At 33.2% G+C, this 72,089-nt stretch overlaps 1 protein-coding gene across 1 annotated transcript; it reads right to left on the bottom strand.

Annotated features, from left to right (window-relative positions):
- Positions 1–29,084: 29,084 nt before the first annotated feature.
- Positions 29,085–65,171, bottom strand: LOC126888084 (uncharacterized). Its single transcript, XM_050656104.1, has 5 exons — positions 64,152–65,171; positions 62,826–64,038; positions 60,222–60,827; positions 47,495–47,844; positions 29,085–29,255 (listed from the first exon to the last, which is right to left on the bottom strand). The coding sequence occupies exons 1-5, from the start codon at positions 65,169–65,171 to the stop codon at positions 29,085–29,087; spliced, it is 3,360 nt and encodes a 1,119-aa protein (XP_050512061.1).
- Between the last annotated feature and the right edge of the window lie 6,918 nt (positions 65,172–72,089).

Raw genomic sequence — 72,089 nt, 5'->3', positions numbered from 1 at the left:
TGAAGACATTGTTCAAATAAATTCTGTCTTCTGTTTATATAAAGAAATATAATAACAAAGTAGAAATAGGCAATAAGGCAAATCAATTCATTAGTCTAATAGTGTTTGCCAAATATGTTTATAGAACTGCTGCAAATTGATCAAATATTAAATATTTATTTGATGTGGTATAATACATACATTGCTGCGAAAAAATTTGGCAACAAGGTGCTCTCTTTAAAATGAATAAACTTGTAATATGAAATACGTAATAATATACCATCTGCATTTTTTAGAGAACTAACTAAGGGAAAGGGTTCCCCTCGTTAAGATGGGCATTCATTTTTCATCATTTTGTGATTCATTTTTTTAATTTTTTTTAAATCATCCTCTATAATAATAATACCATTCCTTCCCCTCCCCCTCACCAACAGAAACGTAATTTTTTTATTGTTCTTTAAATGGGTTACAATTAATTTAATAATTTCAAAAATTTCCCACTCACAGTCATTTACAAAATTTGTCTATTTAGTCTATTTTTTATGAGCTAAAAATTAATTTTTTTTCGAAAAATTCTGTTTGCAGTTCTAATTTTTAATTTTGTAAATTTTATCAAAAAATATGTCTGATTTTTTTTTCAGATTTTTTGAAAGGCCACCTTTAAAAACCCAAAAAACTAGTTTTAATAGGTTTTTGAGGATTTTTCCCATTTTAAGGACTTCAGAATAAATCAAGGTTTTGAGAGTTATGTAAAATTTTTAACTAAATGAGTCCTTTAGAACATTTAAAAATTGGGCGATACACCTTTAAGCCCCCCCAAAAAACATAATTTTTTTAAACTCGCAAAAACCTTGACAAAACATGTTTTTTTGGGGTGAATGTCTTAAAGAGCTCATTTATTTTAAATTATATTAAGTATAACTTATAAAAAGCCTTGATCTATTTCGAAGTCCACAAAATGGAGAAAATCCCTCAAAACCCCTAAAAACCCAGTTTTTCTGATTTTTTAAGGTGCGACACCTTAAGGAAAAATGTGGAAAAAATTAAAAACTATTTTTTGATAAAATACACAAAATAAAATAATAGGTCTCTAAAAAATGTTGTAGGTACGCTTTTTCCGAAAAAAAAAAAAAAAATTACTTTTAGGATATGTACTCTTAACCTACGGGTCTGTAAAAAATAGACAAGTTTTGTGAACGGCTCAACTATGCGTGCGAATTTTTTGAAAATGTTAACTTGATTGCCGCTTACCGAAAAAAAAAAAAAAAAATAAATAACAACGAAAAAACGACGTTTTAGGGGTTAGCGGGAGCGGAAACACATAAAACGTAGACACATAAAAAAATTATTCAATTTGTATCAATTACTATCTAATATATCATTAACCCCGCAAAAAATCCCAAAAATCCTTGAGCACTTAAAAAAACCACGCTTTTTTGGACGTTTAAAAGTGTTTCTAAAAGTGAAAAATACGTGTTCACTATTTTTCAAAAATCTATCGAATGATACCAAACACGATCTATAAATATTAAATAAAATATTAAATAAACGGTAACTTTAAAATATTGAATAGGAACCCTGCGATATTTCGCGAAATGAACATCAGATGACACCAAACATCCCCACACCACCTCTACGGAGGTGGGGTGGGGTTTTCTTTAAAATTTTGAATAGGTACCCCCATTTTTTATTGCAGATTTGGATTCCTTACATAAAAGTAGGTAGCTTTTATTCGAGACATTTTTCGAATTATGGATAGATAGCGCTATAATCGGAAAAAACGACTTTTAAAAATGGAAAATTAAATTATTACATGAAAAGTCCTCACTAAAATGGAAAACATAACTGAACTTTTTTTGGTTTTAGGACCTAATCTTCACAATCCAATAGGTCCCCAGGACGCTTTAGTAATTACAAATTTAGCATCCCCTATTATAAAGGCTCCCCTATTTACTCCAGGGAAATAAGGTTTTTGTCGGGACACTTGAGCAGCCAGGTTGCAAATGGGTTTTTTGGGTACTATATACCTAATACATTATACATACAAAAATGCCCGTCACAGTTCGGACGAGAATTTTAGTTATTAACAAATAAGGATCAAAAATGGCAGTTTTTTCGTTTAAACAGCTACAGGTAAAAATAGAATAATTAAATATCTTATTTATAGTATTCTTCTTTTAGTAGATAAGCTAATGTTTAAAACGGAAGTTTTTTAATTTTGGTCCGATCATTTGTTGCTTCGAAAATTGCAAAATAAAATTAAAATTTCGAAAATAAAAAAATTGCTATAACTTTCGCGAAAGTGACCTTACAACTTTTATATTTCACAAAAAGTTGAGTCAAAGAGTCCATATACTTCAAAAAAAATTTTAAGACGATTCGTCAATTGATTTAAATTTTATTCAATTTGTTTATCCCAAAGAGCTTTTTTTTTTGTAATGTTATTTTTCAGAAAATAATAATTATATATAAATTCTGTGAAAACCACATGAACGAACAATAGTCTTGTTTTCAAATTATTGAAGAAAATCATTAAAAAGTAATTTTTGTCACTACGAAAACATTTTACTAAAGTAGAGTCATTTTTGGCTTGAAAACAATTGGAATAGTTTTGTTAATATTGACTGTAGAGTAAATTTACCTTGGAATTTCAAAAGCTGGTATTTTTACACAAATTTTCAAAAAAAACTTTTCGCCTATGTTAATTACGGTCAAAACTAGCCACTTTTATTATTTAATTCACAGTTACTTCAATATACATAAAATTCTCCTGTAACAGTGTTAGTTACCATACTACTCCGAAACGGCGTGGCCGATTTTTATGAAATTTTACAAGTATATCCTATGGGACTGAGAATAGGTTTTAATCTATTTTTTATACCCATAAGTTATAAGGGGGGTTGCCGCTCTGACATTTTTTTAAAATTTTTTTGGACAAAATTGTCTATCTCAATTTTATATGATGTAGGATTAAAAAATACATACAACCCTTAATTTACACTTTTCCATCACCAACCCCTATTTGCTAATACCCATCTATATATTTACATCTATAAAATTCTCCTGTCACAGTGTTAGTTGTCATACTCCTCCGAGACCGCTTGACCGATTTTTATGAAATTATATATGTATATTCGGTAGGTCTTAGAATCGGTCGTAATCTATTTTTCATATCCCTGAGTGATAAGGGGAACTCCCCCTAACATTTTGAAATGTTAGGTGGGGATTTACGTACATAACGTACTCTACACGACTACGAGTACATACAATTTAAAAAAATTATGATCAAAATCCATCAACAAGCTCTGGAGATATTAATCGCAGCATATGTTTAAAGAATCAGTCTCATTTTTTGAGTGCACGGATTTAATAATTCATTTCCACCGACCACAAATCGATTTCGTTAGAACGTCATTTTAAAGCCTTATTAACAACTCTGTTAAAGTTTAAAGTTTACTCAAACTTTTACACATAAACTATACAGGGTGTCCCAGACTAATTTAGCCACGCTATTTCTCTTAAACGAATAGAGATTTTCGAATGGGACAAAAAGTGATATATTCTACTTGCAATACACTTTAATACGGCGTACAAAAAAATCATCCCCTAAATATTCATCCCTTAGTTACAAACCCTAACTTTAATTTTTTTAATAGCACCCTGTATATTTTTTTATAGTTTTGGATGTGGTCTTTTATCGTCTATTCAACACATTTTTTGAAAATAAAATCGGTTCGTAAATAACCAAGAAGCTATCAGTTTATTTTTGTTAATTGTGTGTCCCAGACTAATTTATCCAGGCTATATTTCTTAAACGAATAGAGATTTTCGAATGGGACAAAAAATGATCTATTCCATTTGTAATACACTTTCATATGGCGTAGAGAAAATTCATCCCCTAAATATTCATCCCTAACTTACAGGGTTCTATTAAAAAAAAGTAAAGTTAGGGGTTGTAACTAAGGGATGAATATTTAGGGGATGATTTTTTCTACGCCATATTAAAGGTATTGCAAGTAGAATAGACCACTTTTTGTCCCATTCGAAAATCTCTATTCGTTTAAGAGATATAGCGTGGCTAAATTAGTCTGGGACACCCTATATACGTTCAACTTCGAAATGGCGCTAGGTGGGTTGCTTAATTGTTATAAACAAAGTAGCTGTTAATTCAATAAAAAAAAGTGGCTAACTTTGACTGTAATTAACCTAGGCAAAAAGTGTTTTTTTAATTCGTATAAAAATACCAGCTTTTCAAATCCCAAAGCAGTTTTAATCTACAGTAAATATTAACAAATTTATTCAAATTGTTTATGAACTAAAAATGACCCTACTTTAGTAAAATGTTTTCTGGAATGATAAAAATGACTTTTTAATGATTTCTTTAAAACACTTTGAAAACATGACTTTTCTTCTTTCATGTGGTTTTCACAGAATTGCTGTTACATTACTATTTTCTGAACAACAATATTGCGAAGAAAAGGCTCATTGGGATAAACAAATTGAATAAAATTTAAACTAATTGACGAATCGTCTTAAAATTTTTTGTGCATTATATGGACTATTTGTCTCAACTTTTTGTGCAATATGAAAGTCTTAAGGTCATTTTCACAAAAGTTATAGCAATTTTTTTATTTTAGAAATTTTAGTCTTATTTTGCAACTTCTGAAGCAACAAATGATCGAAACGAAATTCAAAAACTGCTATTTTAAACCTTGATTCATCTACTAAAAGAATAACAGTATAAATAAGATATTTAATTACCCTATTTTTACCCGTAGCGATTTAAACGAAAAAACTGCCATTTTTGACACTTATTTGTTAATAACTAAATTTCTCGTCCGAACTGTGACGGGCATTTTTGTATGTATAATGTATTAGGTATATAGTACCCAAAAACCCCATTTGCAACCTGGCTGCTCAAGTGTCCCGAACATGGTATATTTTTGCCTTATTTCCCTGGAGTAATTCTAATGAATTCTGTGGTTTATAGAAAATTTTATAATTTTTTAAAAATATTTTTAAAATAATAAAATCAAGCCTAATAACCTAATTTTACATTATTAATAATTCTCATTGCTAATTTGTGTTATATTCTTTACTATAAATAAACAATAAATCATTTGTGGCTTTCTATATTTCTGCAATTTTCATTAATTTATTTAACAAAAATACCAAACAATAATTTATATTTAGTGATAGTAACTGTATGTGTGATAAAAGGATTAAGTACTTCTGTAAAACTGGTCAAATTATATGTCAAGGACTGTAACAGCGAAATCGCAGAGTAGCTGCTAATGGATAAATCAACGAGTTGGGTTTATTTGATCTAGTTTTTGTTAGTCGGCAGGTAAAACCTGTAATTCATTTAACATTTTATAAGACAATGAAAAAACGGAACGTACATATAACATATAGTGCAGTCACTGAAAATGATCTGGTTTCGGTGAACCTATATAGAAGCAGGAGCAATGGAAGAACTAGCGACACAGTTTAAACAATACAAGATATGTAGATATTGCAGGAATTCAGGAAACCAGATGGGGAAACATGGGAAAATCGAAAAAGAAAATTATACAGTATGGTTTGCAGCAGAAGAAAAACAGGGATATGGAAGAACGGCTTTTAAGGTGATATGGGAAATGCGATATAAAATTATGGAATTTAAACCCATAAGTGAAAGAATATTATACCTAGTAAACAGTAAACCGAACAAGTTGTCCATAATTAGGCTTACCATAATTACGAAGAGTCAAACCGGGACGCAGAATAGGACGAGGCTCATTTTCGTTTTGCTTTTCGCTTAATTTGTCTTTTTCTTATTTGAAATGCAATGGAAGAAGAGATAAAGTACAATTACGAGCATCACTAAAAATTTGTCCAGTTTCATTATTCGCTCAGGCTTGTTTAATATTTTTCACTAGAATGCACATTCTTCATAATATTTTGGTAGTGCTTGTCATAAAATTCACTGCATGAAATGTTCAAGTTGAATTTTCACGTAAGCAAGGCTTCCACAACGTATCCTTCTATCCTCTCTCGATCGTCAGATCACATTTTTTTCATTAATGAAAAAATTCTTTCCACTGGAGCTGAAGTACCGGATAGCAACTACTGGAAGCAACACCCATCTCTCGGAGTAACTAGCTTCATTAGAATTTTGGAAGAAGCCTTTTGCTAATAACACCTCGTCAAATAGCTCATCAATCATTATTTGGGTTTTCTATTGAAGTTTTTGCATTTTAAAAATGAATAACCATTTTCAATTTCGTTGCAAAACGAAAATACAGCCGAACCATATTCTAGTCCAATCAGAGAGTGCAGCAAACACCTCCACCGGTTTCGAAACTTATTAGTCTCGCATCAGGAGGCACATATGCTGCTCTCCCTGATCCAACCAAAACAAACCCCGTTTGATTGAGAGATGGGACGTGATGGGAGTGAAAGACGTGAATTGTAAATTGTAGAATTCCCTCATCTTCCTTAGTCTCAGCATCCGTATGGCTTGCATATTGTAGAAGCCTCGGAGGTGTAACCAGAGAAGGTTCCCATTGTTTTCATTCTGGTGGGGTGTAGAATAGCATTATGTTGTTTTATATGCCATTAGAGTCTTGTTGTATCATTTGCCGCTAGGGCATCTATGCCATTTCGTTCGTTGCAATCTGGGACTGCACGATGGGATTTGTTTTGGATGGTTCAGGGAGATCAGCATATGTGCCTCCTGATGAGAGACTAATAAGTTTCGAAACCGGTGGAGGTGCTTGCTGCACTCTCTGATTGGACTAGAATATGGTTCGGCTGTATTTTCGTTTTTCAACGAAATTGAAAATGGTTATTCATTTTTGATTTACATTTACTCTGATTGGAGTACGAAGGGAACCATTCTCGTTGGAACTTTACCGCGCTGAGCAGATGGAACGTGAATTGTAAATTTTAGAATTCCCTTATCTTCCTTAGTCTCAGCATCCGTATGGCTTGCATATTGTAGAAGCCTCGGAGGTGTAACCAGAGAAGGTTCCCATTGTTTTCATTCTGGTGGGGTGTAGAATAGCATTATGTTGTTTTATATGCCATTAGAGTGAAAACTTAGTCTTTTTGCATTTTATTTATATTTCCTCCTGCTTTTTCGCTTTCATTACTAGTGCAGTCATTGAAGCGTAAAATAGGTTTTTACCTCCGAAATTTTTTACTATGAACCGATTTACATGAGATTTTGGAATTAGGCTTATATTACCCTTAACTTCAAAAGTGATATTGACGCGAACTCCGTTTTTTATTTTTAAGGGGTGAAAACAACCCCTTAATGGAAAAATTGACATTAAGTTAATGGAAAAATTGACATTAAGCCAATTTATCGCCAGAAAACGTGTTTAATAATAAAGAGTGACATTGTGAAGTGTTTTCTAACACAATAACCTCATGTTAAACTCATTTTCATCCCCTTGAAAACCCTACAACCCTTGCAGACAACCCCTAAATTGAAAAAAATTACAAAAAATTAATTTAGTATGACATAAAAATATTTAAATATAGAGTAAATGATATTTTACGTTCTCTATCTTAATTATCATATTGATAACCCGCTTTCAACCCTTAAAAACAACCCCTAAATAGAACAAATTTACAAAAAAATAATTGTTTTGACAAGAAGACTTAAATATAGAGTAAATCATATTTTACGTTCTCTATCTTAATAATTTAATTGTTAACCCCTTTCAAACCCTTAAAGTCAACCCCTCGATTAAAAATTGTATAAAACATTTCTTTTGATAAACTAAAAAGGATTTAAATATCTTTCCCTGTTCTCGAAAAAGCAATGCTGGAAAATCATATGCTCAAGTTACTCTTTAACCCTTAAAACTACCCCTAAATTAAAACATTGAATATGTATGATTTAGTTGTTGGGCCATAACTACTTCAATTTTAAAGCTGCACAGCTTAGAAAAAACCATTTTGAAGGTAATTAAAAGAGCTACAACTTATTTTATTATAATATGTAGTGAAAAACCTTTTATTTTGAAACGGTGAAGGGTCAAAGGGCTCTGGAGAGACTGTGGTTGCGCTACCGCGCGCTTTTTAATCAATCATATCTTCGTCAATTTTTGTGTGATACGAAAAACAAACAAACTAACATTTTTGTCAAAAAAAACCTATTTTTTTATTATTACACTTTTTTACGTATCTTTCATTATTTTTGAGATATTATGAAAAAAAGGTGGTTTTTTTAAAAATTCGAAAATTTTTTTTTCTTTAAAATCGTGATTTTTTCAAAAAAATATGTGTTTCAAAGCAGCGAATTTGCTAGAATCCATCAAACTCTTTATATTAAAGTTGATTCTAGACGGAATACGATTAATTTTAATTTTGGTTGAAATGCCACTTATGAAATCCATTGATTAAAAAAAAACCATTAGATGTTCCTCTTTTTTTCATTACAGTTCACTCATTATAAGTACAAAAGACTTTTAACAGTGCTCATTTTAAAGATAATTTTAAGCACTATAAAATCCTTTCTCATTACCTTGCATAAAATTTATTCGCTCTCCGCTAGATGGCATTGAATACATCGATTAAATTTCACACAAAATAAAAAACGGCTTTGATCTTCAAAATCTCGCTTAATATTGCACTTAATACACTCTTTAAAAAACTAATTTGTTTATTTTTTTACCTGCTACAATTTTATTCATTATAATATTATCGTTAAAATGCATTTTTTTGGAGATATTTGCAAAAAACTGTTGAAAATCGTGAGAAAATTCCGAATTTTCAATTGCCAATAACTTGAAAAGTATTGGGTTTTTGAAATAACTTTATACAACATTTTTTCCTTAAAATTAGGTCTTCTATCGATACCTGAGGTTATTTTGAAACAAAAAAAAATCCACCACCGAAAAGTGGTGGCAACCACCCCCAGGGTGAAAACGGAGTTCGGGTCAATATCACTTTTGAAGTTAAGAGTAGGATAAACCTAATCCCAAAATTTCATGTAAATCGGTTTATAGTAAAAAATTTCTAAGCTAAAAAGCTTTAATGACTGCACTATACAGTTAAGGCTATGGGTACATAATTCGCAAATATTTTACGTGTATCCCAACTTTTTCTGTCTTTACACGGCAAATTACGTGTATTAAAATTCACACTGGTGTGGATATGTAAACATTACTAGAATGTCATTCTACTTAAAAATGTCATCATTAATTTAAAGAGATGGCTTTTGAATGTTCTTGGATAACTGTTATTTTTATAATTGCAAATTATTAATTCAGTTAATAAATGTAATAATTTTTTCACTAAATATGTATTCAGTGACTGTAATAATTTATTTGTACAACAAAAACTAATCTCAATCGAAAAAAGAGGAAAAGTGTTAAAGTGATTTTTTAATAATATATTGTTATGGAACGCTTACAATTTTGAACATCTTTAACAACAAAATACTTGGATCACAGAATATATTATCCTGATGTATTCTCTGCTTGGATCTTCCACAAATAATACACAATTAATAACTTTTTATTAAGTTCACGTCTTAAATCAATTATTTATCAAATACACTACATATCAATAATATTTAATCAATAACTTAAAATATTCCCGATGCAATGTCAAATATTTAAAATTGTCACTGATTGTCAGTGTCTGACTGATAATATATGCTGACAATATTATATTCGGCTGAGTGCGTTGTAAGACAAAGATAGATTTGGAAAATATTACCACGGCATTATGTTCATTTTTTTCGAATCCTGAAAAAACCAATAAATATTTTTGAAAAATTTAAACGCAGAATGAAAGACTAAATTATTACCGAGGGCCGAAAGTCCCTTAGAATAAATAAAAAGTTTATTTTGAATGAGATATTTGAAATTAAAAATCACACTAAATTTTCTCTTAGTTTTTCACCCCTGTAACTTATTAAAATAAACATTATAGAAGTTCTCAGGGACTTTCGGCCCTCGCTAATAACGTAATCTTTCATTCTGCGTTTAAATTTTTCAAAAATACTTATTAGTTTTCTAAGAATTCGAAAAAAATGAATCCCCATTTGAATAGCATTGCAGCCGAAAATACGTACCGATCCTCTTAAGCTAATTTTTCAAGCAGATCCACTCAAAATTTTCGGCTCAGCTGAAGAGCGTCGAAGCTCTTTTCCCACAATTATTCTAAATAAGAAATGCAGCGCTCATAAAAATCGTGAACGTCACTCATGAAGTTTTCGACACTTTTATGGAATCTTCCAATTTATTTAAGAGTTGTTTAGCTGCTTTTGACGAAATTTGTTTTCATCCTGTTTTGAAGATTTGATTTTAACTTTGTCAACTCCATACCTACATCTGTCGCGGTTGAGTTAGTCTTCTCAAAGACGTAAGACTTCAAAAAGTAAAGTGCTCCAATTTCTGTTGGGAAGAGCTGTTGCAATACGAGACGGCAGTTCACTTGAGCAAGAAAATAAGATTCCAGGCCTTCATATAGATGTAGGATCCTTTCCACAGCCGACAATAAAGACAGAAATCTTGTATTTCCATGTTTCACTAATTTTTTGTACTAGATGTCAGCTGTCTCACAAAACTCAAAACATGCATTTTTTCACGAAAAATTGAATCTTTGATCTTTATATATACAGGGTGTAACGAAAATACAGGTCATAAATTTAACCACATATTTTGGGACCAAAAATAGTTTGATTGAACCTAACTTACCTTAGTACAAATGTGCATATAAAAAAAGTTACAACCCTTTGAAGTTACAAAATGAAAATCGATTTTTTTCAATATATCGAAAACTATTAAAGTTTTTTTATTGAAAATGGACATATAACATTCTTATGACAGTAGCATATCAAGAAAAAATTATAGGGAAATTTGGACACCCTATAAAAATTTTATGGGGGTTTAGTTCCTTTAAACCCCCCAAACTTTTGTGTACATTCCAATTAAATTATTATTGTAGTACCATTACTTAAACACAATATTTCTAAAACTTTTTTGGCTCTTGGTACTTTTTCGAAAAGTCAGTTTTTATCGAGATATTTTGAATATTTGTCAAATCCACCACATATTTGTATATGGTTAAGTACGATTATGGATACTTGGTAATAATATGAAAAATTATTGTATGATTTACATTTTTAGGTATATTTTGGACCGTATTAAAAAAGAAGCCATATCTCGATAAAAGGTGCCTTCTCGAAAAAATAAAAAGAGGCAAAAAAGTTTTAAAAACATTTTGTTTAACTAATGGTATCGCAGTAATAGTTTAATTGGAGCGTACACAAACATTTGGGGGGTTTAAAGGAACAAAACCCCCATAAAATTTTTATGTAAACATATTAAAAAAGAAGCTGCAACTCGATAAAAACTGCCTTATCGAAAAAATACGAAGAGCCAAGAAAGTTTTAAAAATATTGAATTTAACTAATGGTATCACAATAATAATTTAATTGAAACGTACAGAAAAGTTTGGGGGGGTTTAAGGGAACAAAACCCCCATAAAATTTTTATGGGGAGCACAAATTGAACTATAATTTTTATTTAAGATAATCCTGTCATAAGAATTCCACATATCTATTTTCGATAAAAAATCTCTAATAGTTTTCGATATATTCGAAAAAATCGATTTTTATTTTGTAACTTCAAATGGCTATAACTTTTTTTCTGTGCATATTTGTACTAAGGTAAGTTAGGTTCATTCGAACTATTTTGGTTCCCAGAATATGTGATTTAATTTATGACCTGTATTTTTGTTACACCCATATATATATACATATATATATATAAAGTAATTAGGTAATATTGACTGATACTATGTAGATTATAGTTTTGTTTTGGGGTTGCAGTCATTTATTTTTTAGGGGCAGGATAAGTAAAACTCTGTGTTATTACCTAGCTTTCGCAAAATATATTTGCTTCTTCAGGGTAAGCTGAAATGAGTATATTATAAATACAATGAAATTAAGTTAAAATACATTGTATAAAAAATAACAAAAAAGACTTACAACTTGAGGTTATATATATATAATGTTTAATATATATTTACATATATAAATTTAAATATATACTATGTTTTGTGAAAATGTTTAGGAATAACCTCAAGTTGTAAGTCTTTTTTGTTATTTTTTATACAATGTATTTTAACTTAATTTCATTGTATTTATAATATACTCATTTCAGCTTACCCTGAAGAAGCAAATATATTTTGCGAAAGCTAGGTAATAACACAGAGTTTTACTTATCCTGCCCCTAAAAAATAAATGACTGCAACCCCAAAACAAAACTATAATCTATATATATATATATATATATATATATATATATATATATATATATATATATATATATTTATGCACAGATATCAAAGTGAGGTCCTGACATTACGCGCACTTAGTGAGGACCGGTAGAAAACGTAGACATAATCGTTTCAACTCTTCATAGTGACCTTGACAAGTAAATAGCAATTAAAAAATGACGAGTATACACAAAAAAGATTACGTATATGTGCCCCGTATTGTTCAAGTATATTGCCACCCAAGTGAGGCCATTACACGCAGCTATTAAAGTGAGACTGTATATACTTTTTCGTTATGCGCACAAAGTGAGGACAACTTTACGTGTATATTTCCTTACAGCTCATCAAGTGAGGACCATACAGTGTTGTCGATAAATATGAGATTAATCGTTTCTACTGCCTTTTTCTGTATAACACAGTAAGAATTACTATTGTTTCGTTGTTTCAGTCACTTGTAGTTATAAGAAGGATGTGGACTCTTTGTTCTTGCTCGTACTGTTTGTTAATTTTATAACATTTTAGTACCTCAGCATTAAATCACGGTAGCCTTATCGGAGACTAGCGTTAATAAAGAAATAGTTTTATATTTTTTAATAATTTACGTTAAAGATGGATAGGAAAGCAAGAATTTTGAAAATAGCGTTAGTTGAGAACAATAATAATCAAAATGGAGGATACAGTGATAGTTCAGTTATGTGAAATTTATATTGAACTTAACATATAAATATAAAAGCCCGACTTTTGATCTAAGGGGAACACAGTTTTTACGGTACATACATATCTGTCATTTGTCAACCCCCTCCCTTCCATTTCCCCCACCCCTTATTTTTAAATAGGGAATAGGGGCGTGTGCTAGCTCATTTGAAAGGATATTCAATTCTCTATCCAGTATTATTAACATTGACATAATTATCTATACAGAGTGTATTTTAGTATAGGTACTGTTGCCCCTGTCGATTTTCATTTTGAAACGACAATTTTCCAACCTTAATTTTAGTATACAAGATGATTTACTTAATTTAATTAAACTTAATGTACCTTTTTTACTGACTTAATTTTACAGTTATTCCACTAGATGGCAAATACAGTGAATATGATCATATGTTTTATTTCGAATAATCATTTTAAAATAGTTTTAGTTTTCTATTTTCTCTGAAAATTGTTGCAAGCTTCTTGTTCTTATACTTAAAATCATGTCACTACAAATTTATACGAGACTACATATTAAGAGTATAGAAAGTATTATAATATATGACATACATGCTTTTTTCCATTTATTGAAGATATTTCACCTTATCCTGAAACAATGCAATGTGAACAAGTGTCCTCAACTAAAAAAATATATCAGACTATTTTAATACTAAGTCAGTGATTCTCAACCTGTGGGGCGCGCCCCCTAGGGGGGGCGCGCTTTTAGCAATGGGGGGCGTGAAAATATAAAAAAAACACCTAAAACATTGACTAATTTACTAAAATCAAAGCAAAACAAAATTCTGACAAACAAAAAAATAAAATACCCATGAACAAGGAGCTATACATAGTTATGAGCACTGAATACTAAATCAACAACTTTAATGTAAACTAGTGACTTCCTTGGGCCTGTTTTGCAGAGCAAAGCTTATCGAAACAGGATGTAATATTAGAAATAGACGCTCTCAGTTCTTTCTCTATATTTAGCTGCGATCTATATTTGGTCTTTAAAGCAGCCATCGCGGAAAATCCTGTTTCGCAAAGGTAGGATGGTGAAAACGGTAATAGTATACGGAACGCTCTGATTTTCAGTGAAGAAAACTCATCATTTACCCCTGCCCAAAATTCAAAGAGGGCTCTAATATTAAACTGTTTCTTGATTTGGGCATTTGATGTGAAGTCTATGAAGGTTTCTTCTTCTGCAGTAGAGAGCTCTTCGGGTCTAATTTGGAACGGATTCCCGACCCACTCATAACTATTAGGTACGTATTAATTGGTCGTCGGCAAAAAAATATCTTTTAAAATTTTTTGTCAGCATTGCTAAATCACTTTCAATGGTTACAAAAACAACTTTCACGTGTTGTTCTTCAGCCTGGTAAGTTTTAAAACATTCATCCACATTTTCAAATATTTCTAGGTTTTTTGCTTTAAATTTCTGCTCCACAATTTCAATTTTCTACAGAAAGCGGTAACTTTATCATTCGTATCAATTATATGTGTGTATTGGCCCTTTGAAGTTGTAAGTTCAAAATATTTAGTTTCTCGAATATATCAACCAAGTAACTCAATTTCATCAAAAATAAACCATCGTGAAACATCTAGGCTTGCGACCTCTTTTTTTCTTCTAGAAAAATGGCGATTTCATGTCTTAATTCAAAACACGTTGTAGAAATTTCCCACGTAATAACCAGCTTGCCTCACAATAAAATAATAATGCTGAATGTACTGCATCCATGTCTTTGCAAAGTACAGAGAAGATTCTAGTTTTCAAAGGTCTCATTTTTATGTAGATAATTAACTATTTTTACAACCGTAGTTAGCACAATATTCAAGCCAGAGCTTTTCTGTTGATCATACAGTCAGTGTCTCTATTTTTGCTTCATTTATATAATCATTTAACATAGCAAATAATTCAAGCGACTTTGCAATCAATTCTATTGGTTTGCAGAAAAGTAGTTCTACTACTGATCTGCCATCACAAAATCGAACGTAGGCAATAAAATGAGCATATTTATTGCTACTGTTGCCTCATCAAGCTGAATCGAAAACAGCTTTTCACGCAACTTCCTGATTAGCTGATCCTGTACATATGCAGCTATATCACCAATTCGGCGGGCAACAGTATCATTTGATAGAGGTATACACCCCAATTTTTTAGCAAAATTATCTGCAAACACAGTTTCTACAATTTTGATTGCAGTTGGTAATATAAGATCTTCACCAATAGTGTTAAACTTTTTAGATCTGGCTATTTTTTATCAGACTTTATAAGAGGCAAGTAAAGCTATTTCATTCACAGTCAAAGTTTTTATTAAAACTAATTTTTGCTTTTCACGCCATTTTAATTTTAACTCGAAGAATTCTCGGGGTTTGTTAATGTACTCACTATGAAGTGTTTCCCAATGTCTTTTTAGTTTATTAGGTTTCATGCTGCTCAAGGTATATTATTATTGCATAGATATATTGTTATTGAACGAGGGGGGGGGGGCGCGGTGAAAATAATTATGGAAAATTGGGGCGCAAATGGTAAAACGTTGAGAAACGCTGTACTAAGTGTATAGTTTGTACTATAAACCGTATTGAAATAGATTGCAACATGTGTGTGTGGTTGGGATATTGACTGCGAAACCTAAGGCTTCATTCGCCTAATCATATTTACCTTTGATTCTTATAACAATAAATAAAATTGATTAACATTTTATATCAATATTATTAGTGTTTTTAAACAATATCAGTATGATATATCAGTATGATAAAGTCAAGATAAACAATACTATAATAGAAAGCTTTGAGGTCAAACAATGACTGCGGCAGGGTGATCCATTATCGTCTATAATGTTTAGCATATTACTAGAAAAGGTTATACAGGAAGCAAACATTAATAGAACAGGTCTGATCTACCACAAAAAACATCAGTGCTTGGCATTCGCAGACGATTTGGTAATCTTGGCTAGGAGCAAAATAGAACTTATAGAAACAGTCATGAAACTCGAGGAGAGGGCAGCAACCAAAGGATTGTATATAAATGAAGCAAAAACAAAGTATATGGAATAAACAAATAAGCAATTCGTTCGGGGGCAATACATAACAATGACAACAGCGAAGGGAACACAGTATAAATTCGAAGAAGTTTAGAGATTTGAGTACTTAGGAACTGTCTTCACAAGAGATCCTAACTGTGAAGAAGAAATACAAAAGAGAATTATGTCGGGCAACCGCGCTATATTTGCTTTTAATGGGTTGTTAAGAAGTAAACATATATCACGAAGAGCAAAACTAAGAACTTACAAGACCGTAATAAGGCCGATAGTAACGTATGCTTCTGAAACATGGGTCACAACAAAAAAACATCAAGAGTTGTTGTTCCACCCGGTGGGAAACTGAGCTCTATCAAGATCCTAACATACTAGCAGTAATTAAGGCGCAAAGACTTAGATGGTTGGACCATGTGCAGAGGATGATTCCATCTAGAATTCCCAGAATGGTACTATCTAGTGCATTGGCAGGGAAAAGACGAAGAGGAAGACCGAGGTCACGATGGAGTAATGGAGTTAGAGAAGATATGATAAGAATTAACTTAAGGAACTGGGAAACAAAAGCGACTGACAAAAGGGAGTGGAAAAGAATAGTACATCAAGCCATGGGCCTACTAGGCTCGTAATGCTTACATATTATAATATCAGTTTTCTAATATTATCCAGTTCCATATCCAGTTCCGAATCCAGTGGTTATATTTCTTCCGTATTGTTTAGTTTCGCTTCCAGTGATTGTATTTTTTTTCTTGTTTTTGAAGTTATACTTCTTTACGGGCGTAATGACGGTGAAATTTTATATGGGAAAACCTAGCGACCGGGCGCATGCGCATTATAACTTTGTTCTGATTGGATGTTCAAATGACGTGACAAAAATTATCCAATATGGCAGCTGTGGCACAGCTGTGGGACTGTGTTTGGTTATAATGTATGCTTGTTGCGTTTTAAAATTTGTAGGAAGAGAAACAACAAACAAAAAGTTAGTTAATGGTTATACTGCCTTTTTAAATAGTTTTCATATTATATTTTTGGACTTATTTACATAGAAGAGATGATTGTTGCATGCCAATGTGAAAGCTCATCAAACTGTGCCTAGTATGAGTGCCGCAGATCTCGCTTATTCAAAGCTAAAGAATCTTTCACTGGTAAGTGTTTTATAAATAGTTGATCAAATTTTGTTATGATATTTGAACATAGCCACTTTGCACGACGCAAGTGATTGCGAAATGTATTAGTCGTTATACGGGCTCCGATACCTACCTTGAACCTACCAAAATACATAAGTAGTATGTAATACTTTTTTTTACATAATTTGATTACCATCAAAATTTATATCAATATTCACCTAATATATTGTCTTCTTACCCTATGTTTTGTTGTATTTTTTCAATTCTAAATCATTTCAATTCAAAATCAAAATAATTTGATTTACATAAGTTAAAAATGTCAAAAGGTTAATCTGTTTAGTTAGACGATCTTCGCACATAATGACAAGCTGCCTCTGTGGTGCAGTTTTAATGCGGGTGAATCCCAATACAACGCAAATACCAGCCGCGTGGTAAGTTGGTTCGAATCCCAATAGAAACTTTTATTTTTTTATTTTTTTTTTATACATTTTATGATTGTAGGTATATTTATTATATAATTTTATTTTCAGAAAATACGTATTTAGTTAAAAATTTTTCCGACAATTAATGTTCAGAAATCATTTGTGGCATTTTTAATGTGTTTGTGTGTGTTTTATTTTTTTATTATTTTAATTTTTGGCACTGTTTTAATAAAAATGTTTGAGAAGTATTAAGTATAAATTAATTTAATATTTAAATAAAATATAAATAAAAAGTATATTAATTTCGTTTATAATCATATAATCATATAATCATATAATAGAAGTATAACTTCTTACGTGCGTACAAAGTACACACACATTCTTTTTTTTTGAAATATTTATTTATTATTTTATTACTATATTTTTTTATTGTGCTCATAATAGATTGCAACATTGTCTACAGACATGAATGCAGTAACAATAAATAAAAAAATCGGAGATCCACACCCCGGATTTGAAATCGAAACCTCTGCTTTACGAATCCGAGATCCGAAGTCTACCCACTAGGTCACTAGGCTATCGCTCTTAAGACAATATTTTTTCCTGAAACGGGGAACTTCTAAAGCCGGGTCTAGACTATGTAACAAAACATGCTAATAACAAAGTTGTACAACAAATTTGTTGTACAACTTTGTTATGTAACTTGGTATAATATAGCATGAGTATCCAGACTATATAACAAAAAACAAAACAACAACATGCGCATAAATTTTGCAGCATTTTAGATGGATAGCTGGTAGGTTAGGTAGTATATAGAATTGCGTCATATAAGTATGGAGGATCTCTTCATAGCAACAGCAGCTTGTGTAATATTGTGGAGGCGACACCGGCGTGTTAAATTAATATTTTGGATGTGTCCTTCATTAGCAGCTCGAGCAAAATATAGGTAGTGGTACAGCTCTTTTAGCTGATCTGGAAAGAGATAACATAGACCCATCGACAGGAGACATTAAATGTGATGGCAGTTTTAAAAACTTCTTAAGAATAGAAAGTTCTCATTTTGAATTTCTTATAAATGACATCGGCCATAAAATAGGCAGGAAAGACATTTCGAGATGCAATTCCAATAAGAGAAAGATTAACAGTTATATTATTAGCAAAGTATATTTTTTAAACTTTTTACTCATTGTTTCAGAGAGGAAGTATAACATTTGTGTAAAATTTAATTCCTCAGTATTATCGTCTTCACCTGTTCATGATTGAGTGTCACTGTCTGTTTGAATTGGTGTAGCTGGAGAAGTAGCGGATGTAGATGTAGGTGTAGTGGACGGAATAGAAAGGCTCAGATATATTGTATGATTGAGTGCCTGTTTGAGTAGCTGATGAAGCAGTCTGCATCTGTGTAGCGAATGAAGTGAATGTTACAGGTTTTATGTCTGAACACTCTGCTCTGTAGAGAATAGTATTTATGTCAAATTTAGAGTTGATTTGCACCGATTTGCTGTTAAGGTTCCGCGTACTGCTTTTCTTTTGTTGGCTTGAGGTATAGGCGTACGTGCATTAGTTTTAACTACAGTTTCTGTATCTATTTTCACTTCTATTTCAGTCTATTCATCGTGTTTTTTATTTGTTTTTTAAATCAATAAATTTAGCTCATCCCATAGCAATCCCATAATACTCGTTACTTACGAAATAGCTCAATTAAATGAGTAAAGAAATGAGTAAAACAGAGCAAAGAAAAATCTAGCACAATCACTCCAGAATGAACAAGGCGATATGACTCCAACGGTTGCTGCTCGCGTAGGTACTATGCCAGAGAATGTTTCAATAACATGTTTTTAGGTGTAGATCAGTCGCGGTGCGGTTTTATAACTTTCTTTGATGTTTACCGACATCTGTTGGATAACATAAAACATGCTATATAACCAGAAAAATGTTATACAACACTGTGTTTTAAAACTTGTTTTTTTAAAATTTTGTAACAAGTTACAAAACTTTGTTATTTAACATGTTTTGTTACATAGTCTGGACCCGGCTTAACGGTAACTGCTTATAGGTAATACACTACAATTTCTGAATATTTTTTCTGAAATCTATCGAATGGTACCAAACACGACCCCCACGGAGGTGGGGGGGGGTTACTTTAAAATCTTAAATAGGAACTCCTTTTTTTATTTCAGATTTGGATTCTTTGCGTAAAAATAAGCAACTTTATTCGAAACGTTTTTTCTAATTACGGATAGGTGGCGCTATAATCGGAGAAAACGGGTGTTGGAAATGGAAAATTAAATTAAAATATGGAAAGTCCCCACTAAAATGGAAAATTTTACTTAACTTTTTTGGTTTTAGAACCTAATAATCACAACCCAATAGGTCCCCAAAGCGCTCGAGTGACTGCACATTTAGCATACTTTGCTCCCCTACTATATGTATTATAAATAATATGCGAAGTAATTATTAACCCAAACAACCATAATTCAACTTTTATTTACTAATAAAGAACTGGACGAAAGTGTCACATCAGCTTTTATGAAACACATGAATATTTACATAAAAAGGTATGTGATCTGCTTGAAATCGATATTCCCCAAATCATCTAAAAATTGTTTATACATGAGTACTTTGAGACTCTTGTATGAAATGTGAATACCGAAATACGATTAGGAATCTCCATTATGTAATTTTTAAATAATACATAATTCTTAGGAAATGAAAGGTATTATACAAACGTGTTAAAAAATACTACCTACTGAAATTTTTTGATGGCAATAAATGATGAATTGGTTTATCGAATTTATTTTTAAGGTGATACAGTAGCGATCAACAGGTAGCCAAAACGCGTTCCAAGATTGAGGCTGTAATTTTGAATATTTTTTCGAGATATTTGGCACACGTATTTATAATATAATAAAGAATGGCGGTACAGAGCCCAATTTGAAAAATATATTAATATGTGGAAATTACTCTGTAAATAAATACAATATTAAAAAAACGAGTCTGTACCGCCATTAAGAAGAACAAAAAAATACACTTTCTTCAAATAAACTTTTTTATCAGATGCCTAGATTTTGTTTCATTTTGGAACTACTAATGAAATAAAAAATTTTAGTAGTTCCAAAATGACACAAAATCTAGGCATCGGATAAAAAGGTTTATTTGAAGAAAGTGTATTTTTTTGTTCTTCTTAGTGGCGGTACAGGCTCGTTTTTTTAATATCTATTGTATTTAATTACAGAGTAATTTCCACATATTAATATATTTTTTAAATTGGGCTCTGTACCGCCATTCTTTATTATATTACGAATACGTGTGCCACATATCTCGAAAAAATATTCAAAATTACAGCCGCAATCTTGGAACGCGTTTTCGCTACCTGTTGATCACTACTGTTTCCTCTTAAGTAAAATATGTCATTTGGATATTTTTTTAAACTCGATAGATCCTAGGGACATGTCGGTAGATCGGTAGGATCATCACTTTTGGGAGTTTTGGGAATATCCCAATTGACAACGCAATATACACCGACGCCGTCTACAACGAGCGACGAATCAGAGATGCCAGATTGGGGTACTTTCGCCCATTTTTAGGGTAATTTGAAAGCACATGGGAAAATTTTTATAGGTTGAATTGGTTGGGGAATTTTTCGGAAGGAAAATTGAGCAAACTGAATTGCAATATAAATGTATGTAACATATAACATTATATTAACATTATAACCTATCGAGTATATAAGAAGGAAGAGAGACAGACCCCGAAAATCTTTTAGAGATAAAATGGACGAAGCAATATTAGAAAAGAAACCTGCAGGACTGGAAAAACAGAAAGAACTGAAAATAACGGTCAAGTGAAATAATACAGGAAAAACTATGGAATTCCAGGGTGGTCAAGAAAAAACAGGATGTTTCTAAATAAATGCGACAAACTTTAAAGGGTAATTCTATATGAAAAAATAAGACAGTTTGCTCTATAAGCATATGTCAGCAAATACTTCGTTTCCGAGATATGGGGTGTTGACATTTTTCTTACAAACTGACGATTTCTTTATTGTTCTAAAACCGGTTCAGATATGCAAATGAAATTGGATGTGTTTTAAGAGGTAATTATTGCGCATTTTTTGACATAAAATTAATAATTTTATATCTACTGTTGAAATGGTGTGACTTTTTTTAAAGAAAAACATAGTACGCCACTGAGATATTTCAAATAACAAATCATTTTGGAATTACTCGTTCAATTTATGATATATACAAAAATTTATTATTCCTTTTTTTCATACGTCGTTCGTGCCGTTTTTATGCAAAAAGTGAAACATCTTAACGCGTACAAAGTATTCGAAATAAATTTCTATATATTCATATTATGAAAAAGAACTTGTCAATTCTAATTCATATAGATATACCTGGTTTGTTTTTTTTTATTTCAAATTACACACCCACGGACACACGACAATGTTGATAAAGCAAAGTTTACAGAACAGGAAGACAAAACTATTTAACCATTGAGGCTATAATGACAAGCAGCAGTATAATAATATCACTGACTATTCATAAATTTGTTGATACTTCGTAAATCTGATCTTCGTGTATTTTAAGTATGTATGTATAACATTGTAATACCATAAAAGTGATAGGTATTACCTGACAAATGACCTTTAAAAGCCATAACAATTTTTAGGTTGCATTATTTTTATTAGAGAATTTTTGTGAGCTAGAAATAGTTTTCTTATTGTTACAATTATTTAATATTAATTGTCTTAGGAGTAATCTTAGCCCAAAGATAATCTATAAAGTCCAAAAAAATAATGAATGTAAAAAATATTATATTTTTTTTTTGTTTAGCTAATGCCTCGACAACTAATGGCCATTGGCATGGTAGGTACGGTAAGTTTGAACAGTTAGGTATCTAGTGTCATGTGTAAGTAGTGTGTGTTGAGTAAGCGCCTTGTTACTTTGCAATGTCGACGTCATTGTCTTTGCAAAGAGACGCTAATTGTATCCGAACGTCTGCGGTCCCTCCGGTGAGAACCGATCCCACGAGGACAGAAACTATATTCATTTATTAATTTATAATAAATGAAAAATTTCCGACCCTGGTGAGATTCGAACCCACAACCTTTCGGATTTTTTAGATCCACAGGCAGGCGCTCTTACCACTGAGCCACGGAGGGGGGTAAATATTATATTTATATATCAGCGTCTCTCAAAATTTGGCGCCCCCAAATTGCGGTCGCCCGGCTCGCCCGCCCCTTTATCCGGCGTTGCTTTAAGGCACTAGTGCTTTAAAATTTTTATGGCACTGCAATTCGTATTGATCGTATAGGCAATTTTGATGTAATGTCAAAAAAATATAAAAATGTCAGTCAAGTTCAAGTAAAAGTTTTTGTAGATATTGTCCTGTAATTACGTTTGTAGAAAAAATATTGCATTATATGTCTGTTAAAAAGTGCATTTTTAAGGCACTCATGTGAATTGCAGAACTCGCTGTCTCTCATTCTGCAAACTTTCACATGCGTGCCTTAAACGTGTACTTTTAACACTTATATCATAAATAACTATTGAAATACTGATTACAAAAATTTATAGTATTTTAAGCCTTTCTGAGAGCATATGCGCAAAAATTTCGCTCGAATTATTTTTAAATGCGTTCATTTTTTTTCGAATACTGAGAAAACCTTAAGTATTTTTAAAAAATTTAAACGCAGAAAGAAATATTACTGTATTATCCATGGTCGAAAGTCCTTGAGAACTTCTATAAATATTTATTTTAATAAGTCACAGGGGTGAAAAAAAAATAGTCTGATTTTTAATTTTAAGTATATCATTCAAAAGAAACTTTTTGTTCATTATAAGGGACTTTCTGCCCTCGGGAATAATGTAGTTTTCTATTTTGCGTTTAAATTTTTTTAAAATACCTATTAGTTATCTCAGGATTCGAAAAAAATAAATGCGTTTAAAAAGAACTCGACCGAAATTTTGCGCCTAGGCTCTCAAAAAGGATTAAAGTATTAAACATTTTTGTACTGTTTGAATTTATGCGACGATTGACGATCCACTGTTTTAAAGATTGGTTGAACAGATGTTGCCAGTTGTATGGTCCTCACTATGTGTATCGTAAGTTATTCAACAGGGCATAGAATATACATGGTTAGAAAATATACGCCAAAGTCAGCGCCTCTATGCGGAAAATCTCTGAACTAAAAATTGATGTGGACCATACAAAGTGAGGTCCCACTTTTTTTTGTAAAAAAACAGTGTTTGCTATCAGTACATGTCTACGAAAAAGTCTTACATTGATTGACTAAGTGAGGTCCGTATACTGGACCTCACTTTGTACAGGACCTCACTTCAACCGCAGTTTCTTTTGATATGTGGCTCACTTCATACGCTGGGAGTAAATATATATATATATATATATATATATATATATATATATATATATATATATATATATATATATATATATATATATATATACATCGTTCTTAGGCGTCAACGCCCTTCGGTAGGGATCTATGGAGGAGTATCACCAAGCCGCAAACCCTTAGCCCTTGCCGTACCGCTCCTCCATAGGCCGATCAGATACCAGTTTATTCCAGACCAAGTCGTAGATTCTATTGAATTTTATACTACGGCGTTGGTCTTTTTATTAATTTCAAATGACCTGGCTGAGGCTCGGACCACGATCGCAAATCCACTAAACTTGTCGATCGACTGCGCCTCAGCCAACTGAGCCGTCTAGACCGACGGCCCAGTTACAGATCTTTAACAACTCAAAAAGTATATTAATAACTTGATAAAACAAATTTTGTTTAGAATTTGTCCCTTTATCGATTTATGGGGTTATTTTTAATAACATTATTTCCACCCCCGAGAAGTTGTGGCATCCACCCTCAGGGTAAAAGCACAAGTTAGCACCATATGACTTTTTGATTTTTGAGGTATCCTCTAGTTACTTACCAATTTTCAAAAAATTCAGGAAGGTTCAACGAAATCGGATGTAAAAACCTTCAGTGACTGCACTAATAGGCGCAACAAAGAATGAGATGTGATTGTATATAATATGATACATTTTTTGGTATAGAATTTTAGCGTTTGTAATCTATGGTGAAACACGTACACACATGCATACAGATAATCACTAATAATTTATAATGTTTTCTGTTAACTTTTAAATTACTGGGAAGGTACAAATGTAACTATATTGCTGTATAAATTTTTTGTATTTGACCTTAAAAGATCCAGGTGAGTGATTTCTTATAAGAACTGAAAACAAGGTACAAAAAATTTGAATGAATATTTTTACACTTTTTCAGTCAATCCAAAGTGGCAAAAAATTTGGATATTTTTAATGATGTAAATTATTGAAAAGGTACAGATGTACCTCGGTATACAGGGTGTCACAAAAATACAGGTCATAAATTAAATCACATATTCTGGGACCAAAAATAGATCGATTGAACCTAAGTTACCTTAGTCCAAAAGTGCACATAAAAAAGTTATAGCCCTTTGAAGTTACAAAATGAAAATCGATTTTTTCCTATATACCGAAAACTATTAGAGGTTTTTTATTGAAAATGGACATGTAGCATTTTTATGGCAGGAACATCTTTAAAAAAAAATTATAGTGAACTTTGTGTACCCCATAAAAATTTTATGGTGGTTTTGTTCCCTTAAACTCCCGAAACTTGTGTGTACGTTCCAATTAAATTATTATTGTGGTACCATTAGTTATACACATTATTTTAAAATTTTTTGCCTCTTAGTACTTTTTCGAATAGCCAGTTTTTATCGGGATAGTTTGAATATTTGTCAAATCTACCACATATTTTTATATGGTTAAGTACGATTATAAAGACCTGGTAATAATATGAAAATTTATTTATAATTTACATTTTTAGGTATCTTCTAAAAAAGAAGCCACATCTCGATAAAATGTACCTTATCGAAAAAATACTAAGAGGCAAAAAAGTTTTAAAAACACTGTCTCTAACTAACGGTGCCGCAATAATAGTGTAATTGGAACGTACACAAACATTTGGGGGGTTTAAAGGAACAAAATCCCCATAAAAATTTTATGTAAACATATTAAAAAGAAGCCGCATCTCGATAAAAACTGGCTTATCAAAAAAAAGTTTTAAAAACGTTGTCTTTATCTAATCGTAGCACAATAATAATTAAATTGGAACGTATATACAAGTTTGGTGGGGTTTAAGGGGACAAAACCCCCATAAAATTTTTATGGGATACACAAATTTTACTACATTTTTTTTAAAGATGCTCCTGCCCTGTAAATGCTACTTGTCCATTTTCAATAAAATACCTCAAATAGTTTTCGATATGTTGGAAAAAATCGATTTTCATTTTGTAACTTCAAAGAGCTATAACTTTTTTTAGGTGCACATTTGGACTAAGGTAAGTTAGGTTCAATCGATCTATTTTTGGTCCCAGAATATGTGATTTAATTTATGACCTGTATTTTTTGTTACAGCCTCTATATTGTATTGTTATTAAGGAGGGGGTATGGTTTGAAATCAACATATCAAGCACATTTGTGTGAATTTTTTTCGAAGCTATGGTAGAATTATTTTATTTTTAAATTAAATAAGCATATTAAGTAGAATTCAAAGAATATGTTAGAAAAAAATTCAATCCAAAATATTGAAAAATAATCCATTGGTGACAAATTTTGACAGGCAGCTCACAAAAAATGGATTTTGCGGTGGACATCAGAACTCGACACTCGATCATACGAAACAAAAAATTCAAAAAGATTTTATTAGATTATGAGTTTCACGAGGTCACAACGTCGAGTTTTTTTTATTTTTAATGATTTTTGAATTTTTGGTATCACTCAGAAATCAAAAAAATTTAATTTTTGGTAAAAATTTTGTGAAAATCAACAGATTTATTATTGTTGAACAAAAAATAAGCAAAAAAAGAAAAATATCTCGACGTTGTTACCTCATGAAATGTCTAAAGAAAATCTGTGCAAAATATTAGGTAGATCGGCCTAGTAGTTTTTCAGTTACAATGTCCACCGCATTTGAAAAAGCAGTTTTGAGAAAAATGCGTTTAAAGTTTTGACAACTGCATCTTCATCTTCTTATTTGTCTGCCAAATCTTAAAGTGATGCACATTGGAATATGTTTTTTTAATCGAGGAATAATCTAAAAAAGAGAAGGCGAACAGTTGTTTAACGTTTCTCACTACGCTCAAACGTGCTGGCGCGAAGTCGCGGCAAAGCGAGTCGAAGGTAGGGATATTCAACACCCTGTATCTATGGTAATTTTACTCCGATTATTTTGAAATTTTCACAGTGTATTCTTGAAAGTATGCACTTTTATTTTAAATAATAAAAAAATTTAATATTTCAAACCATACCCCCCCCCTTAAACAAATTTATGTGAAATATTATTTTTTTTTATTGTAAATAATAAAATTGTAATGCACAACTCAATTATTTATACCATGCTGGTCTACATATTAATGTTGATTACACATTGGCTTTAAACATAATTTGCAGGTTGTTCTTGTGTTTCGCTGTTTGTGATTTTCTTGGCATCATATGCATAGCATTATATAACAACTCCCAACCAAGATGGCGTGTCCAGATTGGTTACGTTGTGGCCCTTTTTGAACTTTTGGTATTGTAGAAAACAATAGTTGATCTCCAAGACACGCTTTGATAGCCGTTTTCGTAAAGTAATTTCCTACTATGTTTGAAAGGGTAGCGCAGGTTTAGATGGATGCAATGCAAAGCTTATTTGTGAGTTCGATAGTATCTTCAATTCTAGTCCTCTCTTTCCCTTGATCGTTCGTTACAGTATTAGTTGAGCATATTGGTAGTTATTATTTCTCAAGGCTCAAGTGGCAATGGGTCGGACATGTTGCCCGAGATAATCCCGAAAAATGGACACAGAGACTAACAAACTGGAGACCAAGAGAGAACAGGCGATTAGTAGGCAGACCGCAGAAGAGGTGGGCAGATGATATCAAACAAGTCGCGGGCAAGCAGTGGATGAGAATTGCCAAGAGTAGAAATCGATGGAAGCAAATGGAAGAGGCCTATGTCCAGCAGTGGACGAACACAGGCTGAAGAAGAAGATTATTTCTCAGTATATGGCCTAGGTATGATGTTTTTATAACTTTCAGTGAGTTGAAAAGTTCTCGTTCTGTGCGTTTTCTATGCAGCACTTCTTCGTTTTATGTATGGGATGTCCATGAAATCTTGAGGATTCTTCAGTAGATCCACGTTTCAAAGGCCTCCAATTTATTTACGGTTGCTGTTTTAAGTGTCCACGTTTCTACTATATAGAGATGAGAATGAGTTGACCAGACGTAGCATTTTGATAAATGTAGTCGAATTTCGAGTTTTATTCGAGAATAACATGGCATTGTTTTGATTTTTTCGAAAGATTTTCTGACCTGTCTATACTTGATCCTGGTTTTAAATCACCATTTTAGCTGCTATTGATCCAACATCCCAGATATTTGAGCTTGTTGACCTGTTGTGCAAGGTTAAGGTATGTGTTATTTTTTTCGGATTGGCATCTCAGATGCTGTTGATATTTACATTCAGCCTTACTCTGTCCTTGGAATCTTCCAGTGCTTCTTGAAATCCAAACTCAAAATAAAGATTAAAAGCAGGGGTGACAAACACACCCTTGTCTCACTCCTATTCTAATATCTATTTCTGCTGACGTAAAACCTTCGTTAATTCTGGCATTTTGGTTACAGTACAAGCTTTTTAATCGCTTGGTGTCCTATAAGCCGACTTTTAGCATAAGAGTTCCGGGAAGACTGGTAGTGGTACATATTTTTCTAATTGTATATTATTGAAAAGTAAAAGAAGAAGCATCGGAAGAAGACAAATTTCATGGCTAAAAAACCTGCGAGAATGGTTTGGATGCAGCTCAAAACAACTATTTAGAAAAAAACTACTGCCTCAAAAATTAAAATAGCTATGATGATTGCTAACCTCCGTAGCGGAGATGGCACCTGAAGCAGAAGAAGAAAAGTAAAAAGAAACAATATGTCAATTATAACTAAATAAGATTTTTTAGAATTTTCTAAACTCACGATAAAGCTAGGACAAAAGGACAGAGAGGAAAAAAAGATTGCTCGAAACAGCGGAGATGAAAACCCTTTGAAAAATCGATGGTAAGACTTTATAGGACAGAGCTAGAAGTACAGATATACGACGGAGATGCAAGGTGGATAACATTAATAACTGGGTAAGAAACAGAAGATTAGAATAGAATGACCACATAAGCCGAATGACAACAAATAGGGTAGTCAGGACAGCGAGAGACGGTTAACCAATAGGAAGACGATCAGTGGGAATACCACGAAAACGAAGAAACGGCAACTTACTAGAGGCACATTGAAAATCAGACAGAGTTATGTCTATACAAAAAGAAGAAGAAGAAGACGATAAAGCTAATCCGTATGAATTTTTTCCGAATTTCCATCTGTTATGCGAGCCCCTTGCTTGCGACCGTCTAGTTTAAATTATCCGCTTTTTTTAAACAGGATTCCTATGGTCTGACATCACGAATACCCTGGCAGAAACGATCTGTCGGGTCTAGAAACTACTATCGAATGGTCCGTCTCTGGTTCTAGATTTCGGGGGAACCTTCTCGATGCAAGTAGACCCCTCGTGACGTCAGAGCCGTTTACTCTCGACCCTTCGATAGTAGTTTCTGGACTCGACATAGCATTCTGTCAGGGTATTCATCCTATTTAGCGAATAATTTAAACTAGACTAGGTCGCAAGCAAGGGGCTGGCATAACAGATGGAAATTCGGGAAAATTTTATAAGGATTAGCTTTATCGTAAGTTTAGAAAATTCTAAAAATAGTTATTTATGAAACAGTTCGTGAAGTATGCTTTTTGCGAACGCTCGCGATGTTTAGAGCGAGTGCTATACATCGCGTAAGTTCGCAAAAAGTACTTCACGCACAGTTTCATACAATATTTTATCTTCGATAAGCAAATAAGAAAACTGTAACTCTTCGTCACTGGAATTCATTTCTATTTGTCAATTCTTAGAACTTTGACATTTAAAAATTCTAACTTCTTTCAAACCACAAAACTGTCAAAACTTTTGTTGTAATTTATTGCTCACATGTCATCATCATGACAACGCGAAAGTTAACGATATTTGATTATATGAAAGTGTGTCAAAAAGAGTGCCAAAAAGTAAATCCCATTTAAAATACATTGTTACTTCACGCGCACTTTAAACCCTTCACGCACTGCTATCTATAATGACAGTTTTCACAAACTAATACATAATATGACATAGAGTAGATAAAAAACTTTATGAATGAATGTTTTTCAATGAACAAATTAAGTGCTTTTTTCTCGTTTGATGACTAAAAAGCTAAAAATTGTCAAACCGCTATTGTTAGTTCCTATAATTTAAATGCTAAATTAGAAAAACAAATATATTTATATAAATAATTACGGAATGTTAATAATTTGTTTAAAGATTTAATGATTAGATTCCCAAATCCGGGATATATGAAGCCTTGAATTTTTTTGTGCGATTCTAGTATTTGCTGTATAATAAAACATTGGTGTATACAGGGTTTATATAAAGTATTTGTACTATTTAAAGTGTTTAAATATATTTAGTTTTAAATTTCATAAATAGTTACTCATAATTTATATTGTTTGAATAGCGACTTAAAATTTATATAATATTATATATTTTTTTTCATACTACACCTGTATAAATATACACATATATCTGTTCATCTATTTTGCAATAATATTGTGAAAGTACATAAAGATATAAAAAATACATAAAATTGCATTTTACTCATTTTATGCTATACAAGAAGTCTTCTCTTTCAATGTGTGTAGAACGCTCCAACTTGTATCCGACAGGATACAAGTTTACTTTAAGACCGGGAGATATTAGATAGAAATTCAGCCACGATTTTCTGAGTCCTGCCCTTTGCAATACTTTAAAGGTTAAAGGAGGGACTTACAATTTGTGGAAAAATCCATGGCTTTCCTGTGACATTTTACTTTGAAAATTAGATTCTCAATTAAAAAAAAATGGGTTGCATTTCGGAGTCCTGATATATGCATAAAATGACAGGATACTATCGATTTTATTACGAAAGTTTAACCTTAACAACCTTGGTATTATTTAAATTCAGAAATTAAGACTAAATTTTCTTATTTTAAAAAAATTGGGAGAAGTGTACTTTTGAAGTGTGTAAAATTAATAATTCTTAGTTGAGCGCTTTCGGCTTATAAAGCCATCTTCGGAGCTATGCTACAATAAAAGATCTCTAATGAATAATTGATCTTAGAATTCAAAGTTTAACTTACGTCAAAAAGGTCAAAATACCACTATGAAGAGAGATGGGTTCCATTTATGATATGAAATACTTCTGTTTCTTATGTAGTTTTTTATTGGTTGGAAAAAACCTTGTCTGTCTGTTTAAAAAATTGTTCAATTTGCTGTTGGTTATTTTTGTATCCAGAAAAGTTAAACATCAAGAACGAGCACAAAGGACTTTCACACGAAAATTACATTATATATAAAACGAATATTTGATCATGGTAAGGTCAAAAAGACCTTACCATTTGAATACTGCGGTGTCAGATAGCAGAATGGTCGCCTCGCATGGAGGATTTTTAATGACAGTCGATGTAGACAGGGTGTGCTCGTTAAGGTGTCTTCACATTTTCTCATATAAAGTGACAGTTGACATATGACATTTTTAGCAATTGGATTGAACAACTTTTCAACAAAGTCTGTAGTTACATAAATCTGGTTTTTAAAAAAATAATGAAATACATATTGAAAAGAGACTTAAGGTCTAGGATAAACCAATTGACAAGTTATCCTCCACAAACCAAACTCGAATCGGTTTTGAAAATTAATACATGATGTACAGAAACTTGATGGTGTTTTTTAGGAAGATGGGAAATAAATTAACAATGAATTTTGTGAAATGTGATTTTTAAAGAATAAGCTGCTAAATGATTTATTACAAATATTGTTTTAAATGATGCTTTAGTAAAGAATTAAAAAATTTAAAAATTATTTTTTGATTGCATGAGGTCAAACTTCTTCCTCCAGAGTCTCCCACAAGAGTCTGAACAAAGGTTTATAGTTGTAATTAAGATTGATTTGTGTATTCAAGCAAAAATCAGGATTAAGTTTCATTTCTTTAGTTATCTCTAGATCTTCTAAAAGGTTCATTTGTCTATAGTTTTTGATTGGGATGTTATGTAAAATTGTACTGTTTTCGGAAGGAGAGAAGGAATGGTTGCTAAATTTAACGTGATAACCAAAATTTGATTTTTCTGGATTGTTGAGATGTTCTTTGATCCTCTGAGATAGGGTCTTCATAGTCCTGCCCACATAAGTCATGTTACAATCCCCACAAGACAGTTTGTAAATACCACTTTTATTTAGTTTGTCGATTTTATCTTTGGTGTGGCTGAAGATGGATTTGATGTTATTTTTCGTTTTGAAAGATATGTTAAGGTTACTGACTTTATTACAAAGTAATCTTGATACTTTTTCTGAAATTGGCCCTAAGTAGGATAAGGATCTATAAATAGCTGTAGTGTTGGGTTCGTTCTCTGTGTTAAAAGCTTGGTTTAGTCTCTTTTTGAGTATTGATCTTCTAATGACCTTATCTACAGTAGAAGAGGGGAAACCATTGTTGTTTGCTATTTGTTTAATAATTGAAATTTCGTTGTTGTAATTGTCTTGGGACATGGGGATGTTAAGAAGTCTGTGGACATAACATTGAATAGCTGCCATCTTCTGTTGAAAAGGATGGTTAGATGATATGGGTATAATATGGTCTGTTTGAGTAGGTTTTCTAAATACTGAGTATTCTAAAGTAGTAGACGATGAAGAAGTGGAAGATGTATTCTTTTTGATGGTTAGGTCTAGAAAATTGATCATGTTGTTGGTTTCTAACTCTAATGTGAACTTAATTGCTGGATGTAGGTTATTAATTATTGAAAGAATGTTGTTAGGTTCTGAAGGAGGACCTTCTATAATTTCTAAAATATCATCAACATATCTGTACCATAGGATTATTTGTGGATGTGAATGGACAAAATTATTTTCAAGAGAATCTAGGAAAAGATCTGCAAGTAGTGGGGATAAAGGATTTCCCATTGCTAGACCTTCTGGTTGTCTGTAAATTTTGTTGTTGAAGATGAAGAAATCTTGAGAAAGGCAAAATTGAAGTAGTGAGGTGATTTGAGAACATTTGTTTGGGTCTATGTTCTTTGAAACGTTTGACGTAACCAATCTTTTCACTAATGTTCCTAGACTTGAAACCATTCCAATTGTCAACAATCTTTTAATTTCAAAGAACATAGACCCCAACAAATGTTCTCAAATCACCTCACTACTTCAATTTTGCCTTTCTCAAGATTTTTTCATCTTCAACAACAAAATTTACAGACAACCAGAAGGTCTAGCAATGGGAAATCCTTTATCCCCACTACTTGCAGATCTTTTCCTAGATTCTCTTGAAAATAATTTTGTCCATTCACATCCACAAATAATCCTATGGTACAGATATGTTGATGATATTTTAGCATTTATAGAAGGTCCTCCTTCAGAACCTAACAACATTCTTTCAATAATTAATAACCTACATCCAGCAATTAAGTTCACATTAGAGTTAGAAACCAACAACATGATCAATTTTCTAGACCTAACCATCAAAAAGAATACATCTTCCACTTCTTCATCGTCTACTACTTTAGAATACTCAGTATTTAGAAAACCTACTCAAACAGACCATATTATACCCATATCATCTAACCATCCTTTTCAACATAAGATGGCAGCTATTCAATGTTATGTCCACAGACTTCTTAACATCCCCATGTCCCAAGACAATTACAACAACGAAATTTCAATTATTAAACAAATAGCAAACAACAATGGTTTCCCCTCTTCTACTGTAGATAAGGTCATTAGAAGATCAATACTCAAAAAGAGACTAAACCAAGCTTTTAACACAGAGAACGAACCCAACACTACAGCTATTTATAGATCCTTATCCTACTTAGGGCCAATTTCAGAAAAAGTATCAAGATTACTTTGTAATACAGTCAGTAACCTTAACATATCTTTCAAAACGAAAAATAACATCAAATCCATCTTCAGCCACACCAAAGATAAAATCGACAAACTAAATAAAAGTGGTATTTACAAACTGTCTTGTGGGGATTGTAACATGACTTATGTGGGCAGGACTATGAGGACCCTATCTCAGAGGATCAAAGAACATCTCAACAATCCAGAAAAATCAAATTTTGGTTATCACGTTAAATTTAGCAACCATTCCTTCTCTCCTTCCGAAAACAGTACAATTTTACATAACATCCCAATCAAAAACTATAGACAAATGAACCTTTTAGAAGATCTAGAGATAACTAAAGAAATGAAACTTAATCCTGATTTTTGCTTGAATACACAAATCAATCTTAATTACAACTATAAACCTTTGTTCAGACTCTTGTGGGAGACTCTGGAGGAAGAAGTTTGACCTCATGCAATCAAAAAATAATTTTTAAATTTTTTAATTCTTTACTAAAGCATCATTTAAAACAATATTTGTAATAAATCATTTGGCAGCTTATTCTTTAAAAATCACATTTCACAAAATTCATTGTTAATTTATTTCCCATCTTCCTAAAAAACACCATCAAGTTTCTGTACATCATGTATTAATTTTCAAAACCGATTCGAGTTTGGTTTGTGGAGGATAACTTGTCAATTGGTTTATCCTAGACCTTAAGTCTCTTTTCAATATGTATTTCATTATTTTTTTAAAAACCAGATTTATGTAACTACAGACTTTGTTGAAAAGTTGTTCAATCCAATTGCTAAAAATGTCATATGTCAACTGTCACTTTATATGAGAAAATGTGAAGACACCTTAACGAGCACACCCTGTCTACATCGACTGTCATTAAAAATCCTCCATGCGAGGCGACCATTCTGCTATCTGACACCGCAGTATTCAAATGGTAAGGTCTTTTTGACCTTACCATGATCAAATATTCGTTTTATATATAATGTAATTTTCGTGTGAAAGTCCTTTGTGCTCGTTCTTGATGTTTAACTTTTCTGGATACAAAAATAACCAACAGCAAATTGAACAATTTTTTAAACAGACAGACAAGGTTTTTCCAACCAATAAAAAATTACATAAGAAACAGAAGTATTTCATATCATAAATGGAACCCATCTCTCTTCATAGTGGTATTTTGACCTTTTTGACGTAAGTTAAACTTTGAAATCTAAGATCAATTATTCATTAGAGATCTTTTATTGTAGCATAGCTCCGAAGATGGCTTTATAAGCCGAAAGCGCTCAGCTAAGGATTATTAATTTTACACACTTCAAAAGTACACTTCTCCCCCTTTTACCTGTTGTCATAAGTGTGTACGAAACTATTTCAGTCTTTACATTTTTAAAAAAATTTCTTTATAAAATTGATAGTATCCCGTTATTCGATGGATATGGCAGGACTCAGAAATTCATTGCAACACCCCATTTTTTTTCATCTAAGTTTCACAGGAAAATGTCACAGGAAAGCCGTGGATTTTTAACAAATTGGTTTTGCGAAATATATTTTACTTATTCAGAACCAACAACCAAGAGATAAGAGCACGTATTGGCAAATCTAGATCCACCTTCTACCATATGGGGCTCTTCTTTAAGAGCCACAACCTCTCTCTTGGCATAAAACTAAGAATGCTGCAATGTTAGGTCTTCTCTATCCTTTTTTATATTGAATCTTGGATCTTGAATGAAGGTCTGTGCAGAAAATTGGAAGCATTTGTTTTCCGCAAATCGCCAGGAAATTTTGACATTCCTGTCAAAATTTCTTGAAGAAAAAGTCAGGACTTCCTTACTGTAGGGAAATGTCATTTCCTTACTGTAAGGAAATGATATTTCCGTACAGTTGTTAGTGTTCTACATAAATGATAGTTTCTAAAAGCTACATAAATGAGGTTGAACACAAAATTCAACCTCAATACGTTTCCATAGTAACCCAAGTAATTTTATTAGGAATTTCAAAGCACCATTTATTTGGGAATAAAATTATCGTGTTTTTTTTAAATCAATCAATATCTGTCGAATTTTAAACGATTTGCGGAAAAATAGTATGTTTACCTCGTAGGAAAAGCCACATTCCTGGACTCTGTGTTGCTAAGTCTCGGCTTGCGCCTCGACTTAGCAATCTTCACAGTCGTCCAGGAATGTTAAGCTTTTCCTACCCGGTAAACAATGTACTATTTATCGTCTAGAGTACGCCAATGAATTAAGTAAAACGTGTTTTTGTACCGTCTCAGACGATATAAAAGTCGGAACGAAAAGCCTAGTTGATTATTATTCTTGGAGCGTTGATCGAAGAATAATAAACAACAACGAGGTATAAGAGGTGAGTTATCCCGACCAGTTTCCGCCGTCGTTTTGGTGAGCTGAACGAATCCGACGGTTTTCCTTTTACCTATCTTTATACGAGCGGTGATCGTATTTCCCAACATGCCTTTTCCCTTGGCGAGCTGAGCGAAATTTCCTCTCCTTATACGTCCATTTCATATTAATAAAAGTAATTCCTAATCCATGCGATCGTCAATATCATTCATTCATGTACAAAATTACCGAAGATCTAAAACCAACATGGAATACGATTAGAAGTGCTGTAACAGACATCATGAAAAGCAACTTGGGGTACAAACCAAAGAACAAGAAGCAAAAATGGATGACAGAAGAAATACTATTACTAATGGATGAACGACGACACAAGAATGACCCAGATGGCAGCAATATGTATAAAAACATTAACAGGAAAATAAAAGCAAAGATAAGAATAGCAAAAAATGAATGGCTTAAGCAACAATGTATCGATCTAGAACATTTACAACGAGAGCACGACGATCGGAATTTACATAAAAAGCTTAAGGAGACTGCTGGAATATACAGAAAACGAAGACCAACTATTATAGTTAATCAGGATAACTAGGTTATCCTAGGTGAAAAAGAGAAAATTCATATATGGGAAAACTATATCCAGGAGCTCTTTCATGACGAAAGACCCATGACTGAAGTTTATACAGACGACCAGCTGACTGGCCCTTCAATCACTAAAGAGGAAATAGAAAAGGCAATATTATATTTAAAAAACAATAAGGCACATGGACCTGATGAAATCCCTTCAGAAATACTCAAACTACTAGATGAAAGGGGAATTTCAGCACTACATAAAATATTTAATTTTATTTATGAAACTGGTTGCTATCCTTAGCAGTGGTTGCTCTCTACATTTATTCCCCTACCCAAAAAAGTCAATGCAAAAAGGTGTGAGGATCACAGACTCATTAGCCTGATGAGTCACACTTTAAAAATATTCTTAAAAATACTACATCAAAGATTATACAAAAAATGTGAATGGGACATCAGTGATTCTCAGTTTGGGTTTAGGCAAGGTTTGGGAACAAGAGAAGCAATAGTAGCAACACAAGTGTTGGTCCAAAATTGTTACGATCAGAGGAAGGACGTATTCCTGTGCTTTTTAGACTACGAGAAAGCGTTTGATCGTGTCCAACATCACAAATTAATGCAGATCCTCAAGAAGCTTGATATAGACCAAAAAGACATAAGATGCATTGAAAACTTGTACTGGTATCAGGCAGCACAATTAAAAATAGACAATTCTATATCCAAATCCATACATATAAGAAGAGGTGTTCGGCAGGGATGTGTGCTTTCCCCTCTTTTATTTAACATTTATTCGGAAGCGATATTTCAAGAGTCTTTGGAAGATACAGAGATGGGAATCAAAGTGAATGGAGTATTGATCAACAACATACGATATGCTAATGATGCTGTCTTAATTTGCGACAACATAGCAGATCTTCAACAACTTGTCACTATAATCGGAGAATACAGTAAGCGAATGGGATTAGAGATTAATACCAAAAAGACCAAATTCATGATCATCTCCAGAAACTTGGATGCATTTGAAAACTCCACCATAACACTGAATACTAAGTCCATTGAGAGAGTAAGCAAATTCAAATACCTAGAAACGTGGCTTTTTGAAGACTGGGCATCGGACAGGGAAGTAAAATGTCGCATTGAGCAAGCTCGACAAGCTTTCGTAAAATTCAGGAAGGTACTGACCTGCTCAGAGTTGGACCTTACACTGAGACTAAGGTTTACTAAATGCTACTTGTGGTCGGTGCTGCTATATGGTATAGAGGGCTGGACACTCAAAACTAGGGATATAAACAGATTAGAAGCCTTCGAAATGTGGCTTTATCGCCGTATCCTAAAGATACCATGGACGGCGATAGTCACAAATGTGGATGTCGTTAAAAGAATCAACCAAGAAGGTCAGCTTTTCGAAAACATCAAGAAAAGAAAAACGGCGTATTTGGGTCACATCATGCGAAACGAAAAATATCAGTTCCTTCAACTTATAATCCAGGGTAAAATTGAAGGCAAGAGAGGAATAGGACGCAAGAAAATGTCCTGGCTCCGAAACATAAGGCAATGGACAGGGATTAACGACATATAATCTCTGATACACATTGCAAGAAACAGATAGTTAATGGAAAATGTGATCGCCAACATCCATTAGTGGATTTGCATTTGAAGAAGAAGAAGAATGTACAAAATATTGTCACATCGACCCGAACCGAAAGCTCGATGCGGAGATTATAAATATATTTTATTAACGAAATTACACCGAGAGAAAAAATTCTTGACATAAAGAAACATTATTAATATTTAAGAAATATCGACTTGGCATATTGCCTAAGAAATATATCTTTGTATGTAAGATATAATTTTCTAAAATCTTTCAAATAAATTTTAATATACCCAAAGAAATATATCTTAAACATGATTGAACTATCACTTTCTTGCAAACTGCAAACCCATTTGTCAGAAAGAAATTATATTTGTCATAAGAATATATTTTCTTGGCATTTCAAAACTGTTATTTCTGAGCAATAATATTTCTTAGTACGGAATATTGTTATCTTACCATTATTAATTAATATATTTAATGTTAAGAAATATATTTTTTAGATATAATTGTATATTAAGAATTAAGTTACATTTCTTAAAAATAAAGTAATATTACATACGGCGAAATAAATCATTCTGTTAAGGTAAAATTATTCTTTATTAGATAATAAAAACACGATATAAAACGTTAGATATTAACATACAAATAATTTCTCCACTCTTAAACTACTGGCTTCTATACAATAATAAAAGGATGGAGAGGCAAATCCAACTTCCTTAATTTTTCCTTCTTTTTGTTAATAGCACTTTGTATATCAGCAATTACCTAAAACAAAACCGTTATGTAGAAAGAGTAAACTTATTTTAATAAAAAAAATTTATAAGGAAATAAGTACATACTTATTTTGACAAAAGGAAATACAAAAAAAAAACAAATACACGGGCCCACATAAAAACTATTAATTTTTTGGTAATACAACGGTAGATATCAGTAAAACAGTCTACAATCCAAAAACATTTCTTGGCATTTCAACAAATAATAATCAATCATATTTAGTTCAAACCTGGCTTTATATTTATCCTACCATCTTTGTTAATTTTTTTCTTTTTGTATATGAAATATTAATTATTTATCCGTTTAATATCACACAATAGACATTGCTTAAAAGAAATTGCAATTTTATTTATTTATAAAACCTAAAAGAGACAGCAAACCTAATCATTAAGAAATTTTATTACAGGAAAGTATTATTAGTTTACATCTTAAGTTATTTTATACCTATTAACTTAAAAGTTCTTAATCGTTAAGATGTTTCTTTTAGACTAACTAATATTTCTTTATGACAAATAAAGCACACGCAATGTTTGATATAACGTTGAATTGTAGGATTGTATATAGAACACGATACATTCAAGAAACATATTATAGTTTATTCATAAGTATACACATTTTTATAAAGGAACTTACCTGTATACATTTCTACCATTTATGGAAGCCCCTAGTTGGTTAATAGCTCCTTTCAATATTGTTCTGAAGTTTTATATTAGATATATTATTCTCTCCGAGGTGGAAGTCGAAACGTCAATAAAATCATTTTTTAAGTTAAATTGTGCCTTATTTCCCAGTTAGAATAAGATCCTTTCTTTCAGAGTTGTCCATCAATATAGATATATAAATGGATATAAAGATACGATTATGTTTCTTTTAGAACTACATATATTCGGATATGCAACAATATTATTATTATATCTCAAATTAATCAATTTACTTTTATTTAATACCTATGTATACGCTGTGAGCTCGTACGTAGAGGGGATATTTATAAATTCGCGAGCGCCAGTAGTGGCAAGTCTGTAAACGTTTACCGGAAATTTGACATAAATGTCAAAGTGATTAATTTAAAATTAAAATTAAAAACATTAATTATAAAAAGTATTAGTTGGTCAAAGCTGTGGTATATATTTTTACCTTAAATATACTTACGTTTTAAATACTGAATTTACGTTTTTTTAATGTTCCGTAATATGTAATTATAAATTAATCTTAGCGCCATCTACACGATAATTGTGAAAGTATCCGAAGTAAGAAATTAATATTTCATGAATAAAACGTCAAAATGATTAGCAAAATCTTAAAAAAATCTATTACAATTTAATTACTTTTTAGCGTTGTAAATATTAAGCGATAACAATTAAATAGTAAATTTAAAAATTACCGGTAAAAGTTGAATTAGTAATCCGCCAGGAGCGACACCAGCGAAGCTCAGAGCGTATAGTTACGATCACTGAATAGGGCTTTTCATCGATTGTCATTTGTTTCGAGCTTCTGTCATAAGTTTTATAATCTGTGTATAATATTAATATACACGGATTATACGACATATGACAGAAGCTCGAAACAAATGACTGTGAATGAAAAGCCCTATAGTTTACACCTTAATTTTTATATTGTAATACTGTAAAATTGCAGTGTCGTACGGATTTAATAAATGTCAAAGTCAAAAAATTTCAAAAAGTCAATGCTTGTCAAAAATTTCTCGAGTGTTGAAAAATAAAATAACGATATCAAACTCCTCCAAAATGATAAAATAGTTATAATGAATTTGAATGATGCGCAAAAGCAAGGGCAATTGCCAAACTCGAAGAAGGTTGGTTTTTATGGCAAGTTGCTGCAGATTTGGACGTAAGCCATTAATGTGCATATGGATAATCAAACAATCATTGGATAATTTGGGATAGATATAAAATAAAATCGGTATTTTCAAACCAGACTTCCTTGTTTTCAATATTAAGACCATAATCCATTCTATTCAAAAAAACGTAATTTTATACTTTCCATTTTGTTAAACTTTGTAAAATATATTTATATTATTTTTATTTTTTAATTTTAAATAACTTATTCTAGGTACACCACTGGTAACGTCACTTTGACGTAAAAGGTGCGTTCAAACGAGGTAATAATTTAAAAAATCGGCTCCTAGATATGTTAGCCTGTAAACTATTCAATGACCGTAACTGTACATGTACGTACCTTAAAACTATCCCTTAGATTTTAAAAAATACCAACAAATCCAAAATCCATCTATGAAAATGAACTAATGCCACGCCATCTTATCAAACATTGAGATTAAATCACAAATAGTGAATAATGGTTACTGCGCAATTCTTTTGTGGAAGAAAATCTCTTTGCAAGTAACATTTCGGCATTAATGATAAAGTTTTTATTTAATAACAACAGTTACTACAGAGGGTATTTCTGAAGAATTATTTCTTGTGGTTTAAAATATTTATTTGATTGCAAGAAAAATTTTTTGTTCGCAAATATAAATATGGATTAACCTAACATATATTTCTTATAATGCAAAATAGTTGTAGTTTTCAATTTAAGAAACAAAGACTTTAGGATAAGAAAATTAAAATATAACCATTAATGCATTTCTTAGTATTGAAGAAATTATCTCTAAGAAATTATTAAGTTGTGTTTAAAATTCTCGTTTCTTTATATGTGAAGCGGTATGTTTAAGTTAATATGATATGGTAACTTTTAAGAAAGATAGCTCAAAGAAATCAGTGTTTTAGGAGAAAAGAAATTGTTCTCTCGGTGTAGTTCAACACGACATCTGTGCAGCTTTCCTGCGCTGCTGCAGATAAGATAAAGATTGCCATAATGATCGGCAACATTCGTCACGGATAGGAACATCCTTGTGTGCCAATTTAGAACCACCAGAATGTCTATCACGAATATATGTCACGAATTTATGTCACGAATATAGAAGTGTTAAGGAGAATAGGCAGAGAGAGGGAAATTGAAAACAAAATAAAAGAAAGGAAATTGCAATATCTCGGAAATGTGATGAGAGTCAAAAGATATAACATCTTGAGACTCATAATTCAAGGAAAAATAAAGGGTAGGAGAAGCGTAGCCCTTTCAGGCCTGAATTTTTTTTGAGTGAAAATGAAGTTTCCCTTTGAATAAATACGATATACGGTATCCAAAAAAGGTGTAAAAAATACAGAAAAAAATTCATTGTTTGAATCTGTCACAAATGGCATGTCACGTTCGTGCGCTCTGGGCTTATGTTCTATGAATGCAGGATCGTAAGTGTATGAAAAAATTCATTTTTATTAAACATAAAACACCATTAGAGCCAAATAAAAATTATTTTTATAATTGTTAAATATGCTATTACATATTAACTAAAATAGAACAAACATTTTTTGCTGAAATGCCACGTCTTTCCATAGCCTCTTTGCTGAACAAGAGCTCGTTGAAGAAACAGGTTCTTCATCCAATACAGGTTCTTCATCTAATACAGTTTCTTTAATATTCTTGTCATCGGTGTTATTTTTAAACATTTGAACGTCAAAAGTAACATCATTTTCGCCATCTAAATCTTCGATTTCGGACTAGTTACCATCATTTAACACCTCTAGAGCCAAATCGTGGTTGAGAGGCACACCTGTAATAATTAGAAAAACTACTTTTATCATTAAAATATAGAAAAATTAATAAAAAGTCAAACCAATAAATATTTAGTATTTTAATTTCCTGCATTGAAAATTGAATGTGTGACGGCAACTCACTATCGTGCTATTCAAACATTAAGGGACAAGATCTCTACAAACAAACCAATAATTTCTTAAATCTTGTTTATTATCTTGAAGTTGAAACTTTATCTATACCACAACCCCGTTACAATAACATAAACACTTATAAAAAACAAGATATCTTTTACTTACCTTTACCGGTTTTGTCGTCAAAATACACATCCATCTTGTAGGGTATTATATTGCAACGTAAGCGCGAATTCGATAAATAATTTCAGTTACGCTGATAACACACGATAGACACAACATATTGATATCATCTTTCCTAGTAAAAATATGTTTATTTTGATATTAATACCCACATAAACATGAGCTCACGATCGTGTCAGCCGGTCACGAAAGGGGTAGGAAGGAGTGAAGGAGACGCGTTTCCTGGTTGAAGAACCTGAGAGAATGGTTTTGATTGCAGCTCAAGTCAACTGTTTAGAGCAGCTGCCTCGAAGATCAAAATAGCCATGATGATTGCCAACCTTTGTTGCGGAGATGGCACTTAGAGAAGAAGAATGTTTATATTTTAAAAAAATCTTTTCTTTTATACAATTTTTCCCAAGTTAATTATTTGTATAAAAACATTATGTATCTTTAATATGCATAATAATTCGTAACGATTCATGTCGAATGAAAATTACATTCAGATTTCATATATTTCGCAAATGCCTCACACAATATGATCAATAAGAGACCGCTACAGGCATTTGATGTATTGTTCTGACAATTAGTGCCTGCTTTACCCAATTCTTGTTAATAATGACGAAAGTTGGCTTTTTGAGTAGCATCTTTGACATTTTGATTGTGCACACAATTGCTACTTAGATGTTAGTATGTTATGTTTAAATGATGGCGTGTCTATGTCTTGTGGATATAGACGCAACATAGTAGGTATAGATAAATTTTACAAGTATTATTAATACTAATAAAAATTTTTTTTTTTTATGCTTTATTTAACAATCAGAATACATTAGCATCCTATAAGTTAAAGTGTTGGCTTGGGAGCTGGGCCCCTCATTGGCGTGAAGGGACTCCCTCCAATGAAGGAGTCCTAGATAGTCTTCATGTCAGCTGGCCATAATCTCTTCAACCTTCTGGCAATTGGAGCTTGTACTAGCGGCTGTAATACTGCGTTGGGGTGTGTTTCCATTTTCTCGTGGTGTTTGTTGTACCTATCTTTAATGACATCTGTGATGAATGGAACCTTCAGATCTTCATGTAATGTTAAATTCGACACGAACCAAGGTGCATCTGTGATCATGCGTAGTATTTTTGACTGGCTCCTTTGGATGATAGCAATATTAGATTTGCTTGCACATCCCCAGACTTCGATACCATACATCCATATTGGTTTGATTATGGTGTTGTATATCAGCAGTTTATTTTCCAAACTTAGTTTTGATTTTCTACCTATCAACCAGTAGAGTTCTTTGACTTTCATGTCTATTTGTTTTCTCTTCTTTGTTATGTGCACTTTCCAAGTAAGTTTAGAGTCTAGATGTATGCCGAGGTATTTGGAAGAGTTGTTTTTAGCAATAATTTTGTTATTTATGTATAGTGATGGACACTGATCTTTTCTTGTAGTAAAGTTGACATGGACGGATTTAGCCTCATTTATCTTAATTTTCCATTTTTTTACCCAATTTTCTAGGTTTGCTAAGTCATTTTGTAGGATGTTGGAAGCTTCTACTGGATCTTGGTGAATTGCTAAGATGACGGTGTCATCCGCAAAGGTTCCTATGACAGTGTGTGGAGACGTAGGAATATCTGATGTGAATAATACATATAGAATGGAACCCAGGACACTGCCTTGCGGAACTCCGGCCTTGATTGGGAATTTTTGCGAATATTCATCATTCACTTTTACAAGAAACTGTCTGTCGTGAAGATATGATTCGAGCAGTCGATAGAAGGATAGTGGAAAGATTTTAGATATTTTGTATAAAAGTCCATCATGCCAAACCTTGTCAAAGGCTTGGCTAACATCCAAGAATACTGAGGGGCAGTATTGTTTTTGTTCTATTGCTAAATTTATTGAATGTGTTATTCTGTGTATTTGCTGAACTGTTGAGTGGCCTTGTCGAAAACCAAATTGGTGTGATGGAATCCAATCCTCAGGGAGTACTTCCTTATTTATTCTTTGAAGTATGAGTCTTTCTAGTAGTTTTGACATAACTGGCAATAAGCTGATTGGCCGATAAGATGAAACTTCGTTTGGGTTTTTGCCTGCCTTCAGTATTAAAATTATTTCTGCTGTTTTGAGTTGCGTCGGCCAGTAGTTTAGTCTCAGGATAGCATTGAAAATGTACATCATGAGTATGACTCCTCTGCGTGGCAGTTCTTTTAACATTTTGGAGGTTATTTTATCGATCCCTGGAGATTTTCTTGGATTTAGGAAGTTTAGTTCATTTTGAACTTCCTTTACAGAAAGTTGTTTGGTTGCGGGTATGTTGTTTGGGATATTTGAGAGATGTCTAGCTATTTCGTCATCAACTACATCACAGTTCGGTGTGAATACATTGGATAAGTATGCACCAAATAGTGAAGCCTTTTCTTTATCGCTTCTTGCCCATATAGCTGCAGGATTGCTGGAGTCACGTACAGGAGAATTCTGCATTTGAGGCTTGTTTTTGAATTTGCATGGTTTCCAGATGGAGTTATCACTTCGGTTAAGACCTTTCAAATATTCATTAAATGAACATTCACGCAATTCTTTAATTTTTGCTTTTAGTCGACTACTGGCTCGGTTGTACACTGTTCTGTCAACAGGGGCTTGCGTGCGTTGTAATCTAGCTCTTGCTTTTCGTTTTAGAGCTATGAGTTCCTTCACTTCTTTAGGTACAGAAATGTCTTTCTTTTGGATGGTGGGACGAGGAGTGGCTTGTTGTACTGATTCAATTAGGAGGTCATTAAAAGTTGTGATCGCCCCTTCGACTTCATTGGGTTCCTTTAGTCTGATGTCGAGTTTTACTTTTTCTTCAATTCTGGTACGATATTCTTCCCATTTGGTTTTCTTATTATGTAGTCTTGTGGGAGTTTTTCTATGTAACGCTGCTGTTCCTATTGAAGCTATTATCGGAGAGTGGTCAGAAGAAAGATCATAGCTTGGTATTACGTCTAAGTAAGGAGCTGGTAACCCATTTGTCACAAAAAAGTCAAGCAAGTCAGGAGTTTTAGCAGGATCAGTTGGCCAGTAAGTTGGAGTTCCTGTTGACAGGTATGCGTAATGCTTCTCTTGAATCACTGATGCCAATTCTCTACCTTTGGTTGTTGTAAGCCTAGACCCCATAAAATGTGTTTGCTATTGTAATCACCGCCCGCAATAAATTTGGATCCTAGTGTATCGAAAAAATCACTGAAATGTTCCTTTTTTATGTTGTGTCGTGGTGGACAGTAGACGGCGGCAACTTTTAGATTATATGAGTCCATGCAGACGTTGACAGTTGTGGCTTGTAGAAAATTTTCAGCATATTTTGGCATTTCATGGTGCTTTATTGTGTTTTTTATTAGGATAGCAGTACCAGCATGTGCAGTGTTGTCTGGGTGATTGCTGTGATATGTTGTGTAATGTGGAATGTAAAAGTAGGATCTGTCAGTGAAGTGTGTTTCGCTGATGAGAAGGAGGTCTATGGAATTGTGTTTTAGAAATATTTCAACTTCTTGTTTGTGATGTAGAATGCCGTTGGCATTCCACAGTGTTATTCTAATGAACTTAATGAATTTTATTTATTAACGTAGTAAGCATATTCATCACCATGGTGTTTTGATGAATAAGTTGCTGAAACATGGCTTTGAATTCGTCTAAGAATCTATGTAGCATATCTGTTGTGGTGTCACATTGATTCTGCTGAGTATAATTGTTGGATGCTACATTTGCATAGGTCACATTATTTCTTACCGGCGTTGTTGTTGGCTTGGTGGTAAGATTAGGATGGGCATTTGGGCAACCCTGACTGCTGACTGGCTGTACATTTTGCCTATTATTTTGATTATTAGGGCGTCTCATTATGTTGTGATAGTAGCTACAACCTTTATAGTTGGCTGTATGGGCACCTCCACAAAGTGCACATGTTGCTGGAGTGTTCCTTGTTTTTGTGCAGGTTGATGTACTATGGGCTCCCCCACACTTAACGCAGACAAAAGGTTTATAACAGTAACCCTTGGTGTGTCCATATTGTTGGCATCGCGTGCATTGAGCTGGTCCATAGTTAGGTTTTGGAGGTTCTACCTGTATGATTAAATTTTGCATTTTTTGTATTTTATATACGTCTTTGTTATTTACCGCAGGCTCTAAATCCACAAAAAACAGATTAAGAGGCTCCTTAGTTCTTTTGTCCTTGGCATTGAGGATATTTCTGACTTGATGGCCTTTTGCGTTGAGTTCTTTCACTATTTCTTTTGTATCCATAGTGTGGTGAAGGTGTCTGATCACTACTCGGAATGCACGTTCTTCTTTGAGTTGGTATGTGTGGTGTACAATTTTTTTCTCACGCATATACGTTACTAGATGCCTGTAAGACTCAACAGTATCACTAATTATTTTAATTGTATTATCTGCAAGTGTTTTTGTACTGTAGTGCACATCATCAATGGCATCTCTTAAACTTAGTATCATTTTCTGGTAATCTGTTACTCCGTACACAAATATTGGAGGAGGTTTTATAGTTTTAGCTTCGGTGATATCTATTTGTTGGTCTGTTTGACTCTCTTCTACAGTTTCATCTACAGGAAGCTGACTATATCTATTGCTTATATCTATGTCGGAGTTTTGTGAGTTGCTTCTTCTGATCTTCCTTCTTTTTGTATTCGTTACTTGTTGCCATTCGTTCTCGTTGGCTGCGTGTTGTTCTAGCTGCTCATCGTCACTTGTAGAGGACAATCTGTGATAATATTTCTGACTGGTTGATGGTATATGTTGTGATTTTTGGATCATTGGTACCTGATGTATGTAATTTTGTTGATTAATTGGTACCTGCTGAGTGGAATTTGCTTGAGAAGCATCAAAATGTTGATGAGATAAACAAGAATTATTATTATTCAATGCTGCTTGAGTTATTGGTTGAGAATTAATAAATTGTTGTACTTGCATATTTGTATCTGCTACACCCTGTATGTTGGTTTGCGAAACTGGCTGGCTATAAGAATCTCCAGGTCCATTACTAGCTGGTAGCACATTCATGTTTTTATTTCACTTAAATTAGCACTGGGTTCAAAAACTCATTAAATTTCAATGTAAATGAAAATAAATATTTCATTAATTGTTTTTAAATTGTAGGTATCGGTTTTTAACAAAAATTCAAAATTGAATAAAAAAATCAAAATTGAATAAAAAAACTACAAAAAGTTGAATGGCACAAAAGATTTAGATAATTACATAAATGTTTATGGTGGAATACCACAAACTTCACCAGCATGCTGCAGGGTGGCAATTATTATAAATAACAAATGGAAAAACAAAATAAAATGTTGTATCATGAGTGGGGACTGCAAGTGAGTCTAAGAAAAACAGATTATTTAATAGTATACAGCAACGCTCGGTTTCAAGTCCTTGTAAATGATGACTTAACATTAGCAAGCAAGCAAGCAATTTGATTTAACCCGGCCTGTGAGAAATGTCCACCCTATCGAAAAGCAAATGCTGGTGTAACAATTCATTGGAACGAGGTGTATTAATTCTAGTAAAACAGGAGTCACTCCACCCCGCTCCAATGCTCCAGACCATCTCGTTCCCCCCTATAGCACGCTGATGCGCTATAGGGGCACAAAACTGTTAGCCAAATGCTCTTCACATGGGAATCCTGGGTAATAAGATTCCAATGTGGTGCCTTAATCGATTTCAAAACTAGGCCAGCGTGAAGCGCTCTATGCCTGTATCCTTTATTCACTTATCCGCGGACTAAAAATTGCTTGCTTGGGCCCCAGGTCACTATACCGAGCCAAACGAGGCTCGGCCCAGTGACCTGGTGCTCAAGTATTTTTTGGGCCCTACATGCCTGGGTTTTTTGTTTTTTATTATTTTTTTGGTGTCTTTCGCCGTTTTTTATATTTCTTTTTGTAGGCTGTCTTTAATTAGGATCTTGGTATTGGACCTATGCATGGGTTGCATGTTTCTTTGGCACTTGGTGTTTCGAGCTACGAACTATCTACTACTTTTATTTTCACTTATTTATTCATCTTTATCTCTCTTTGTTTATTTTACTTTATTTTCTTTGTCCACTTTCTTTACTTATTTATTCCACTATCTGTTGTTTAGGACGTTTGTGCTTCCACCGGCGGAAAGCGTCATACCCTAGCATCTCTCGTAGTATGGGGCTTGGGTGGTGATCCAGCTCCGCGAATTTTACCCTTGCCTTGACTGCCATCATCTCTGTGACTCTCACCTGTTGTAACTCTCGGAATAAGAATCCTTCAGCGACGTATTTTGGGACTTGGGCTGCTTCTCTTAGGCTGTTGTTGTGGGCCGCCTGTATCTTCTTTTTGGTTGTATTTGCATACGTGTCCCCATGCGAGAGATGCGTAAGTTAGCATCGGTAGTATTAAACTCTTTATTAACCATTTATAGTTTTTAGTCTTACTTTACTTTTTCTTCCTGTGAGTCCTTTTAGTGTTGCTCTTGCCATATTGGCCTTCTGGACTGTGGCTTCTACGTGTTTTTTAAAGGTCAATCCTTTGTTTATGATGACTCCCAGGTATTTGGCTTCATCTTTCCACTCGATGGGGTTGTTTTGCACCGTCAGTTGTTTTTCTGGCTGTTGTCTCGCTTTCTTGTATAACACCGCTTGCGTCTTCTCGGAGTTGATGGCTATCTTCCATTTTATGCTCCATTCCTCTATATCTTCTAACGCTGTTTGCAGGTTGGTCACTGCTATGTCTACATTTCGGTGTTTGGCCGCTATCGCTGTGTCGTCGGCATAAAGACTCAGTAGGGTACCTGGTGTTCTTGGTACGTCTGAGGTGTATATTGTGTACAGCAGTGGTGACAGGACCGCTCCCTGTGGCACTCCAGCTTCCGGGTTTCCAAGCTCGGACAGGACTTGTCCTAACCGAACCCTGAAACTCCGTCCGCCCAAGTACGAAGTGATCAATCTTGTCATCGCCTCGCTGTACCCGTAACCTCGCATTTTGTAATGAGTCCTTTATGCCATACTCTGTCGAAAGCTTTGCTCACGTCCAAAAAAGCTGCTCCAGTGTACTGTCTGTCATTCATTCCAGCTGGTATGTACTTGGTTAGTCTGAGTACTTGTAGCTCGCTGGAATGTCCTGCTCTAAAACCGAATTGAGCTTCTGGGATTATTTCTAATCTGTTCGTTTCTGCTTGCAGTTTGCTGACTTAACATTAATCTGGTGGAAACATTTAAATACCTGGGAGCATTGTTTGACAAGACCGGATTGGGGGGAGCAGAGATAAAGCAGAGAATCCGAAAAGGCAGGCAAATTGTGGGAAACTTGAATTCACTTTGGTTGATAAGAATATTTCTAATAAAAACAAGAAAAGGTTGGGCAGAGCAATAGTGGAGTCGGTATTGTGTTATGGCTTGGAAGTATGGACTCCCAACGCAGACCTGAAAAGGAGGCTACTAGCCGTGGAAATGGACTATATAAGAAGTGCAAGAATTTCAAGATTTGAAAGAAAAACTAACGAAGAAGTAAGAACAAGAATGCACGCTGAGGAAACGGTAGTAGATAAAATAGAAAAAAGAGCATTGAAATGGTTTGAACACCTATTAAGAATACCTGTGTATTATAAAATAGGACATTCTGTATAACATATGTTTAAAACTCACTCAAAGTCATTACTCGATGTAGTATCTGTTCTTGGATTCAATAACCGCGAGTAACATTGGATTGTCATGTTTGTTATTATTTAAAGGTGTATATAAACATTATCTCGGGCGAGAAAGAGATTATGATTATTGTTGTATTTAGGAAGTAGACAGGGTTATGATAGGTCGCGTCTTTATTGTAAATAACTTATGGTTGAATCACCGAAAGTTCGATTTAAATATAATGTTATCGAATAAACTGAGTTTTAATTAATTGGGACGAGAAGCCATTAACATCACACATATTTATGACACCTGCAGGACATTGATCTAAACAAATATTTCTGTGGAAACCACCAGGAAGAAGAAAGCAGCTTTTCAACCTAGTCCTAGAAGACGTCTTCAACCGACAAATTGGTGAACCTATGGCATTAACGTTAATGGCAACAGCTAAACCACCTCAGATTCGCTGACGACATTGTGATTATAGCGAGCTCATTCGAGGAACTGCAAATTATGATGGAGGAACTCGCAGGCAGCTCCCAATACGCCGGCCTAAAAATGAATATGAGAAAAACAAAAATAATGAAAAACACAGATGACCCCAGACGTAAAATGGCAGTTAGATAGGAAAAGTCCAGAAATATATTATTATCTACCTAGGCCAAATCCTGAAACTTGACAAAGAGAACCAAAGTGCGGAAATTACTAGGAGAGCAAGACTAGCATGGGTAGGATTTGAAAAACTTAGTTAGATACTGAAGAACCGCAAAATACCCCAATACTTAAGGAGCAAAGTGTTCAACCAGTGCATCCTTCCTGTCATGACATATGGATGTCAAACCTGGACCCTAACGAAGGCAAATATGAATAAACTAGCCACAACAGAAGGAGCAATGTTAGGTATACGACTGTTGAAACAGGTTGGAAGAATCACAATCTAAATATCGCAAAAGTCCGTCTCTGTCGTTATAGATAGAAGTAAGACGAAATGTACTTCCCAACGCGTTTCTCTTGGGCCACCCACAAGAAAGCGGAAGGATTAATATTTTAAGAAATTCTAGACGCCTAAGCTGATAATTTAGCTATTGCAGGCAGTAAAATCACAAAGACACTTTAGAGCTCGAAGACAGCTTTCCTAAGAATTATTTACTTTGCACAGGATATGCCTCATAAAAAGAAGAATAGGAAAGATTGCTAAATGTTTGAGTGATAGAAATCTAAGAATTCCACAAAGGTACGACGCAGTAACTTTCGTGGGAATCCTTAAACGGTTACAAAAAGGACACTCGTGGTGATTGGCCGAAAAAGAAACGTATGATCATAATAAGGCTGGTCTAAACATTATTTCCCAGCTATGTGATTGGTACGAAAATTTCGGAATGATGATTATTGGTCAAATTATGCGATAGCTGTGAAAAAGGGAGGTGAATATAGAGAGCAGAGAGGAATCTTGTCCGAGATTAGGACAAGAAGGAATCAATTAAGTTCTAGCGGTCATGCAGTGAAGACCTGCATTTTTTCTTGTCTGTGCCTAAATAGGCAAAATGGAATCTTAAAGATTCTGTCGTGAAAATCGCAAGTGCGATATGTTGTCTTAAATACCATACCGGTATATTCTCTGTGTTGTGTCCGGTACGATAAAATAATAGTTTTCTTAGTACGGCGTGTAATATGTTTCGTTCAAACAGAACTTAGTTCAACATTTGCGGATAAGACTTCCGTTTAATATGTCTCATATAAACCGCACTTAATTCAATCTTCGTGGAACGCCGTTCCATTTTTTTTAAGACAATGGTCTAAATAAAATATGTTTAATTATCAAGTCAGTGAGAAGTATCACTAATAATCATGAATGCAGTTATTTTCTTTTCATAAAACAAAAAGAACTATGGAATTTTTATTTTTCGTATAATATAATAACAACTATGTAACAGTACTTTAACTCTAAAAATGAAAGTGAAAAGTGAAAGTGATTTCGTCGTATCCACAACTCTGGCGAGCTAACCCGATTCCAGCAATTCAACAACAACGGATTATCACCAGGTATTTTGCAATAAACTGTTTCGTTCCTTTTCCTTTTTTTGAACTTTTAAGATGCAACGCGAAAGACTTATTTTTTTATTTTTTTAATCAACTCAGTTTAATGACTATTTTCTATCTAAATAAATGGTAACTATGTTAAAACTTATTTCGTCTTTTTCTGTTCGCACAATCCATCTATGTATCCTTATTGTATTAGGAAATGCAGCCTACCACAGACAACAAGGGTAAGTACCATTAGTAGTCAAAGGGATACCATTTTTTTCGTAACATTTTTGTAATTTTTATATAGATAAATAGTAATAGATTCTGATCTATTAATGGCGCCCAAAAAATTAATAATTTCTTTTCTCTAGCATAAATATTATTGTATGAACTCACACCCTAAAATCTCTTGATGATTAGAGCCGCCGGTGCGATTTTAAATTATGTAGCACGTATTTTTTTAAGTTTATGTACATCACATGTTTATCTAATTTGTCGTGCATCACTGTCAGATAAAAAAGAACGACTGGGTAAGATCAAAAACAAAAGTCGAGTACATAACAACAAAAGTTGCCAGATTTAAATGGAGCTTCACCGGCCACAGTGCTAGAGTGTGGCCTAAACGACCAACGTTGGAATGAACAATACAACACTGGAAACCTTACGAAAGTAAACGACCGAGAGGAAGACCACAGATGAGGTGAGTTGATCATAAAAGAGTAGCCGGAACAAATTGGACATATGTTGCTCAGGATAGAGACCGATGGAAGGAGTTGGGAGAGGCCTATGTCCAAACGTGGACGATAGAAGGCTAAGAGGAAGAAGACTTAAATTAGACATACCACAAGAACCTTATTAAACAATTATTGTGGTATTGAGAAATATTCCTTATGTGTACACGAAAATTAAAAAACAAAACAGTTAATTTTGTTAATTTTCACTGTACATAAAAGAGAAAATAAATAGGCTTAATTACATTAGTTCGTTGTGGTTAGTTGAGCAATCAATAAAATCCAGGATCCCCGAAATTAACACAACCAACCAAAACATTTCCCTAATTAAAAGTGTTGAAAATTATTATTTGTTGGACAACTCAGTAAACTTAATTGGGTGCACATGTCATATTAATATTATAATCGTTAAAGTAAACTATTAAGCGGTTATTTAGCAAATCAATCTGTTCTAACGCTTCAATGTGGGTTTTAAAGTAAATTCATATACAAAAAGGTTAAAGGTACAACAAACAAGAAAATACTAATATCAATGGAAAAAAACTGTAGAGATGGGGAGAATATATTAAAGAGCTGTTTGAATACGAAAGAAACGAAGCTCAAATGGAAAATATAACGGTGAAACGATGGATGAAACGGTGAAGGTGAAAGAAGGTGAAAGTCAACTGACTTTCACCTTTCTCTTTGTGAAGACAGAGAAATCAACTCAACCACCCACATACACGTGGTAGAGTCATATAATGCTGTGAGGTATATCTTTTTCATTTTCACCCATCGCCAGGGTTTAACATAATACACGCCAATGTAAGACTTTTGGTCGGCGTTTTAAGGGTTTTAACCCATGTATTTTTGGTGGCTTAGCATGTAGAGCTTGCTTAGAACACTGATGATGCTCTCTTTAGAGCGAAAACGTTCTGTCTTTTAATGTAGCCCTTTATTGGGGTTTTAATAAATATACCTTTTACACAGAAGTCTTTCTTTAATTTTTATACAAAAATACTTTAAATATACTTACTATTATTATAAAATATCTTATTCCCGAGGAAGACAAATCCAAAGACACAAAAATTATAATAAATAATACATTTACTAAAAACACTAATATATCCTTTTAATGACTTATTTGCGCTGACAGCGCTGATACATACATATCTTGAAAGATTAGCAACGAACTACATACTGTCTGTGTGCTCATGCGCCCGGTATTATAAAATTTCACTCTCGATCGTAAAGAAGTATAACTTAAAAAAAAAATAATATGGAATAAGGAATGTGGAAAATTTTTAAATGCATATGGCTAGAAATCCAGATTGAGGTTGTGTTCTCTTGGGAGACATCCAACAGTAACAGATAGTCGAGTAAAGAAAGAAGCTGTGTTAATTAAGAGAAAGCAAAGCAACTTCCATGCAGAGGTGCTAGGTTTCTCACAGGCTCAGGAGTAGATTAGTAAATACAGTTCGATTAAAAAAAAACCTGTTCTAGAGATATGATTTTCAAACTTAATTGGAAAAAGACCAGTGGGCTCGTAGAAGTCAAACTCATTATGTGGATAACTAGAGTGCTACAAGATAGAAGATATAAAGATGTGTACGCCCAATAGAGAAGGCTATAACTAACAAATAATGCTGAGGAGGTAGGTAATCAAAAGAGAAAAAAATATTCGTATTAGATGGTGAAGTGCTTACACTCAACGAAAAAGGTACGTAATATCAATAAAAATGTTAATTCAGACAACAAACGCAATTTAAAATTTGTCCAATTCTTGGTTTTATTGGAACAACAAAGCGATGTTCATCAATTCATTATTTTCGTTAGTTGAGCCAATTTATTACGTTTATTGAATGGATGAACATTCATTATGTATACCATAATATCACTTTATTGATATTACGAACTCTGTTCATTGAGTCAACGAATACTATTCATTGAAACAACAACGTCGTTAATTGACCGACGAATACTATTCGTTGTGTCAATAACAGTGTTATTTCTCCTAACGTATTTCGTGTATTTCTACAATTATTTCAGTTTATTTTTACAATTAATTCCGTTCATTCCCAGAATAAATACGGTTATTCTTACAAGCAATTCTATTCATTCTTACAATCAGTTTCGTTCATTCCTACTATGAACGTATTTTATATTAATAATTACTGAATGCATTAGCCCGATGTATGATATTGATTAATAATAAATTTTAAATCCCCCTTTTTTGTCCTAAACCTAATGGACTTTACACTGTGTGATTTCTCATAATATGAGAAATCATATTATGATTTTACTTATACACTGCGCTGGAATAAGTGTTACAGTCCCCCCCTTTTATTAACTTATTTATTTTTAGCACATAAGCAAAACGCTCGGACAGGTCGATTTTTAAAATAATCAAAGTATATTATAACATCAATGTTTCGAACTTTATACGATCCCTCTTCAGGTGACAGGTATAACTTTGATTTTTTTTAATATGAAAGTACATTATAAAAGCGTTTGAAATAGTGATTCCAAAATGTATATCACTTTAATCCTTTTTGACAGCGCAGGTGCAAAATTTCGATCGAATTCTTTTTAAACGCATTTATTTTTTTTTGAATCCTGGGAAAACTTTTGAAAAATTTAAACGCAGAATAAAAGATTACATTATTAACGAGGGCATTACACTTGGAAACGAAACGAAATGAAATCATTATTCGGCACTTCGGCAGAGGTAACAGCATTGTTTAACAAATAATTCTTTTTTAAACAATGGTAATACAGAGAACCTAGGGGTATTACGATAAGGAAAAGCCGTTACATTTCAAATGGTCAAGCAAAACATTTATTGTCTCAACAACTACGTTTATTGTCACCAAAAACGCATTGATTGTGGTTATTAAACGCAGTAGTAGATTGATTAATGCATTCGTTGTCACAACAATCAGTTTACATCTATACAATAATTATATATTACTCTATATTAACAACATTTGTACATTGTTTTAATAAAATCTGTACGTTGTCACGATAAACCAAGGTAATTGCTTGTCATCTACGAAATCAAGAAAGTGAGTTGCTGCCAGAATTAACATTATTTATTAAATATACGAAACTAAGTTATTTTCTGAATAAATTGAGTGTTATTGATTAATGTATTCTAGTTATTTTCACAATTATTATTCAATCATTGTGACAATAACCAAATACATTCGTCAATGTTTAAAAGTTCATTGAAACAAAAAATTAAATTGTTGTTGCAACGAAATACTATTCAATAATCACTGTTAATCAATATTACGAACTAAATTTCTTTGAGTGTAGTTGAAGAGAACCGGAAGTCTGTAAGCTATTGGTGCATGAGGTTCGCCCACCTTGCGGCCCCCTGTGAGTTGCAAAAAAAACCAGTGTGCTCGTAGTAACAAAGATCAAAGTCATCGCAGTAATGGAATAACTGGTGTGCTACAAGACAGAAGAGATAAAGGGGTGTTCGTTCGAAATAACGACTATTGAGGCACAGCTAGGAATGCCCATCAAAAATGCTCTTAGAGTAGAAGTTCAGAAATTGAAGATCATATTAAAGGAGGATCACCATATATTGGTGCTCATATTACCAAGAGAGGAGCATGAGGAGTTAATCAAGAGGGAAGTATCCGTATTGGATGGGCGGAGTGCTTAGTTGCAGGGAACCGGAAGCCTACACGGTGCTACCGGTACCTGGGATATTGGTGAGAGACAACAGTCTTGTTTAAGACTTTTTTTGGTTTGGAATCCCTTGGATAGGGCTGTTTCCAATTTTTACCCTTGCCTTATATTAGAATGAGCATACATTTGTTTCGTTACTCGTATTAAATTTATGCTTATATTTGCTTTGTTCTAATGCTCCCATAGTTTATTTTGTGGGATACTGTCATATGCATTTCCCAAGTCTAATAGTTGATCTCCCTGTCCTGAATCTCGCATGTTCTTTGGCTTCTATATCTTTGTCTTTGTATTCATTTTATATTCTACCTTTAATCACTTTATCGTATATTCTATTGACTGAGATTGGCACAGAGATGCCTCTACAGTTGTCACTGTCATCACTTCTGCGTTTTTTCTGTATCGTAGATACGAGAATGAGAATCATATTTTCAACCCTCCAGACCATCAATATTTTTTCCTTGGAGCTAATATTTATGTATTTTTAGTATATACAGGGTGAGTGGGGAGGAACGCGCCAAATTTTAAGACTATCATATACGTAAAAATAATCAAAAATAACTCATATTATGTTGTTATTCGATTTCATTTGTTTCCGAGATACGGGGTGTTAAAATTGTTAAAATTACGACACCCGATTTGGGCGTCGAAACGTTAATAAAATCATTTTTTTAGTAAAATTGTGGCTTATTTCCCATCCAAACTAGTTAGTTGCAAAAATGCCACAAGAAAATAGCTTCAGAACAACGTTAAAATTGTTATTACAAACTGACGATTTATTTATTGCTGTAAAACCGGTTAAGGTGTGCAAATGAAATTAGGTGGGCTTTAAGACATAGTTATTGCGCATGTTTTGACACACAAGTAAGAATTTTATATTCACCATTGGCGCACGTACGAGTAATATTCTGAAATTTCTTAAAGATAAAATGGTACGCCACTGAAATATTTCAAATTAAAAATTTTTCTTGAATTCCTCGTTCAATTTGTGACGAAAAATCTATCCTCCCTTTTTTTATGGGACGCTTAGTTTTCATGCAAAAAATAAAACATCTTAACGCTTACAAAGTTTTCGACGAACTTCTATATTAATGTGTAGAAATTTATTTCGAATACTTTGTAAGCGTAAAGATATTTTATTTTTTGCATGAAAACGAAGCGTCGCATGAACAAACATGAATATACAGCGTGTCTACTTAAGTTGGAAACATATGGGAAACTTTATTATTATTAATTATACGAAAAAAAGTTATTTTTCATAAAAAGTTCTGCATACTCTAGAACCTATGATTCAATCATCACATATCAAATTTTATTAATATTATACGAGGTATGTCAAAAAATGTGAATTTCATTCAAGAGTAAAGTACCTTTATTTCTCTCAATATCGAAAATTCTTATTATGAAAAGTTGTTTGGAATTAAAAACTAAGATCAAATATGCAATTACATGCTTTTAACAAAAAAAAAAAAAAATATTTTCCAAATTTTTCTCAAATTTAACTTCGTTTTTATTTATTATCCATATGATAACTCTTTTATTATTACTTTTACGAAAAAAGGTCTGTACGAAAAAAAAATCTCTATAAAAAGCTCTGTACGTCCTAAGACGTATGATGCAATCATCAGATATCACATTTTAATAATTTTATACGAGGTGTAGGTTATTAGCAGGTATTGAACGAAAACAATTTAATAAAATCAACACAAGCAATAAACAATACAAATTACCTGCCAATTACTATTTTTCTTCGATAGCTACTATTGGTAGAGATTAAATGGAAATTCTCATAGGTGCCATACACTTATTAATACACACATTTAAATCAATTGTTGGTGGTCAAATAGCTCAAACGATAACAGGATATAGGTAATAATAAAATATGGTAAAAAGTCTACTAGGTTACTTACAATTGTTAATCAGGACGCGTCGACCAAGTCACTATTTTTTGCGTGTTGACATTTCAGCGGGCTAAATGCATCTCATCTCTTCGGGGGAAGAATTCTTTGGACCTGGCGTGGTTGAAACGTCCCTTCCGTGGTCACAGGTGAATTTCGAAAAATATGCGAGCGAGGAACCACGGGCGTCGACAAGGTTAAAAAAAGGGACATGATTTCGAACTATTTACACAACAAATCAATTGTATGGAATTTCCAACATTCTCCCCCCTTTAAAGGCCATAAGGCATTTAACAATAACTAATACTATATCTCACTACTTGGGCAACAAGCAATGACAAAAAACAAATCCAATAAACAAAAAAAAAATACTAAAATACTTAAACAAAAGATATTAAAACTTAAGCTCGAATCAAAACTAAAATTAAAATGGTGGTTTTGTCGCAGTCGTACTAACAAACCCGAACAAAAAAAACTAAATCTAAAGTAACGAAACGTAAATCTAAAGTAACGAAAAGTTGACATCTAGTCCTCTATCGGCAAGGGACAGAGTCGGACAAGAGGCCGTTTCAAAGTTCCGTTAGTCGTATGCACGGTGGCTACCCGAGCTACCCCGTCTTTGCCCGCATGCAATTCAACAAGACGCGCAAGAGGCCATTTACACGGAGCCAAATTATCCTCCTTCAAAACAACTAAACTACCGATTTTGGGTACAAAGCCAGAATCTAACCATTTGGACCTTTGTTGTAAGGTATGCAAATACTCCTTACGCCATCGAGCCCAAAAATCCCTATGGATGCGTTGTAACAACTGCCATCGGGACAAACGATTGAGGGATACCTTCGAAAAATCAGGCACAGGCAATGATGTTAAAGGTTCGAGAGTCAGGAAATGCCCTGGGGTCAAAGCGTTGAGATCTTCAACATCATTGGTCAATGGGGTGAGAGGACGCGAATTCAAAACGGACTCAATCAACGTCAAAACAGTGTAAAACTCTTCATATGTCAAAATTTGAGCCCCGACTATCCGAGCAATATGTTCTTTTACAGAACGAATGCCGCGCTCATAAATACCATCAAAATGCGGAGCCGCAGGAGGAGCAAAAGAAAATATAATATTTTCTTTATCAAGAGCACCCTCCATAAAGCTACGCAATTGTCGATACGCGCCATGAAAGTTGGTACCGTTATCACAAAATACTTGCGATACTCGACCTCTCCGAGCAATAAAACGCTGTAAAGCGGCTAAAAAGGCTTCTGCGGACAAATCACTAGCCAATTCAAGATGTAAAGCCTTTGTGGCACAACAAACAAAGAGGCACAAATATGCCTTTTGACTTCTAACTCCTCGATAACGAGACATAGTTATCGAAAAAGGCCCACCATAATCTACCCCACAAATCGAAAAGGGTTTAATGGCTCCGAGACGAAATTTAGGCAAATCACCCATAGGGGGCTGTAAAGCCCTAGGAGATTGCTTCCAACATCTAATGCACTTAGACAAGACTGAATTAACGGACTGCTTAGAAGACAATATCCAAAACCTTTGACTCATCAAAAATTGAGTACTCTTAAATCCAGCATGTAAGTACTTTTCATGATAATGACGAACTAGGAGAGTCGTAAGACGAGATTTCTTTGGTAACAAAAAGGGGTGTTTTGCCTCATACGACAAGGAAGACTGCGATAGACGACCACCTACTCTTAAACACTGAGTATCATCATCTAAAAATACTCCTAATTTGCGAAATGGTTTTGGAAACGAGTTCGACTGAAGCTGGTCTTCAAAATACTGTTCCTGTGTAAACCTAACAAGAATAATTAACGAGCTTTCCAATTCTACTGAACTCAAGGGTCCTACACGTCTTGACCTTTTCAAACGAGAGTTGTGCGCGAATCGCAACATAAAGGCCAAAATTCTTTGGATAGAGGTAAAAGACGATTGGTTTTCTAACAAACAAGACAAAAAATGTTCCTCACGAGTGGAAACAAACACTAAACTTTTCTTTACCTCTTCCGAAGGGGATTTTTCCCGCAATGATGGAGGAACCTCTGGAAAGATTAATGGAACATTATATAAAAACGAAGGACCTGTCAACCAGTCTAGTTTCGATACAAAAGCGGCCGGTAGCATGCCTCGCGAAGGCGCATCGGCTGCATTACTTTGAGATTCAATGTAATGCCACGAATAATTTTGACTATGGGTCTGGATATACTTCTTCTTCTTCTTCTTCCTTCTTGTATGTAGGCTTTAAAGCCTGTTTCTTCTTCAATATTATCCTCCTAAATTGTTTAGGTTATCGCACCACCTTTTTCTTGGTCTGCCAATACTTCTTCGTCCATTTGGTGACTTATCTCGTGCTATTCGTACTATCCTATCCTCTGCCATTCTACTAATGTGTTCGTTCCACTCCTGTTTCCGTTTTGTCACCCATCCATTTATGTCTTCTATATTGCATGATCTTCTTATGTTTTCGCTCCTCTCCCTATCCAACAGACTTTTCCCTGATATTCGTCGGAGTATTTTCATCTCTGTTGTTTCTAGTAGTCGTCTCGTTTTAGATGTGTCAGGCCTTGTCTCCGCCGTGTATGTTAATATAGGTCTAATTGCTGCTTTATAGATTCTTGCTTTTGTGTCTTGTCTTAAGTGTTTGTTCTTCCAGATTGTGTCATTAAGAGATCCCGCCGCTTTACTTGCTTTTAAGCTTTGTTGTCGTACTTCCTCTTCAACATCTCCGTAACTGGTTATATCAATTCCCAGATATCTAAACCTTGCTTCCTGCTTTATTATTTTCCCATCAATTTCGATTTTACATCGTAGTGGGTATTTAGATGTTGTCATACATTTGGTTTTTTCTGCTGATATTATCTAATCATATTGGATATACGAAATGCGATTTGCGACGAAAGTTTTAAACCTAGAAGGTGAACTTTTAATCCAGTGCAATACTATTTGTGAGTCTATCCAAGCATACACCTTTTGAAAGATTATATTCTTCCACGACTGTGACACAAACGACATGAGTTTGACCAAATGAACAGCAGCTAACCATTCTAATCGAGGGATCGTAATCTGTTTCATAGGAGCTACTTTCGACTTGGCACAAAGTAAATTAACTTGGACCATGTTCTGACTATCAATACTACGAATATAAACGACACAAGCGTATCCCTTTTCACTGGCATCAGCAAATCCATGAAGTTCTAAGATGGGACAAGAGCAAATATTCAAAAAACGAGGAATTTTAAACTGTGAAATGAGAGATAATTCGCTCTTATATTGCTCCCACACACGAATAATTTCTGAGGGAGGACGATCATCCCATTCAAGACCAGTTGCCCAAAGTCGTTGGATTAAATGTTTGATAAAAAATGTAATAGGTGTTAGATAACCACACGGGTCATAAATTCGAGCTAATTCGGACAAAAACGATCTTTTAGTACAAGGGATATCCTGCAATTTGACTGCAAATTGAAAGACATCGGACTGTGCAATCCACTTCAAACCAAGGATTTTTAAAGAAGGACCATTTGATTCTGGATCAAAATTAATAGAATGAGGATTAATATGCGATTCCGGAAATTGCGACAACAATTTGGGTTCGTTCGAACACCATTTCCGTAACTCAAAGCCTCCTAACTTCAACAAAGCGACTAATTCTTCGACTAAACTTTGTGCTTCTTCGAGCGTCGAAGCACCGAAAACAAAATCATCAATATACGAAGCATTACAAACGAGTGAGGCGGCTTTAGGAAAACGAGAGCCTTCGTCCAACACTAGTTGTTGAAGGGTTCTTAGAGCGAGATACGGCGAGGATACAACTCCAAAAGTGACAGTTAACAAACGATATTCCTGAATCTCCTCAAAGCTAGAAAATCTCCATAACACACGTTGATAATCCGTATGCTCAGGAACTACTAAAATATTACGATACATCTGACGAATATCTGCACACAACGCAAAACGATTAAGTCTAAAATTTAACAAAAGCGAGACGATGTCCTGTTGTAGCTTAGGACCGACTAATAAATAATCATTCAACGATTTACCAAGCCTGGGACTTTTCTGAGACGCATTATATACCACTCGAATTTTAGTAGAGACACTTTCTGATTTAACAACACAATGATGTGGGATATAATACTTTCCCTTTGTCTTTTCGCCCTCAGGAACCAATTGCATATGACCTAAATCAATATACTCCTGCATATGGGACGAATAATCCTTTTGCAACCCCGGCTGACGAAACAAGCGACGTTCCAACGAAATAAATCTGTTTAAAGCAACATCATAGCTATCTTTCAAACAAGGCGGCGATTCACGAAAAGGCAAAGACACAACATATTTTCCCGAGACGTCCCGACTATGTGTTTCCCGATAAATGGTTTCGCACAGAACGTCTTCCGGTTCTGAAACTGGCTCTTCCGGTATGTTCTCCAGTTCCCAAAATTTCCTTACCGAAGAATCTAACGAGTCTTCCACATTTGAAAGACAAACAAGCGACGAAGAAGAAGAAAAAGTTGACGAAAGGTTAGGTGTGCTAGTTGGGCCCAACAAAATATATCCAAAAACGGTATTTAGGGCATCAGGTTGTCCCGGTTTACCTTCAATTTTACCCTCTAACAACAACTTCGAAAATATACTACAACCAATTAACAAATCGACCGATTGACTACAATTAAATTTGGGATCAGCTAACTTCAAATTTTTAATATAATTCCAAGCAGAAATATCTATTTGGGTGCTGGGCAAATCCGAGCAAACCCGATCTGTGATAATAGCCTCCAAATGAAACACCGGTGACTCCAGATGACGAGGTTGGATAGAGAAACTTATTTGCCCCTGATTCAGTTTCGTTTGCATCGAATTGAGTCCGTTAACTTCGAACGAGCAAGGAGTTTTAGGCCATCCCAATCGATTGGCAGCCTTTCGACTAATGAACGAACTCATCGAACCCGAATCAATAAGACATCTTAAGGGTTGTTTACACCCTTTACTGTCAATCGCATGAACCAAAACAGTACCGAGCAAGATTTCCTTTTTGGTTTCATTTTTATTTCCTACAAAACTAGCGGCACAATGGGATACTTCAGGAGACGATTCGATTCCCGATGTCCCTGGACTATGATTTTCTGAGGACGACTGACTATTGGAACGGTTTCTCTCGAAGTGTAACAAACTATTATGGAGATGACTACTACATTTGCTACATTTGAAGGATTTAGGACACGACTTGACTGAATGGTTAGCCTGATTAAGACACTTAAAACAGGAAGAAGACTCTTTACAAAACTGATATCTCTCTTTTGGCGAGTTTTTCAAGAACAACGAACACTGGTTAGATGATGGCTTTGTTTGCATAGAGCGCAACATACTGAAGACGAATTTGTTACGAACGACGAGCTACTACGATTGTGCCTTGAATCACCAGTCTGGTGCTTGGAGTTGGCCTTTGGCTCCGTGTTATTTGGGGCCCGCGACGACTTCTTTCCCTCACCTATACTACTGTCTAAATTATCATACGCGATGTATTGGGTTTCGATGAACACTACTAATTTTTTAAATGAAGGAATTTCATTAGACTTATTTTCCAACTCGAATAGCTTAATGGAATCAACATCTAATTTCGACAAAAGCAAATTGAACATAATGAAATCCCAATGCTCAGTGGGAAGGCCTAAAGTTTTCAATGCGGCTAAATTTTCTAAAAAGGTGTCTACTAATTTAGCTAGATTTTTCGAGTTAACCGCAGAGATTTTTTGAACGCACATTATCGCATCCCAATGGGCGGTCGCACAACGACGAACATTTGTGTACCGTTTAACAATTAAATCATAAGCCACTTGGTAATTATCGTTAGTTATGGGCAAATTGCTAATTAAGCTAAGCGGAGTCCCGTCTAAACAACCTTTCAAATATTTGAATTTTTCTATGTTTCCTAGGGCTGCATTGTTATGCACTATCGAATTATAAAGGTCTATAAAGGATGCAAAATTAATAAAATTTCCTTGAAAATGCGGAAGATCAATACGAGGTAAGCGAATGTGCGAAGGATGAGCTCCGCCGGAAGCACAAGACGCTGGACCTGGACTTTCAGATGGTGACCCAAAGAATTCCGCGTCAAAAACTTTTATTTTGTAGAATAAGTCCAAGAATAATTCTCGGACTTTTTCTTCGTCCCCCGTATCTGAATCCGGTACCGACAAAACATTAATAATAATGCTTGTATGCTGCTTTAAAAATTCGTCCTTGATCAAATCTATTTCACTAACTCTAATTTTAAACAACGATCTTAAACTCAAGTCCGACACTGCTCTATTACCCAAATCAAAAATGGACTGAATGTCATTGAGCGCTGTATGCCGCTGGAATTTCAATTTTCTCGATTTATCCATTCCAACTTTTTCTATAAAAATTTCAAACAGAAATGAAATGATCAAAGTAAAATATTAACTGTACTATAAATGCGACGATAAAAAAAATGCAATAATCCAGTAATAGTAAAATACTAACACGAAACGCGATTATAGACTTAAATCAAAAAATTAAAAGTATAACACAAAAAATATTTCTCTACGCCCATGGGGCGACACTCGGAAAAATACAAAATAATATTTTGTTTCTTAAAAACGGAGAAACGATAATTAAATCTTTAGACCCATTCACGGAACCGAAACTCAAAAACTATTTAGTACCTACTTTGGATAATAAATCACCCGACAACTAGGACCCCACAAATAAGTCACGGTAAACAGATAAGCCTCGCTTCGACACAACGCAAAATCAAACGATAAAACTTTCCTAATAGGTACATATCCCGATATCAAACAAAACAAATATAATTAATAATTAATATATCAATTCTATATTACAAACCTATTGTAATATAAACGAATATATGTATTATAATTGCGACGAATCAATCAAACCACCATTTCAAATTTTAAACAGTGTATCAAATAATATTAAAAAATAATTCATATCCGGTAGAAGGATCAAAAATGTAGGTTATTAGCAGGTATTGAACGAAAACAATTTAATAAAATCAACACAAGCAATAAACAATACAAATTACCTGCCAATTACTATTTTTCTTCGATAGCTACTATTGGTAGAGATTAAATGGAAATTCTCATAGGTGCCATACACTTATTAATACACACATTTAAATCAATTGTTGGTGGTCAAATAGCTCAAACGATAACAGGATATAGGTAATAATAAAATATGGTAAAAAGTCTACTAGGTTACTTACAATTGTTAATCAGGACGCGTCGACCAAGTCACTATTTTTTGCGTGTTGACATTTCAGCGGGCTAAATGCATCTCATCTCTTCGGGGGAAGAATTCTTTGGACCTGGCGTGGTTGAAACGTCCCTTCCGTGGTCACAGGTGGATTTCGAAAAATATGCGAGCGAGGAACCACGGGCGTCGACAAGGGTAAAAAAAGGGACATGATTTCGAACTATATACACAACAAATCAATTGTATGGAATTTCCAACACGAGGTATGTCAAAAATATGAATTTCACTCAGGAGTAAAGTACCTTTCTGTTTCACAATATTGAAAATTATTATTACAAAAAGTTGTTTATAATTAAATATATTGTTTATAATACTATGTTTCAATATGCAATTACATCCTTCTAATTGAAATATTGTGAAATATAAAGGTACTGTACTCATGAGCGAAATTCATATTTTTTGACTCACCTCGTATAAAATTAATAAAAGTTGATATATCATGGTTGTATCTTAGATTTTAGACCATGATGAGCTTTTTATGAAGAACAACGTTTTTTCGTAAAATGAATAATAAAAGAGTTATCATATTTGTAATAAATAAAAACGATGCTGGGTATTCATAAATTTGAGAAAAAATTGTAAAATATTTTTTTAATTAGAAGCATGTAATTGCATATTTGGTCTTAGTTTGTAATTCCAAACAACTTTTCATAATAAGAATTTTTGATATTTAGAGAAATAAAGGTTTACTTTATCCTTGAACGAAATTCATATTTTTTTATATACCTCGTATAATATTGATAAAATTTGATCTCTGATGATTGAATCTTAGGTTTTAGAGCATGCAGAACTTTTTATAAAGAATAACTTTTTTTCGAAAGATTAATAATAAAAAAATTTTCTATATGTTTCCAACTTAAGTAGACACGCTGTAGATGGTTTGTCAGAAATTGAACAGGGAATTCAAATATAGTTTTTAATTTGAAATATCTCAGTGAGTACTATTTTTTTTCTTTAAAAAATTTCAGACCCTTATCCGTACGCGCGCCAATGGTGAATATAAAATTCTTAATTGTGTGTCAAAATATGCGCAATAACTATGTCTTAAAACCCATCAAATTTCATTTGCACACTTCAACCGGTTTTAGACCAATAAATAAATCGTCAGTTTGTAAGAAAAAATTTATCTCGGAAACAAATGAAAATCGAATAACAACATATGTATGAGTTACTTTTGATTATTTTTACGTACATTATACAGCCTTAAAGTTTGGCGCGTTCCTCCCCACTCACCATTAGTCCTGTCGCCAGGGGTGGTACAACGGCCTCCTTAATTCAGATGGACTTACCCAAGTTTTTTTTATAAATTTTGACCCGCAGAATACGAATTTTTTGGGTAACAGTTGATCCGGATGTCGATCAGATTGTTATAGACAAAGAACTTGAGGAATTACATAACAGCGATTTCTCGCAAAACAAAACATCTTTTTGTATTTTTTGGGTCATTTTAAGCAAAAAATATTCCTACAAGTTTTTTCGTAGAATGCATAGTTTTCGAGATAACCGCGGTTGAACTTTCAAAAAATCGAAAAATTGTAATTTTTGAACCCGAATAACTTTTGATTAAAAAATAAAGTAGCAATTCTGCTTACCGCATTTGAAAGTTTAAGTCAAATTATATCGGTTTTGATTATTTGCATTGCTAGAAATTTATTATTTTATTGTTTAACAAAGCTATAAACACCTAGTATGTGAGTGATGTTTTCAATTATTTCTCATTTAAAATCTAACGAGTAGGTAGAGTAGCTACGAGTGCAAGCGAGGCAATTTCTACGTAGCATGCGTTAAAACGCATGTATTAGGCACGGGAAACACTATGTGTTTATAGATTAGTTTAACAATAAAAAAATTAATTTTTAGCAATGCAAATAATCAAAACGTATAAAATTTGACTTAAACTTTCAAATGCGGTAAGCAGAATTGCTACTTTATTTTTAATCAAAAGTTATTCGGGTTCAAAAATTGCAATTTTTCGATTTTTTGAAAGTTCAACCACGGTTATCTCGAAAACTATGCATTCTACGAAAAAACTTGTAGGAATATTTTTTGCTTAAAATGACCCAAAAAATACAAAAAGATGTTTTGTTTTGCGAGAAATCGCTGTTATGTAATTCCTCAAGTTCTTTGTCTATAACAATCTTATCGACATCCGGATCAACTGTTACCCAAAAAATTCGTATTCTACGGGTCAAAATATATAAAAAAAACTTGGGTAAGTCCATCTGAATTAAGGAGGCCGTTGTACCCCCCCTGGCGACAGGACTACATGTATTATGTATTTCTTAATATTTATGCACTCACGTTAGTAAGGCTTTCTGTACAAAAAAAACATTATTATAATCTCTATTATTTAAATTTCCTCTCAACTTAACCGAATTTCTACATTTTTTCTGAAATAATTACATAACTGACAATCGTTTACAATATCTGTGTAATACGAACATTACGAAGCTATTTCAATTATGGTATATCTCTCTAGTTGTCACTTCCGTTTCCACGTGTCCAATTAACTGTATTTGATAGCAATAAAGATAAAATGGATTATGTTAATAAGATCTTCATTACTCCGAGAAACCTATAAACGTTGTTGAAATACGTGGGTAAATCAATATGTTTAGGAAATATTTATATGTAACATGTCTGTGACTACAGATAAAAATATCTGTCATACATGGGTTTTAACCTGTTAATCGAGGAGTTCCCTTTCTAATTACGCAACATAACGAGCGTGTACTCTTTCACTAGGATGTGTCAATACGCCATGCCCGGAGAACGTCATTTCATATTACTATTTTTATTGTTGTTCTGAAGCTATTTTCTTGTGGCATTTTTATAATCAAGTATATTCAAATGGGAAATAAGCCACAATTTTACCTAAAAATGATTTTTATTAACGTTTCGACGCCCAAGTCGGGTGTCGTTGTCAAAATACAAAATAATACTAAATAAACAAAAATGGTGTTGCTTAGTAAAAAATTCTTCTAATAATTTATTTAATCTGACTCATTTATATCGGCAATTCAGATTATTTTTATTTATATCAATAACTATTTTTATTTATATCTACATACTTAAAATAAAGGAAAAACTATAAAATATATATTTTACCGTTTACTATTATTAATGAAATACAATGGAAAAAAACGAAATTTTAAAGAAATGCAAAAATAGACCAACAATATTTAGAAACAACTACGGTACATTCCATGTCAAATCACTCAGGCAATAAATTTTGGATCTCCGATTTGTCTGAAAATTGGTATATAGCTTCTGCGGGATGTAAAAATAAGATATTTAAGGTCAAAAAATCTTCTTCTTCTTTTTTTCTCAGATTGTTATTTTATGCGATTTTACAGTGATTTGGTATTTATTTAAACAAATTTGCATTTTCTGTCATAAAGTATCAATGAAAAGCATTATATTTTAATAGAAAGGACTCAAAAAAGTCATTATGTGGCATTATAACAAGTTATTTTGAATCAAAACAAGTTTTTGATCAAATTTTATAGTGTAAAAAACGTTAAAATACCGTTTTTTACATTTTCCTCCATTCCCAAAATACATCATCATCGATTTGGCTGAAAATTTGCCCACAGATAGTCAAAAGATATGACTTTAAGTGGTTAGGAGGATTTGAATTATATTACAATACCAAAAAAGTTACATGCAGTAATATCAGACTCAAAAGTATATATTAGTTCAGTCGGGATAGCATTTGACCTTGAATGCCTAGCTGCCCAAAATTTTATTTTTCTGATCTTTAGGGGAGTCAATAGTAGCCTAAATTTAAAATCACGAATGAATTCCTCCGTTACGTTAGCGCCATCTTGATTTTAAAGGAGAACCTGTTTTGCTCAATATCTCCGCCATTTTTAACTTTTCGACAAAAATGGTAGGAACTGAAATTGTTCCAAACAAATCGTGTTTACAATTATTACAATTTCTTTTTAACAATTTTTGTCGTGAGGTCGATATTTTCGAGTTAATTGTACTTACAGTAGACGCCTATATTTTTGACTATATTATTGCATGTAACTTTTTTGGTATTGTAATATAATTCAAATCCTTCTCACCACTTAACCTTTAACTACCCGCGCATCAAGTTATAACATAACTACACGCGTGGCGTACTTTGTACGTCACAAGAAAATACACTTAAAAACAGCGGATTTGTTTAATTTTTTTTTTGAAAAAATACACTTAGTTGTTTGTTATAAACCTTATTCAGCATCAGTGAATACTTGGATTTCCTTTTCACTAAGCCAATTGGGATTTATAACTGGAATCATGGAATAACTGGATTCCATGATAAATAAAATTACTAAAAAAAAATTTTTTTAAATGTGATTTTTTACAGGAGAAAAAAATATTTTTTTACAAAGAAAAATATATTTTTTGCCATAATGACTAAAAAACAATTAAAATATGTACTTATAGTAATATAATCCTGGGGTATATTGTCCACCACCGGAAACAACAAATAATAAAATGTAAATTACGATCTTTCCAGAACGCCGATTATAACGAAACTAAAACCAAATTGTAAAGCACATTCCAGTGATAGGTTAGAAAAATAAGCAAGGTCAAAAATTAAATTTTTAAATATATTTCCAGTAGAATTCTTATATCTGTGCGCGTGTAGTTAAAGGTTAAAGTCCTATGTTTTGTCTATCTGTGGGCAAATTTTCAGCCAAATCGATTATGATGTATTTTGGGAATGGAGAAAAATGTAAAAAACGGTATTTTAACGTTTTCTACACTATAAAATTTGATCAAAAGCTTGTTTTGAATCAAAGTAACTTGTTATAATGCCATATAATGACATTTTTGAGTCCCATCTATTAAAATATTATGTTTTCCATTGATACTTTACGATAGAAAATGCAGAGTTGTATAAATAAACACCAAATCACTGTAAAATCACATAAAATAACATTTTGAGAAAAAAAGAAGAAGAAGATTTTTTGACCTTAAATATCTTATTTTTACGTCCCGCAGAAGCTATATACCAATTTTCAGACAAATCGGAGGTCCAAAATTTTTTTTGCTCCAAAATTGAGTGATTTGAAATGGAATGACCCCTACAATAGGGATGTTCACTAATTTTTAAACATAGTTAAATTCAATAGATTACAAGGTATATAAAAACGTAACAATCATAAAACTGTTTAAAAATGTATATTTTTTAAGATAAACGAGTTCATAATGTTGATTTTCTTGGAGGCTAGAAAAACGGTACCCTGCAGCGAGGCTACGGTCTGTGACGTCAGCAGTCGTAACGTCTTTGATCGACGACTAGTTTTGTATACTTATTTACGAAGTGTATTTGAATGTGCGCAGTTTTTTACGTACTTGATTATTAAAAATAAAGCCAAATAAGTGGTGTTTTGTTCCTGGGTGTGTAAATACATCAAAAAAACAGTTCTGACAAGATTTTTATGACCGTTCCAGCCAATTTAAAACAGAAAAAGAAATGGTTTGTTGCAGCTATAACTTAAAATAACTAACTTAAAGAACTAACTTAATAAAATAAACACTATACAAGTTTTCCAGAGACTTTCGGTCCTTGGTAATAATGTAATTGTTCTTTCTGAATTTACATTTTTCAAAAATACTTATTAGTTTTCTCAGAATTCGAAAAAAATTAATGAATTTAAATAGCATTAGACCAAAATTTTGCACCTACCCCCTTAAGGAGTAAATGAAAAAGTTTCGGGACCTCAAATTTGTATTCCTTAAACTGGGATATTCCTAAAAACGAGACTCTAATAATACATACAGTAAAAGTAAACCTTGAAATAACTACATGTGGATGTAGGGATGACTTTATATTATATTAAAATCATTAATAATTTAGTGAAAAGATTGGTTGAAATGAAAATGTATAATACCCAAGTTCAAAAATATTTTTTACCTTGGAACAGTTGTCAACTCGAAATACGAAACAACCGAAATAACATCTAGAGTTGAAAAGGACAGAGTAACATTTAACAACATGCATGAGAAAT

Source organism: Diabrotica virgifera, chromosome 7, assembly GCF_917563875.1.
Source record: "Diabrotica virgifera virgifera chromosome 7, PGI_DIABVI_V3a".
Classification (NCBI taxonomy): Eukaryota; Metazoa; Arthropoda; class Insecta; order Coleoptera; family Chrysomelidae; genus Diabrotica; species Diabrotica virgifera.
Note: the sequence above shows the minus strand (reverse complement) of the source record. Positions and strands in the feature narration are given on the sequence as shown.

What these genes read in the sequence shown, in the direction of transcription:
- LOC126888084 (XM_050656104.1), bottom strand. Translation starts at nt 65,171, where the DNA reads ATGGATAAATCGAGAAAATTGAAATTCCAGCGGCATACAGCGCTCAAT. An exon ending in TCGTAACAAATTCGTCTTCA is followed by an intron (nt 64,039 to 64,151) that starts GTATGTTGCGCT and finishes TCCTGTTTTAAG; the next exon opens with TGTCTTAATCAGGCTAACCA. An exon ending in TCAGAAAAGTCCCAGGCTTG is followed by an intron (nt 60,828 to 62,825) that starts GTAAATCGTTGA and finishes TAATCTTTCCAG; the next exon opens with AGGTTCCTCCATCATTGCGG.